The 71,186-nt window shown below is 32.2% G+C and overlaps 8 protein-coding genes across 9 annotated transcripts; 5 read left to right on the forward strand and 3 right to left on the reverse strand.

Moving 5' to 3' along the window:
• The first annotated feature begins 2,093 nt into the window (after positions 1–2,093).
• LOC123882172 (mannose-1-phosphate guanylyltransferase 1) lies at positions 2,094–5,820 on the forward strand. The gene is made up of 5 exons (XM_045930982.1): positions 2,094–2,494; positions 3,952–4,083; positions 4,363–4,425; positions 4,541–4,780; positions 4,882–5,820. The coding sequence occupies exons 2-5, from the start codon at positions 3,973–3,975 to the stop codon at positions 5,551–5,553; spliced, it is 1,086 nt and encodes a 361-aa protein (XP_045786938.1). The 5' UTR covers positions 2,094–2,494; positions 3,952–3,972; the 3' UTR covers positions 5,554–5,820.
• Positions 5,821–8,319: 2,499 nt separating this feature from the next.
• On the reverse strand, positions 8,320–11,967 carry LOC123882173 (histone acetyltransferase type B catalytic subunit). The gene is made up of 10 exons (XM_045930983.1): positions 11,798–11,967; positions 11,659–11,700; positions 11,386–11,495; positions 11,192–11,260; positions 11,019–11,057; positions 10,854–10,930; positions 10,697–10,772; positions 9,714–9,795; positions 9,454–9,614; positions 8,320–9,341 (listed from the first exon to the last, which is right to left on the reverse strand). Exons 1-10 carry the CDS (start codon positions 11,880–11,882, stop codon positions 8,679–8,681), a joined length of 1,404 nt encoding a protein of 467 aa, XP_045786939.1. The 5' UTR covers positions 11,883–11,967; the 3' UTR covers positions 8,320–8,678.
• Positions 11,968–13,072: 1,105 nt separating this feature from the next.
• On the forward strand, positions 13,073–15,366 carry LOC123882174 (uncharacterized protein At2g39795, mitochondrial-like). The gene is made up of 3 exons (XM_045930984.1): positions 13,073–13,407; positions 14,013–14,356; positions 14,999–15,366. Exons 1-3 carry the CDS (start codon positions 13,144–13,146, stop codon positions 15,156–15,158), a joined length of 768 nt encoding a protein of 255 aa, XP_045786940.1. The 5' UTR covers positions 13,073–13,143; the 3' UTR covers positions 15,159–15,366.
• An 8,619-nt stretch (positions 15,367–23,985) lies between these two features.
• On the forward strand, positions 23,986–25,244 carry LOC123882175 (leghemoglobin 1). The gene is made up of 4 exons (XM_045930985.1): positions 23,986–24,148; positions 24,247–24,358; positions 24,706–24,813; positions 24,996–25,244. Exons 1-4 carry the CDS (start codon positions 24,054–24,056, stop codon positions 25,119–25,121), a joined length of 441 nt encoding a protein of 146 aa, XP_045786941.1. The 5' UTR covers positions 23,986–24,053; the 3' UTR covers positions 25,122–25,244.
• Positions 25,245–34,647: 9,403 nt separating this feature from the next.
• LOC123882176 (leghemoglobin 1) lies at positions 34,648–35,882 on the forward strand. Its single transcript, XM_045930986.1, has 4 exons — positions 34,648–34,807; positions 34,906–35,017; positions 35,374–35,481; positions 35,625–35,882. Exons 1-4 carry the CDS (start codon positions 34,713–34,715, stop codon positions 35,748–35,750), a joined length of 441 nt encoding a protein of 146 aa, XP_045786942.1. The 5' UTR covers positions 34,648–34,712; the 3' UTR covers positions 35,751–35,882.
• Positions 35,883–54,605: 18,723 nt separating this feature from the next.
• LOC123882178 (protein YIPF1 homolog) lies at positions 54,606–60,674 on the forward strand. Of its 2 annotated transcripts, none has more exons than XM_045930987.1 (6): positions 54,606–55,711; positions 56,684–56,723; positions 56,836–56,925; positions 58,802–58,967; positions 59,158–59,431; positions 60,131–60,674. In XM_045930987.1, the coding sequence occupies exons 1-6, from the start codon at positions 55,655–55,657 to the stop codon at positions 60,320–60,322; spliced, it is 819 nt and encodes a 272-aa protein (XP_045786943.1). In that variant the 5' UTR covers positions 54,606–55,654; the 3' UTR covers positions 60,323–60,674. The 2 variants fall into 2 exon arrangements, with proteins under 2 accessions (XP_045786943.1, XP_045786944.1); XM_045930988.1 differs by having other exon boundaries at positions 55,486–55,711; positions 56,869–56,925.
• A 4,257-nt stretch (positions 60,675–64,931) lies between these two features.
• On the reverse strand, positions 64,932–66,432 carry LOC123882180 (leghemoglobin 2). The gene is made up of 4 exons (XM_045930989.1): positions 66,274–66,432; positions 65,891–66,002; positions 65,450–65,557; positions 64,932–65,174 (listed from the first exon to the last, which is right to left on the reverse strand). Exons 1-4 carry the CDS (start codon positions 66,366–66,368, stop codon positions 65,046–65,048), a joined length of 444 nt encoding a protein of 147 aa, XP_045786945.1. The 5' UTR covers positions 66,369–66,432; the 3' UTR covers positions 64,932–65,045.
• Positions 66,433–69,360: 2,928 nt separating this feature from the next.
• LOC123882181 (leghemoglobin 1-like) lies at positions 69,361–70,600 on the reverse strand. The gene is made up of 4 exons (XM_045930990.1): positions 70,446–70,600; positions 70,236–70,347; positions 69,791–69,898; positions 69,361–69,609 (listed from the first exon to the last, which is right to left on the reverse strand). Exons 1-4 carry the CDS (start codon positions 70,538–70,540, stop codon positions 69,484–69,486), a joined length of 441 nt encoding a protein of 146 aa, XP_045786946.1. The 5' UTR covers positions 70,541–70,600; the 3' UTR covers positions 69,361–69,483.
• Positions 70,601–71,186: the final 586 nt, after the last annotated feature.

Here is a 71,186-nt window from a genome sequence, read left to right on the forward strand (position 1 = left end):
TAAGTATAATTAATGTTTTAAAGAAACAAAAATAAAAATAAAAAATTGTACGACACCACCACAACCAGAAACAGCAACGCAAAAATATTCTCTTCTCTTTTGTTCTCGTTCGTAAAAATATTTTATTTTACCCTCGTTAAAAGTAAATAAAAAAATGACAAGTATGTATAATCCAAGTTTACTTTAGTAAACAAATAAGACATTTTTTGTTTGCATACTATAATAGCTACAATTGTAAATAAACTATCCAAACATTTCATAGAACAGTGAAAAAAAAAAAACACCGAATTGAATCTAGCTTGAAAAAGTTAATTCAAACAATCCGATAAATTAAAGTTCAAATTCCAACTAAACACCAAAAAAAAAAAAAAAGTTCAAATTCCAACTAAAGTATATATGTATTTAATATCAACACATATCAAATAAAATTATATTTATATTCGGTAAAATATCTATAAAAACTAAATATAAAAAAGTTCTCGTAAAAAGTAAGAATCATGATATAATTCGATTAATAAAAATATTCCATGTAATATATAGATATTATGATTCAAACTTAAGTAAATTGTTTATTCCTTTTAAAAAAAAAAGAAAATCTTATATTATATATATAAAATAAAACTGCTAAGGAAAAAAATTAATCCCTTAAAGAAAAACTAAACAACAAGAAAAAGGAAATTTCAAGCATAACTGGATTGCACCATTTTGTTGTTCATTTCATGCAAGAGAGGCAAAGAAAAGAAATGACAACTTTGTGTGACATGACATGTGTAGTACAATCGTATTAGGCTTAGGCAAGTGAAATTGTAAAAGGTACCAACCAACTACCAACAGAAGGAAGTGGCCACAATCCGAAACAACGTAGAAAGCCACACCGACACCGTAATATAATGGAAAACACTTTCTGCCCACAATCATTTTTTTCTTTTGGAAATTTACCAAATTCATTTGTGTCTAAAATCAACTCATAATGAATAGATAAATAAATAAGAGAATGCATTATTTTACAAGATAATTATCACTATATTCTTTTATTTACATGTTCTGGTCATTTTTTTTAAAAAAAAAAATACCATGATAATGATACGAAGTTTTCACCGCCGTTAACGATAACTAATCTCCGTTGAAAAACTCGTGGGGCACACAAGGTGAGTTCTCTTCTCCCAACCGAATTTTCTCGATACACATGAGTCAAAAATCGAACATGTGACTACATGCTGAAGGAAACCAACACACTTACCACTTGGACCAATCCATTGTTGTTGAAAATGAAATAATTCATTTTTAAGTTTATTGAATAGAGATCATATATATCTAACTTATTTTCAATAAAATAGACAAGTTATTTTTTATAAAAGAGATTAGAGGGGTATTTTATAATTCACTTCTATTGAATGTGAAATGAAATCTTCTCTATTTGAGAAAGAAATAGACACAAATACAATATTGAAAATGGTATGTCACATTTGTTTATTATTTAAAACTTTTTAGAATTATTTGTTAGTAAATCTGAATTAGTCGATAATTGGCAGATACTTACTCTGATTTTGAATAAGCAAAAAAACAAATCTAAAATTATTTTATAAAACATATATTTAGACTATTTTAGTCCAAATGCGTATTTTACTCAAGAAGATTACATTAGTTTATAAGGACTTGAGTTTAAATTAAAAAAAGTTTTACATTTTTTTTTTGCATTTAAGAATATGTTACTCGAACTATTAAATTACTTGAAAAAAAATTCACCAAAAAAAAATAAAAAATTACTTGAAAAAAAATTAAGATTATAGTGTCAAGTTTCGCTCATCTCCTTCCTTTTTGTTCGACACTATTTTTTCCTCTTCAAATTTAATAGTTGGCTGACCTATTATAAAGATGAAAATAATTTCAAAGGATAGTAAAAATAAAAATGAATGGTTGCACTAAGTGGGATGTTTAGAGTTTGAACTTCGATACTATATATTAATATTAATATATATAATGTGATATTCCTATTAATTGAATTAACATCTACCATTTATATTTTTTAAATGTAGATATAATTATCATTTCAAACTTATTTAATAATTAGGAGAAACATAATAAGATAAACTATCATATTCGATCCCAAGATAAAAATTGAGTTAAAAATTAAAAATAAGACAACAAAATATTTTCTTGTTTACAGTTGTGCCTCTGAATTTTTTGTGGCAACTATCTCTATGTCTATGGAAAAAAAATTAAAAAAAATTGAAAATAAGTGGATAAATAAGAAAAAGTAGTTAGTAAAATATGGTTGGCGCGTGCGTGCGTGTAATTTGTAGTAGTATATATAAAGACGAACATGTAAGAAACGCAATTGAGACTTGAGAGATTTTCTTCATTCATTCATAATCTTCTTATTCTTCTTCTAGATTCCGACTCGCCGTGTTGACTCGGTCCGAGTCGGGGTTTAAGACACGACTCACTCAATCTTCAAATTCTCACCGGATCTAACTCTTCTTCAACCACCGAGGTACGTAATCATTTCTTTAAGCTGAATTGATCTTGATTTTCATAATGTAATTTCGCTTTACACTGTTTCCCGCTTAATTTTTCGATTTTCTGTTGTAATCAATGAATGAATGTGTATCGTTTACGAATTTCGATTACGTAATCATAATGTTCTAGTTGTCGGTTTCTGAATTGTGATCTAATTTTGATTTTTTGTTAGATTTTTCAGTGTGTGATTATCAGATCTGGTGCTGTATCGTGTTGATGAAGTTCCTTGCTCTGTTTTCTTGATTTATTTTACTGTTGAGTGATTTTTTTTTTTACTTCAATGTTCATTGATTTGAATTTTCTACTGAAAATTTTGAACATAACGTGGAGGATCTACTGAATTTTTTTTTATTTGCATAATATTTGATTTTTGAGAAAATTATGTAGGAAAATAATGAGTTCATGTGTAGAATTATAGTAAATTTGACTAATTTACGGTGACACGGTGATTTTGTTGAAGTTTTAAAGTGTAGTTTTGAAAATCTACGTGTGCCACCGTAATTATGCAAAATTCACCGTCAATCCAAAGATGCACAATAGAACATGTATTTCAAATGCGTATGATCTAACTACATATTTTGTTTGATTTATGATTTCCTTTATCATATTTTAATTTTTGTTTTCAAATGTGATGTTAGAGTATGCAATTTGGGTTGTTGAAAAAGGAGACTATTTGGGAATTAACTTTGCCTTATAGCTCTTTTTCCATGCCAAAATCCTTATTTGAAGTGTAATTGATTCTCAGAGAGACCTGATTTGGATTAACTTCTAGTTTATGGATGTTTCTCAATTCAAAAAATTTGTGGCTCCTTTTTTTGTGTTTTAATATTGAAGAGGGCCTAAGCCCAAAGTTTGTTGTTCTTCACTTGTGAAAAAATTGTTAGAAGCTTATTAGTGTTTAAGGATGAGTTAAATATGAAATCTTGCGAAAAAATTGAGATATATAAGTTAAATATTTTTATTCATTACAAGATTCTTTTAATATTTCTTTTTCCGTAAGTGCTTTTCGAGAAATTTATTCAAACTGACTCAAAGTAATGTGCTTTACTTAGGAAGCAGATGCATACTTTAAATTGCGTGTAGGACACCATATATTTAGCTTACAATGCACCTTAATTGACACATATTTGAGACCATTTATGGAGCAACCTGCGTCACAATTCAATCCGCTTCTATCATTCTCATTGAAAACGTGTTGCTTAGTAGCTAGATTTTGTCTGCTTTTCATATCTAGCTAAACTTTGATATTCATGAGATGACACGTAAATTGATTCGTGTCACGCTCGATAGAACACTCGTCTGTTCATGATCAACTCACTTGCCAGTTGTTTGCTTATATATATAGGATATCGTAGAATCTATCTGCTCATATTTCAGAAAGCATTCTCTGTTGCCTTATCTTGATCTGCTTCTAATTTTATAATTTCACAGAAAAACAAAGGGCTTATCACAATGAAGGCATTGATTCTGGTTGGAGGGTTTGGAACTAGGTTGAGGCCATTGACACTCAGTGTCCCTAAGCCTCTTGTTGATTTTGCTAACAAACCCATGATTCTGCATCAGGTAAACTGTTTTCCCTTAAAGTTTTAAATCCGTTATGTTATAGAATAGTATATATCAAGGATATGCTTTATTGTCGAAATCTTACTTAATGCAGCATCTGATGCCTTTCCTTCTACATAACAGGGATGTGTCAATTTTCTTAAAATTAATAAAATAGCTCCTCAGATTTGTACATTAGGAAAAACCACTTTTTTATGTGCATATTTATTTTCCCCTTAATATGGCATAATAGACTATCTACTAATTTACTTTTCAATTTTAATTTTGCGTATGTTTCAGATAGAGGCTCTTAAGGCTGCTGGAGTAACTGAAGTGGTACTGGCCATCAATTACCAACCAGAGGTAAGGAGGATCATGCCTGATGCCTCTTCTCGAAAATTGTTTTCGTCAACGCTTCAAGAGTTTTTTTGTGGCTCAAGTTTCTTTATTTTGACTTTGGTAATACTTCCTACTTCAGGTTATGTTGAATTTCTTGAAGGATTTTGAAGCAAAGATCGGGATTAAGATTAGCTGTTCGCAAGAAACCGAACCACTAGGAACTGCAGGCCCCCTGGCCCTTGCTAGGGAAAAGCTGATAGATGACTCTGGAGAGCCATTTTTTGTTCTCAACAGTGATGTTATCAGTGAGTACCCACTTAATGAAATGATTGAATTCCACAAATCCCATGGAGGGGAGGCTTCCATAATGGTAACAAAGGTAAGAAAGTTAACAAAACAATTATCACAAATATGTGAGACTATATATATAATATACTAGTTAGAGAACCCAATTATATCATTTTTCATCTACTTCTGTAGGTTGATGAGCCATCGAAATATGGTGTGGTTGTGCTAGAGGAAACCACAGGGCAGGTTGAGAAATTTGTTGAGAAACCAAAGTTGTTTGTTGGTAACAAAATCAATGCTGGAATTTATCTATTGAACCCCTCTGTTTTGGATCGAATTGAACTGAGGCCCACTTCTATCGAAAAAGAAATTTTTCCAAAGATTGCTGCAGAGAAAAAACTATATGCAATGGTCTTGCCTGGATTCTGGATGGACATCGGACAACCGAGGGACTATATTACTGGCTTGAGACTTTACCTGGACTCATTGAGAAAGAAGTCTTCTTCTAAGTTGGCCAGTGGCTCTAACATTGTGGGAAATGTCATTGTGGATGAAACAGCCAAAATTGGTGAGGGATGTCTGATTGGACCTGATGTCGCTATCGGTCCTGGCTGCATTGTTGAGCCTGGTGTTAGGCTTTCACGCTGCACAGTTATGCGAGGAGTCCGGATTAAAAAGCATGCTTGCATCTCCAGCAGTATTATTGGGTGGCATTCCACCGTTGGCCAATGGGCTCGAGTGGAGAATATGACTATCCTCGGAGAAGATGTTCATGTATGTGATGAGATTTACAGCAATGGTGGTGTGGTTTTGCCTCACAAGGAGATCAAGACAAATATTCTGAAGCCAGAGATTGTCATGTAACGTCGGTCGATTTTGTTTGGCATGCGGTGAGGAGGTAGTAGTTTATCGTCTGAAATATGTTTGTTCTTTTCTCTTCATTTTTTCTTCGCCCTATTGCTTTTCTTTCTCCCTACAGTGTACAAGTCAGTTTTTGGATTTAGATTGAGTGATGCCATTACAATGTTGAAAGGTCGTAATTGTTGTAAAGGGCATAAGTTTGATCTTCTGTGCAATAGTTGTGTAATTTTAATTTGTGTATAGAAATAAATTATCAATTTGTTGTTTCTATCTAGTCTTTGCAACTCATTAGCAAGAAGCCAAGAATGTGATTTTCTATCTACAATAATTGGGCAATATAATAATTTATGATTGGTTGTTTGATACATGATTATCAATGTTGGTTGAAGTATTAGGACTCAATCCTGAGATCTCTCCCACCAAGACCAATGTCACCTGTCCAATATTCTCTTACCCTCTTTTGATAACCTATGATTTGCCAAATTAAGGAATGATCATACTTTTTGTTTGCAAATTAATTATAAAATAATAAAACCAAACTTAGAAAGACTCACTTCTCTGGCTTAGTTCGGTTCAGTTTTGTTCTGAACCGAACCATTAACTCTCATACTAAAAACTTATTTAAACCCATTTAGATTTTATGGTTGAATGATGTATGCTTCTCGTCAAGTACACGTCTTTAGGCAATCAGTGTACAGAAAAGCTTTAATTCCTATTTAATTTTGTGGTTGAATTAATGATGTATCTTGCCAAGAAAGAGACAATTAGATTAGTTGGTGGTCTTTGTCAAGACACTTAACATTGTTTCCATATTATGGGTTGATGAGAACCTAATTTTTAAAAGCTTTATATATGGGACCGGACAAGGGTGAATGTTTATTGAGAAACTTCCTCAACTCTATATTTTTTTTGTCAAGTAGCTTAGTGACTAGGAATTCCACTCTTAAAGTGGATAAGTGAAGTGTCCGGAATTCGAACCTCAACCCTTGCATATATAATTTGTTAAAAAATATACTAAGTGTCAAAAAGTGGAAAATTTTGAATTTAACACAAGTCTTTAATATATTCAATGTCAGTTATGAGACTATAATTGTGATTTATGAAGTGACTTTGGGTGGAAATAATCTATCCAAGGTCTCAATGAGCTACTTTTCCTACTTCTAGAGGCAACACCATGTGAATGAGGGTCCATGACACAACAAAAATTGGATACTTTTCCAACAGATACAAATAAATGATTGGAGATAAGATAATTGATAGCATAGTGTATATGTAAATAGAATACTCACCGTTATCTTCAAGTTTTATCCGTTAGCGTAAACCGAATTTCGTGAGGATATTGTGATGACTTTATTTAACGAAATATCATTTCTCATTATAAAGACGGATAAGTGGAGTGTCCAGGATTCAAACTCCATTTTTTGTGTATATAACGTGATGTTCCAATCAACCAATTAAGCCAAGATCACGGGTACATCATTACTTATTTATTCTATTATAATATTCTTATATCACTTCTTTGTAATAAAGCAAATAAGGTCATTGTATATTTTCTTTGTTAACTAAACAAATGTAGTAATGTAAGAAAAATGATTTGCAACAATAATTTCCCTAAGATAGTGGTATAGTACAGTTGAAGAAATAATGCTTATGCATGGTCCCAAACATTGAGGTCTACTATATCACATGACAAGAAATGAAACTTCAGCTTATTTGGCCGCTGCCTTTTATTATTAGAAGTTTTTCAACACAATGGAAAGAAGTGGGACATGATTTCCATAGTGCAACACCTTTTGGTCCTTTGGAAGTTGGAACCATTTCATGACAAGCAAAATGGGTGAACTTTTCTCATCCCAAAAATCACTTGGGAGTATATATATAAAACAATTTTTGTTTCTTTCAAAAATATACTTCAGGAGATTTTTTGGAAATATGGGTGGAAAAGTTATTTCTCAAATCCGAAAGTTCCTTACAACATTGATATCATTGTTTTATGAAGAAAAAAAATTAACCAAGACTTTTTCTCATGTTGATAATTGATATCAAATTTAAATACTACATGGCGTCAATCCTATTGACATTTTTTGGAAAAGAAATTGCTTGGAAATGTTGTTGATTGTCAATATTTTAACTAGTAGGAAATTTAGTCAAAAAAAAAAAAAAAAACTAGTAGGAAATGAAGTTATGCAATTTCATTTGTTGTCTAGAAATTAAAAAGCCGCTAGGAAATTGTCTCTAAAACTAAGAAATTTCCAAAAAAAATCTAATATGACAACAAATGAAATTGTTTAAAATGTATTTGAGAGTTATTTATATTGATTGGATAATAACATTTGGTTAATATGACAAAATATTTACAAATTTCTTTTGGTACAAACAAAATTTACAACTTTTCAATTTCAAACAGACTTAAAAAAATATTCCAAAGAGCAAAGTATGGTCTCACTCTCACCCAATGCCAATTTCACGACATTATGTTTAAGCCAATGAGTTAGGACACATAACAGAAGGATCTGATTATATCTCTATTCACTGAATAATATTATATAATAGCCTAACATTACTGCCATAAATTCGTTATCCTATCTTTTAGTATGTTCAAAATCAAAGTAGTTTATTTTGTATTTTAAAAAAATTGCAGTTAAAAGCACCTAAAAGAAAGTTGTTGAAAGAACACACTACTGTTCTTATAAAAAAAACTACTGAAAACATCAAGGCCAACCATGCCTACTATATGATAATGAATCTAAATGATATGATATTCATTGGTACCAAAAAAAACAACTAGAACCATTGTGTTACTTGGATGTACCAAACTAGTGCATGCAGGATACTACAAACAAGATTACACCACTTGAATATCGACAATCAACTTCACCGTAATTAATCTCAGTTATCACGATTCAAGGCATATCAAATGGTTCCTTCACAGCCTATGATACGAAAATTACAAGAACAACCTATAACATATGAAAGAACCAAAATACAGTACTGACTGTGACTCCAAAGAGTCTGTTTGAGCATTTCCAATGCCAGCAATGTGTAACAAGATAACAATTTGAGTGATTGTGCAACAAACTTAAATTGGTCAGCAATAATGCCAAAGATCATAGTGACAAAGGACAAATTTAATTAGCAGCCACTTCTGAAGTCCCGATATGGGAGGTTACCTTTTTAGCGATCAACTGAATTTCTATCACCCTATCCTGAGCCAACTTCTGGAGTTGCTCTTCTTGGTTCGTCTGATTGTCATCCATCTGCACAGCAATATCTTCACCGGCTCCTGATTTGAACATGACAAATGATGTCTCCTGACTGACATCACTAAGTACTTCAATAAGTTGCTTCCCAGAAGTCCCGGAATCTTTTCCCAAAATATCATACTTCACACGTTCAGAAATAACGCTCACAAAGTTATCCATGTACTTGTCAATAGGATTGAGGCCAATATAGATCAAAACCTCCCAGCACTTGAGAAACTGTGTCTTGTTGATTTTCAAATTTTTCCTTACCTCCTCAACAGCACTGGGAGGTGGCGTAAGTCGAGGAGAATGTGTTTTCTTTGATAGTTTTCCATCCTTTAGAAATGAAACAGCCTTAGTAACTAAATGTTGGATTGGCTCAAAACGAAGCAGGCGTTGTGTGTCAACACAAGAACGGACATGTTGTAAGTTATCTAACGGCTCTTCTACAGTGAGATCAAAAACATTTTCAGTTATGGCAACATCATTGAGCACTTCGATAAGGAAACGACCATAACCCTTGTGCTGATACGGAGGCAATACCAGTATCTGCAATCAACAGAAAAATAGAGCTTGAGAGTATTCTAATAGAACATGATATATGTTAAAACTGATTTTGAGAGCATAGCAGCTATTACTGAATATCCAGTATACAACAAACCTGACCCAGTCGCAATCGTGAGTCATTAGGATAGTGGTAAAATCGATAAACAGCAGTAAATCCAAGCAACAGATTTTGGATCTCTCCCTGCTGATCAGTTTTCTTCTGAATCAGGACGTACAACTCCCATTGTGGATCAGTAACATCAATGGGACTGCTACCTATAATAAAACAACAGTTTTAAATAAAAACTACAGCAGCATGCAATCTAAACATCCCTTACAATAGGGGTATAGTCTAGTAAAATGAGTGAAAATTACCATCAACAAGGAGAAGAATAAGGGGTATTATATGACTGTAAATTTGTCCAGTAGCCATGTTGCCTGCCACCAAACGAACAACCTGGGGTCCAGGAGATATACATCAAAATGGGATTCTTAAAGTATGCATATGAAAATAACATAGATCCAAGGGAAGTATAAAGGATAATGAAGACAACAAAAACTTAAGAGTTCCAGACTCCTGCTTTTATTAAAGAAATTTATTTGGCTGAACATTTTCATGTAAAAGAAGGTTGTTCAAATTTAGGTCAATTACATTTGTTAAATTTACATTTAGATACTGGATGGCCAGAATTTACAACACCATATATAAGTTCACCGGAAAAATTTAAAGAACTCATGTATTTAACAGCTGAAGATTTGGCAAAAGAGGAGGATTATTCACAGAAAAGTGGTATCAGCCTACTCGTATATCTAACGTTTACTTAACCAAAATCAGCCCAGCCTAATCTATTAATGCCAATATGGGTGAGTAAGAATTCCACAGAGCTATGTATAAGTTGACACATATAGCAGGCTTTCCTTGAGACTCAAGTATTAAGAACAGCATTATATTAACAGTCATAAATATGCATACAGAGAACAGACGGTCAATAGGGAAACAGAATTTACTAGAGAACTCACAAGATTTCACAAGAAAATTGAAAAAAGTCAGTCAATAATAAAATCCCAATTTCAGAACATAATGGAAAATGCATCCAATTTGCACAGAACATATTCTAACCATTAATAAGCTAAAGTGAAAAGTAGCATAATAGATCTACTCTATCATCTCATGAAATAGTATTTCAATCAGATGATTGCTCAAGACATAGTGAAATTTGAGATGCAACATGTATAAGAATAAGGATAAGGATTCTAAAGATTTTCAGACAAAATTCTATGCCAGGCCAGGCCTTCACACTAACTGCCCTATCTTTTAGGTAAAGTATATTACACTATGCTTAAATGCAAATTACAACCTCAACATTTGAAGCATCCGAATCAGCATGCTTGAAAGCTTTCTGCTTCAAAACCTCCCCACTTGAAACGTTTGTTCTGCAAACCAATTAAAATTGTCAATTTTATAAAACTAATTTCAGGTGTTACTACATACAAAAACAAGCGAAGTCTTCATACCTGACAAAATCATTGTCCACCAAATACTTTTGAAGGAATTCATCCTTGCTATCAACAAGAGTCTCAGCAAAAATTGCCTGCACAAGAGAACAAATCCAATTGAAAGGTCATATGTAAAAGGTACACAACATAACATTCATTCACACAGTAGATGTTGACACATACCTGAAGAGCAACTTTAAGATCAGTAATCCCTTTGCCACGCTGAAACAATCAAACAACACACTGAAATTAAATGTCAAAACCCACAGATGATTGTGAATTAACCAATACTCTAAACGAATAATATGACCATTTCGTTCCAATTAGTTATAAGTCTAAACAAATTCAGAACGTACATCAGACGAACTCTTAAATGCAATGTCAGCATATGCATAAAAGGATATCCTGCTAACCCATATGGTAATCTGCACAAGAATTCCAAACAAGCTGAATGAAAACACCATAAACACCATGAAACATTCAACTATGTTCATTTATAAATTGAAAATAAATCTATTATTATTATTATTATTATGAAAATAAATCTGACCTTCAAATCCTCATAACCATAAATTTTCCCATCATCATCAAAATAGCTATTCAAATCAACAGGATTGATGAGAAAATTCGCCGGAGCATCAAACTCTTCTTTACTCGAAACTATACAAAACACCAAACACGAAATAAATATACATCCAAATTGCAAAATCACAGCATAACATTAACAAAACACCGCAAAATCACGTCATTTCTTGACAACATTTTTCACATTGAAAGCAAAAAACTTCACTAAATAACATGAAATTTCAAATTTTTATCATACCCAGAAAGATTCTGATGCAGTCTTTAGCTTCAATTCCAGCATCTACAAAAACGCAATGAAAACTAAATCGTATAAGTTACAAAACGCAAAGAATTTAAAAAAATTAAAAAAATCAGTATGAGTTAAAAGAAAAACTCGCCTATGCCGGAAAATCCAACACGGCGTCGCTTTTTGGTTTCGTCGTTGGGATCTGATTGCAAAATCAGCTTCTGTTTCTGACCCATTTCGCTTCTTTGTTTTCTCAGCGCAACTCAGTGTAGAAAAGGGGTTAGGGTTTATACACAGAGCGGGAAATGAATTGCGAGGGAGAGGGAAATTATATTAGGGATTTTGAGGGTATAATAGTCTTTTTAATAAAATAATATCAACCAAACAAAAGAAAAGAAGACACTTTTTTCGGTTTTTTGTATTCTATTTCTTTTGTTCTTTTACGACTTACAAGTTACAACAAACATTTTATAAATCTATTCAATTTTTGATATACTTTTTTCTTCCTATAATCTCTCTTATAATTAAAAAAATTGGATTTATCTTTGTATGTAGTGAAAGTAGGGAACACTATTTTAAATTTACATATGTATGGATTCCTGTCATTGGGAATCACGCAATTTTCATACTATTTTGCATTTCAATCGTCTATTATCATAATATACGGATCACAACAATTCATTTACAAAATTACTAAAAACAATCTCAGCTACACAATTATGATTGGACGGTCTCTAACTATTATAGGCTTATAGCGTCCTGCTGTATTAGTAGGAAATCTGTTTCCCAACTATATAAAGTTTTAACCCTAAATTTGAAATGAAGATGTTCAACCAAATTATATGAAATCCTTAGTTGAGTTAAATTTTACAAACAATTTTTTTTTTTTGTACACAAACAATTATATTTTATCCGTGCGTAATTGTGAAAACTAATCCCTTTGAAATAATTGAGATCTATTTAAGAGATTGATTTCTTCCGACAAACATTTTTCAATATGCAAAAACTTGTGACATTTTTCGATATTGTTGTAAGGACAACTTATTTGTAACTTATAATACCCAAAATAGTATCACCATTAGAAATGCTATTGGACTTTTTTTTTTTTTTTGGTACAATAAATGCTATCGGACTTTATTAGTTAGTAATCTAAAACAAAAATGGAGAATGTTAACTTGTGCCCTTAAGGGCACATGTTAAGAAGATAAATATGGAAAAAATTTATTGAACTTACGATGTATTTAATTATCTAAATATTAAATTCTTTGTATTATTAAATGCTATATTTCTGTGTCCTTAGGGCGCAAGTTAACGTGACCCAACAAAAATATCCACACCAAAATTTTTAAATTGTCAAATGTGATTTTTGTAAGAAAAACAGTTGTTTTGATTTGTTAAAATGAAGGGCACTTTAGGTAGTTTGTGCATAAAAAACTTTCATAAACCCTAACAAAAACCCTTTCTCTGTTTTCCTCTTCTTCTAGAAATCAAACAAAAATGGCGTTCAGTTCAATTCTTCGCAACAAGTCAAGTACTTTCTTGAGGGCTTTTGCTTCTACTGCTCAATTGATCAGAAAAACCCAACCGGGTCATTGTGCAGTGCTTTCTTCCGCCATCAATCGATACGAAGATTCATTTGTTCCTAGGTTTCACTTTTCTTCTGTAGCTGCTGTCAAGAACAAACCTTCCTCCGATGATAATCTTCTCCGTATCATTGAATCAGAAATCACTTGTGCTCAGGAAACCGATGATTATGACGCTGTAAGCTTCATCTCTGTTTTTTTATTTCATTTATATATAATTTCATCCAACAATGATTATTTCTTATGTATGATAATTATTAAGCTTAATTGCAGTTTTGATCCTTATTTTCACCATTTTGTGGAATTGACACTATCTTAAAATCTGATAGCTTTGGTCTATGTTAAATACAATGAAGCACGAACACTCGTCAGATTAGTTGTGTCCTTGTCGGACATGTCTCGGTGTTGGACACCGACACGACACCGACACTTATGATTGTGTTTAATCATGTCATTTTCTCAAATTATTATCGATGTCGACGTGCCTGGGTCCTCTCCGGTGTCCGTGCTTCATAGGTTAACTCTTTGGTCTAAAATATGACATGATTTAAATGAAGTTTTTAAGCGGGTTTTCTTTCGATTTCACCATTTTGGTCTTTCCCAATCATCAGACCATTTATCAATTTCAGGTCATTTAAAACATTTCACATCAATTTTTTAATAGAGATCAAAACTGTCTGATTTTAAAATAGGGGACCTAATCCACCAAATGATGAAAATAGGGGAACCAAAACTGTTGTTTTATGTTGTGAAATGTTAAAAATTTGATTTTCGTTGATATAGGCAGAAGAAGTTCCGAGTAATTTTCCATTTAAGATTATTGATAGTCCAGGACAACAAACTATAACACTTGAAAGGACTTATGAAGGTGAAGAAATTAAGGTCTTAGTTGACATGCCTGATTTGGTTACTGGTGAAGAACATGATAATGAGGATAATGATAATGATAATGAGAGTGAGAGAGCAACTCAATCAAGCATTCCAATTTCAGTCACTGTTTCTAAGAAGGATGGACCCTCTTTGCAATTCAGCTGTGTGGCTTACCCTGATGAGATTGTTATTGACAACTTGTCTGTTAAGAATCCTGATGTTTCTGATGATCAAATTCCTTATGAACCAGATTTTCAGTATGTCCTTTCTGATCCTGTATTTTGTTTTATAAATATGTGAGTGAAGACCTATTTTGGTCCTCACAAATTTCTGATGGGACAATTCGGTCCCTAACAAAAATAAAACTCAAATTAGTCCCTGACATTTTCATACCGAGGACAAATTATTCCCTCTGTTATAACGAAACGAGGACTAGTTTGTCCCCAATATGAAATGTCAGGGACTAATTTAGGTTTTATTTTTTGTCGGGGATTAAATTGACCTGTCAGAAACTTGTGAGGGATCTAAATAGCTCTTTCACTCTAAATATGTGCATTGAATGTGTTACACCGTGGTTATGTTATAGAGGTTGTAGTGGCACAATAGCATAGCAGAATTTTAACAAATTACCACTGTTGTGTGATACTTTATGTGTTACAATATGTCTTCAAATAGTAGCAGCTACAGTGGTGCTATAGCATTGCTGAGAAGTGGTGCTATAGCGTTCATTATATTTGATACTGGACGGCCGCAGAGACAAACAATATTGATACTATTGATATTGTCGTTTGCAGATATGGTTTTCTTTTGTAAAATCCCGCATGTATATTCAATTAATTGATGTTGTATGTAAGACATTGTTGTTTGATCGAGAGATTTTTTGTTTTGTTTTTTTACAGGAGTTTGGAGGAGAGCCTACAAAAGACATTCCATAGGTATTTGGAAATTAGAGGAATCAAACCTAGCACACTAAATTTTTTGCATGAGTACATGATCAACAAGGACAGTAGAGAATACTTGGTGTGGTTGAATAAGGTCAAGAATTTTATTCAAGCATGAGCATTGACAAGTTTTTGAAGAAAGCACAAAGGATACTAAATTTTTGTCTAATCATTTGCATACACATGTGAAGGCAAAGAGTAATGTATCATATCACCGTGGTTTCATTCTAAGGAAGAAAATAATGATATATTCTGTTAGTGTGGATTATTGGTAGTTCCTACTTCCTATTTTAAAGATGCATTGTGGTTGAAGATGTTTGCATTTATATCCTTAGTAAGTTTTAGCATTACATATTTCCAATATACTTTAATGAGGTTTGTATGTGGCCATGATCTTTGTGTCCAGAACAACTCTGGCTGGCTACTTCCAAAATGTGAGATATGTTTGGTAAAATAAAAACAAAATGATAGCGGATAAATTGGCTGATTTAATTTGTAGTATTTGATAAAATTAGTAGTTGATTAAAATTCGACATTGGACTGCTAAGCTTTTGAGTTATGTAGGAAGATATCAATTGATTAAAAGTGTTTTATTTGCTGTCACAACTTACTGGATGCAAGTTTTTCCCCTCCCTAAAAAAGTCATCAAGCAAATTGAAGCAATTTGTAAAAGTTTCCTTTGGAGTGGAAAAGATGAGATCAGTAGAAAAGCTCCCGTGGCTTGGGAAAAGATTTGTGAACCCAAGGTAGCAGGTGGTCTAAATGTTATATCACTGATTGAATGGAACCAAGCTACCATTGGTAAATTGCTACGGAACTTGCAAAGCAAGGCTGACAAACTTTGGGTGAAATGGATTAATGCCTATTATCTCAAAGAACAAGACATTATGACATGGCAAACTCCTCAAAGTTGCTCATGGATATTGAAAAGAATCGTGAATTGTAGGGAAATTATGGCGCAAACTCGATACTGGGATGAAGTAATACAAAAAGGCAAATACAAAACCTCTACCATGTATAAAGATTTGCGAGGAGAAAAGGATCAGGCGGAATGGAAAAGAATGTTTTTCAACAACTATGCTAGACCACATGCTACATTTATTCTTTGGTTAACACTTATGGGCCGCCTTCCCACTAAGGATAGATTAGCCCGCATCGGAGTAGTAATAGATGGTGTGTGTAGCTTTTGTAATCATGCAGAATCTTTGGAGCATATTTTCTTTGAATGCAACACTACACAACTTATTTGGCGAGAGATCCTGTCTTGGGTCGGTTTTACTCGATCCCCAACAAAATGGAGTGGTGAAAAGAATTGGTTGATTCAAGAAACAAAGAAGAAAGGATGGAGAAGACAAATCTTGAAGATAGCTACAGTTGAAACTATATATGCTATATGGAGGGCAAGGAATGACATGACCTTTTCTCAAAAGTGCATAGATAGATCCTTGTTTGAAAGATACCATAATATATAGCATAGTTATGAGATGCACTTTGCATAGGAAACTTAATATACATGTTAATGTTACCACCTTATGCATAGAGTAGCATAGTTGATTTTGGTCTCTGTAATAGTTGGACTAGTCTGTTGGAAACTCACCTGGATCCTGTGGATCGGTTGTACTTATTGTTTTTTTTTTGGAAATAAGAAAGTAATGCTTTGTTTAAAAAAAAAAATTAGTAGTTGATTCGGTTTATCTCTTTTATGTAACTGAATTATCATCATATATTGGAAGATGCCTTGAATTATCATCATATATTGGAAGATGCCTTGTCTATTCCGCTGATTTTTCAATGGAGATTAGTCACCGTTAAACAGCTGTAGAAATTTTGTACTTATAACATGACCATAAACAAAAATTCCTACAAAGTAATACCTAAATAGTTTTCATATTTTTTTGAGAAAAAATAATGTGTAATATGTTTTGCGAAACATTATATAATTGGCTTCCGAGAAGAAATCTTATATTATTTCCTAAAATTGAAAGAGTGAAACATTATTTTAGTCCTTAACAAAAATTACAAAACTTCCTTCAAAAAAAAAAAAAAAAAATTACAAAACTAAATTTAGTCAAAAAAAAATTTGGGACCAATTTTGTGATTTCGCCTTCTTGCAACTGGTTTTTCGTAACCTTGTTCTTTTTTGAGTTTTGTTTGTTCTTGTTGTCTTCTTTGTAATGACTAATGAGCATGAGTATCTCTTCTACTTCACTTTCATTAATATATTGTGTTTGTCATTAAAACAAAAATTGTCCATGTGAAAGCTAGAATTATGCATAAACAAAGAACCAGAATATAGGCTCTAACTGCGCTCAAACGCATGACTATGCTTGCTAGGCGCAAAGTGAGCTCAATAACTAGAGAAATATTGTTATTCATCGCAAATCTAATCTTCATAAGTACATTACGCAACCTTGTATCAATAACCGAGTTTCTAACTGAAAACTAACAAACCTCTAACAAGAATTAGTTAGTTATAGGTAATTAAAACTAACCAACTTTTATTACACGCAACTTCCTTTCTCCTCCATGGAATTGTCCTTAATGGTTCAACGTGAACTTTTTGGATCAATTTTTATCGGACTTAATGATGTTGCACCTAACGAAATCACACGTGCTCACACACCTTAGAATTTTGATTTATTTTTTTTCGACTTTGCAATGGCAAATTGTTTAAGTCTATGCTAATTTATCTCATGTTCAAATATTCCTACTAGCAAAACCCAAGTTCTAAAGGTTTTCAACCTAGTTAAAAAGCATCTATTATTTTTTCGTTCATAAAATAAAAATAAATAACAAAATGAATCAAAGTAAAAAGAAGAGAATCTCAAGTGAGTTCCACCCAAAATGTTTCTTTTTAATTTGAGTAAAAAGGAATCTCAAGTGGGTGCTACCCAAAATACCCAAAATGTTCCCTTCTAATTATATATAATTGATAAAAAAAAATTGGAGTATTGTTAAAGTTGAAAACTTTAACACACGCACCACAAACACTTGCATGCATATATCCATCCATCTCAGTGTCCAAAGCCACGCAGAGAATATAGGATGAGGGTCATATTATTTTCTCTATTTCTAAAACAAGGTAAGAAACTCATTTCATAGATTAAAAGGTAGAAGTTCTATCAAAGTTACCTAATAGCAACGATCCAAAAGAGTGATGGTAGCAATCGACTCTAACAATTCTAAACAAAGTTCCTCCTCCCACACAAACAATCTTCTACGCCAAAGAAGGACGTTGCAAGGCGGCTTCTAACATGGACCATGAAGGCAAGTGGTCCATGATGGACTATGACTACTCACAAATTCTATTTCAATTTCAACCATTGGATGCAAGTGTGTACAAAGATTATCATAGGCCTCCAACATTGAATAAAGTACTATTTAGATTTTAATTATTTTATAGACAAAGTTTCAAAAAAAAAAAAACATAATTAAACTTGATTTTTTTTATCCCGGTAATTTATTTTTATATTACCTTGTACTATTTTGATTGATAAAATTCAAAATTTTCACTCAAAATCGGTAGTTTTAGTCAAACTTCTTGACCCTTTCATTAAAACTAGTTTTTCAGTGAGATTGTTATTACAATCTGTCTATACATTCGGAGTCTGATGACCATAATTATTTTTTTTTCATTTGTTTGTTAGACCAATTATGTGATATTGAACCGTTGGATTGATAAAATTTGAAATCTCCAGTCAAATCGGTAGTTTTAGTCAAACTCCATGACCTTTTCATTAAAACTAACTAGCTTTCTAGTGAGACTGTTATTACGATCCGTCTATACATCTGGAGTCCGATGACCAAAATTATTTTTCTCATTTGTTTGTCAGTCCAATTATGTGATATTGAATGGTCGGATTGATAAAATTCGAAATCTCCAGTCAAAATCGGTAGTTTTAGTCGAACATCATGACACTTTTATTAAAACTAGCTTTTCAGTAAGACTGTTATTACGATCTGTCTATACATTCAGAGTCTGATGACCAAAATTATTTTTCTCATTTGTTTGTTAGTCCAATTGGGTGATATTGAACAGTTGGATTGATAAAATTCAAAATCTCCAATCAAAATCGAAAGTTTTAGTAAAACTACTTGACCCTTTCATTAAAACTAGTTTTACAGTGAGACTGTTATTACGATCTGTGTATACATCTAGAATCCGATGACCATAATTATTTTTCTCATTTGTTTGTTAGTCCAATTAGGTGATATTGAACAGTTTGATTGATAACATTTGAAATCTTCAGTCAAAATCGGTAGTTTTAATCAAACTTCTTGACCCTTTTATTAAAACTAGCTTAGTAGCTTTCTAGTGTGACTGTTATTACGATTTGTCTATATATCCGAAGTCTGATGACCATACTTATTTTTCTCATTTGTTTGTCAGTCCAATTAAGTGATATTGAATGGTTGGATTGATAAAATTCGAAATTTTCAGTCAAAATCGGTAGTTTTAATCAAACTTCTTGACCCTTTTATTAAAGTTAGCTTTCCAGTGTGACTGTTATTACGATTTGTCTGTACATTCGAAGTCCAATGACCATAATTATTTTTATCATTTGTTTGTTAGTCCAATTAGGTGATATTGAACGGTCAGATTGATAAAATTCAAAATATCCAGTCAAAATCGGTAGTTTTAATCAAAATTTTTTACCCTTTCATTAAAACTAGCTATCCAGTGAGACTATTATTACGATCTATTTATACATCCGGAGTCCGATGACCAAAATTATTTTTTTAGGTTGTTTGTTAGTCCATATTGAACGGTCAGATTGATAAAATTCGAAATATTCGGTCAAAATCGATAGTTTTAGTCAAATTTCTTGACTCTTTCATTAAAACTAGCTTTCCAGTGGGACTATTATTACGATCTGTTATACATCCGGAGTCCGATGGCCAAAATTATTTTTCTCATTTGTTTGTTAGTCCAATTAAGTGATATTGAACTGTCGTATTTCCACTTGCCACTTAATTCAATGGGTGCAAGTAGCCAGGGGCGAATCCACCACCCGGCATGCCCTGACACGTGCCCGGGCTCGGCACCCATTTTTTTTAGGGTTGTTACTTTAATCTGAAAATTCGAATATTTGAGTAAGAATTAATAAAATTTAAGTGTATATTCATAATCCTTATGAAATTCTGAGCAAAATGGTATATTTACTTGTCCAATTTGATGCTAGAATGAAAAACACGATTTATGATTTTGGTTGTTTCGGACGTTGAAGATGATGAACAGTAGATTAAAGGGTTGTTTTAATATATATTTAGACATAAGCGTGCGCAATAGCTCACTGGCTGAGTGATGAATTGGTCACACAGGGGGCCTATGTTCAACTCCCAGCTTCCTGTCATTTTTCAAAACCCTATGTTTATTTTCTTTTATTTGTTTATATATATTATCAAAATTACCATTTATTTCCTTTAAGTTAATTTTATGTTCTTTTCTTTATTAAACATATCTAAAAATCACAAAAAAATCTTTATAAAAAATACTAAAAATATCAATTTTGTTTCCCTTTTTATATATGGTAAAAATAGTAAACAAATGTATTATTATTGTTTTTATTTGATATTAATTTTTTATCTCATGCTTAAGTATAACCCAAAATACCAAAAAAAATTGTTCTTTTGTGTTAATCTCAAATATGTAAAATATGTTGTAATTCTACTTTCTTTTATATGTAGGATTGTGGGGAGTTTATGACTTTTACTTATGTAATTATTATGAATCAAATATTTAGATGAAATTCTTAAAATTAATTACTTTTATTATAATTTCAGTATATAAATAATATATATTATTAGTTTAAAACCGTCCGATCGATCCGAAAACCTTAAACCAATAAATATTTATGCATTTGTGGTTAAAATTGTACCCGAACTTAATACCATTTCTGGCTCCGCCACTGCAAGTAGGAACCCAACTAAAGATGATTCTAACGAACAATAAACACTGCGAGTGTGAGGTATGCACTATAAAATTAATTCGCATTTTTTAGACTCAGATTGAGGTATTATCAAAACCCATCACATGGGGCTTCAAAGTTCAAACTACAAAATAAATCTACCAGGTTGAGATTATAAATGCTCCGAATGCAAATGCAAATTGCAACTTTTATCTAATAAATAAAATAAAATTATTTCATACTGTGCATTTATCCTCTTATGAAATAATTAATGTAGATTTTTTTAAAAAATTAACATATAAGTATATTTTAGTTGATAAAAATCTTCAAGACAGAAATAATTTTACGTAAAAAAAAAAACTGCAAGACAGAGAAGAGAGACAGAAATCTTAGTGCGGGAGATGATACGTGACACAGAGGAGAGAGAATTACTAAGAAGAGAAATTGTGTGTAGAAGGTGTATAATATTATTGTGGATTAAACACCAATCCAAAGGTAAGCATTTCATGTCCATCATGGACCATTTGTTGTCCTGGTCCATATTAAAATTAGTCTATTAGGATCATAAGTAAATTGTTCATGTTCATATTATAAAAAGTAATTAAACAAATCTTCACATTAATCGAGAATACACAATTAATCACAAAATTCTTTTTCTAATAATAAAACTTGAATGAAAAAGGAGTGGACCGGAGTATCCTACCCTACTTCTCGGTTGTCTGGAAACTTGACGTATGATTTGTGGTTCGGACAACCGTCATTCTTCAAAAAAAAATAAAAAATATCAAATCTAATTTGGTTTCTTTTAAATTAATCTACATCAATATATTTTTGTTAAATAAAAACGAATGAAAAAGAAGTGGACTGGAGTATCCCTACCCTGTTTCTCGGTTGTTTGGATGCTTGAAGTATGACTTGTGGTTCAGACAACTGTCATTCTTCTAAAAAATATTAAAATCAATTTCAACCCACCAAACATCATTTTTCACGCCTGTGTGCGTTCAATTATTTTTCTCAAACGGATATCATCGCCCAACTGTGAGCCCGTCTTTTCAATCAAACAAACTTTTTCGCCGAAGCGCGATCAACACTTTTTCATGAATAAAATCAACCAATCAACAATCATTTTCTACCCAGAACTACATGTAGCTTTGAATTTCCCATCACACCGGGGAATACGTAGGAGCAAGATTCGACATCTTGTCAAGCACACTAATAAAAAACTAATTTTCTCCCATTCTTGTAAATAACACCAATAATTAATAAAAAGCAAACAAACAAATTGAAACACTTTTTTTAACCCTAAAATTAGCGAGAATGTTCCCGTTGAGTACAACAAGCTTGAGCTAAAATATGTTTTCATCTCTAATTCCAAAGACATTAATTACATGTTAAATGGCTTTAATAGTGTCAGGTTTTAAATGTCTTTAAGAACAAGAGAGTTTTAATGAAAAGTATTCGTCATGTTGATTCAATGAGTCCACAAGGTATGAAAAAAGTTCATATTTCGAGTTGAAGGATGATTCGATTAAGGTTCATGAATCGAGGTATTTAAAAGTTTGTGGACTTAGAGTATTTTTCATCATCCAAGCGTGATTCGACTTCGACGGTTACAACGGTTCAAGGCCTTGGTTCATTTCAAATGCAAGGGGACGCGTGGCCGAATTTTCTATAAATAGGAGTCTGTATAGTCGAAGTAGTGGTCACAATTCATTTACACAAATTCTCAAACACTCAAAGTATCCATGTTACAGCGAGAAAAGAGTTACTCGAGAAAGATGTATGAATCAGTGAACACCTTTATTTCATTTGTAACTTTTACATTTTAAATGCAACTTTACTTTTCATAAGTCTTTACTTTCTAAGCATTTATAAACTCTGCATTTAATCGGTTCTCTCATTCGAGTGAACTCCCTTTTATTCGCATTCAATTTATGTTTCATAAACCAAACATATTGTTCTTTTGCAAACTAAGGATATCTTTAATGATGAACATTCGAACTTCTTTTTCCATGCATGAATAATTGTCCCGAGATTTACTAGTTGATCTCTCAAGTAATTAATTTAAACTAGCGGTTGTTTACCAAAAATCAGTGTAAACAGGGTGCTAATACCTTCCCCTTGCATAATCGACTCCCGAACCCGGAAATGGTTGCGACGACTATCTTTCCATTCTTTCAATGTTTTATCGATACTTACCTTTTCCTTCGGGAATAAATAAAGTTCGGTGGCGACTTTATTGTCTAGCGAGCGTTATTTTGCCCGCGCATTTTTCCACCCGCTTCAGTTCGATTTCTGGTCTATGTATGGAAAAAATTATGTTGGGAGGGAAGAACACACCTTGTGTACCCCACAAGTTGCCTGACGGAGATTAGTGATTGCTAATGACGATAAAAATTTTGTACCAATATCGTAGTAACAAAAAAAACTCACCAATTTAATCTTATTAAAATTGTAATATCATGATACTCAAAAATAAAATTCCTCTCCTTTTTTAATATAGTTATTGAAAGATTTCATTGTGATTTCACCGGAGAATTCTTACATGAGAGAATTCACTCTATGTTAATAACGTTATATTTTCGCCACCCTCAATCATTTTTTCTGGTTTCGTATTAGTCCTTAATTAGTTGTTCAATTAAGTTTCGATGTCTTACATATTGTGTAGACTTCTTCATTTTTTATATATCTAGTAAATATTTTAACATACTATATTACCGTTGTTAATTTTTTTATTAGATTAGTTAATAATTACATTACATTGATTAAATGAATGAATGTTTTTGGTTACAAAATGAATGAATGAATGTTTGTGTCAATGCTTAGTTTATTTTAAATTTTAAAAATGAACTACCTTTGAGCATGCCTCTATTGTATAAAAAAAAATTATCTTTATTTAATTAAAATTTGTTTGATTAAGTTTTTAAAAAGATTCTTGTCTCTTAATAATGTGAATGGCCACCTCCACAAGCCAATAGATTTTTTGAAACATCAACTTCCACCTCTAGGCTTTGTATATAAATAGAGGGTTGCATGTCAAATTATTACATTGCAAATTAAACACAAACAAAAAAACCAAAAAAGAAAAGAAAAGAGAAAATAATATGGCTTTCACTGACAAGCAAGAGAGTTTAGTGAATAGCTCTTATGAATCATTCAAACAAAACCTTTCTGGAAATAGTATTTTCTTCTATACTTTGTAAGTTTTTCCCTTTCTATGATTATTGTTAATTAAGAAGATATAGTGTAAATTAACTAACAAGAATATGTTTGGTTGGTTTAATTTGATTAAAATAGTATATTAGAGAAAGCACCTGCAGCAAAGGAATTGTTCTCTTTTCTTAAGGGGTCAGCTGGAGTACAAGATAGCCCTCAACTCCAAGGCCATGCTGAAAAAGTGTTTGGATTGGTGAGTTCAATCCCTTATTAATTAATTTGCTTTACTTATTCTTCATTTAATGTCAATGATTCTCTACGCTTGATGCGTTAATTAGTTTAATGGTAAGAACTTAACATTGTAACCTCAAAATATTGATTGTTGCTAATGTCCTTATTCAATCCTAATTAGGAAAACTTCAGAAGCTAATGTAGCCAAATAAGCTCCTTCCATCCTAACATTTTGTATAGCAGATATAAATGAATATTTTTCTTATTCATAATATAAAATCACATTAATTCTAGTATATTTTTTAATAATTTTGTAAGTATGGTTATTGATCTTGAGATATTTATATATATTTTTAAAATTATTTATAGGTACGTGATTCAGCTGGTCAACTCCGAGCAACAGGAACAGTAGTGTTGGGAGATGCTTCGTTGGGTGCTATTCACGTTCAAAAAGGAGTTGTTGATCCTCACTTTGTGGTATGATAATATGATAAAATATTTTCGTGGATGCATATTCTTAATTTTTAAATTTAATTGTCACGTTTTCCCTAATTTAACAATAAATAATTAACGGGAATTATGCAAAATAAGTATTTTCTACTATTTATGTTAACATGTTTGCTAAACCAAAATTAATGTCTTTGGTGTTTTAATTGTAGGTGGTTAAAGAAGCTTTGCTACAAACTATAAAGAAAGCAGTAGGGGACAAATGGAGCGCAGAGCTGAGCACTGCTTGGGAAGTAGCTTATGATGCATTGGCAACTGCAATTAAGAAAGCATATTAAGGAGTTAAACTTGGGATGATCTATTTTAATGAATAAACTTAATGAATAAAATATGTAATAATGTACTAAAACTTGTTAAACAAATTCCTATAATAAATGCAATTAAAAATAATTATGTCACAATGTTAGTGTATGTGCCGGAGTATTTTATTTTATTTTATTTTAACGGCAAAAAAGAGAAAGAATATATTAGCAATTGAAATAAAGTACAAGTGATATTCATCAAAGTCAAAAGATCACCACAACAAAGGTAAAAACAATATATATATATATTCATAAAACAAGCATTACTTAAGTAATGCTTGTTTTATAAAGGCTTAATTAGTAAAATGGTCCCTTAAAGACATTTTTGGTTTCAGATTGGTCCCTTAAAGAAAAAAAGGTCCAAATAGATCCCTTAAAGAAAAAAAAGTCCGAATAGGTCCCTTAAAGACATCTCCGTTAATCAGTTTGGTCCCTAAAAAGAGGTCTAAATAGGACCAAACTGATTAACGGAAATGTCTTTAAGGGACCTATTCGGACTTTTTTTTCTTTAAGGGACCTATTTGGACCTTTTTTTCTTTAAGGGACCAATCTGAAACCAAAAATGTCTTTAAGGGACCATTTTACTAATTAAACCATATATATAATAGATTTATATTTAATTCATAAAACAAGCAAGGAGAGTAAATTTAATTCTCTCAAGTGCTAGATTCATATTTTGAGCCTTATGAGCAAAAATTGCATCATTCCGTTAGCAAAATCACCCAAATCACCACTTGCCAAAGCATGACTACACAGACCCTTCTTGTTTTTAAGGGTCCCAAATTAATTATAAGCTAAGGAACAAATCCCAATAGTGTTTGGTAACACCTCTAACAAACTAAACCATTAATACACTTCTAACCAAATATTCCAAGCAAATGGGCAAAGCAAAACAAGATGATCCTCCGACTCCCGGGCATGGTTACAAAATGTGTAGCCCTCTTGGCCACCCAACAAGGTAGGGTGGCGAATTAAATAGTTTTTTGACAAAATGTAGCGCCCTAGTATTTATTTAGACATATTATTTATTTATTGACTAAATTTAGACATATTATTTATTTAGGATTTAGTTAATTTTTTATTTAATTAGTCAATATTTATTTAATTGTCTTGATATGTCTAAATAATTAAATAATTAAGATAGAGTAGAAGTGGCGAGATGACGAATGGAAATTAAATAATTAGAATTTAGGCTTATAAAAAAATAAATAAATAAAATAATTAGAATTTAGAAGAATTTTTTAGTAAATTAAGTAGGAAGAGAAGAGTAGAGACAATAGAGAAACAAATATAAAATACAAACTGGAACGGGCAATGGGCTAAAAGATAAATTAGTTAGGTCCAATAAGTCCAAAAGTAACAAAGTCCAATCAAAGTGATCCATGAAGATCCAGTAGGCGAGATGGCAAACATACATGACGTGGCGGGATGAAGCGATGTGGCGCCATTTATCTTTGAACTATGAATCGCGCCCAAAACATCTTCTTCTTCCAAATGGTCAACTGCCTAGCTTCGCGTGGAAGAAACCATCACCCCCCATCTCCCCCATAGCTTGAGGACGAAGGAAAGAATAATCACCCCTATCCTTGTGCTGGTTCGCCTGAGAAGACGGTGGTGGCCGAAATTCCAGGAGATCAAACTTGGGGAAGAAGGAAATTGTAACCTATAAATAGTTCTGTATTTTTATTGTAAAGGATCGTGATATTTTTTATCAGTCCATATTTGATAAGTTCATGTAATATCATTCTTATAGTATCAATAATATAACCCTCATTGAGTGTTCACCAGAACATTTTGGCGCCCACCGTGGGGCGACAAAATGTTCCGGTACAGAACAAAGTGGGTTTGTATTATTCAAGATAGAATACAAGTATGATTAGAGAAAAAATTGTTTCTCTTACAAGAATGAAAGAATTGTCATTTTTCGTCTCTTGAAGAAGACCATATTTGTAGGCAAAACCTCCATCTCTTGCTTCTCAGGTAACCGCCTTGCTTGTAGAGGAAATTCATGGGTTGTGGGCGGTTATAAACCATGTGACCATATTTTATGACTATTCTTCAAGGGCATGTATCAATTGTTTAAACAAATAAAACAAAAGGGTTACGACTAATCGCATTCTAAAATGCTTAATTTATACCTAGAAATTCAAATTAGACGATGTCTACCACTAATCCCATTATAAATACTTACTTTAGAACTTGAAATTCAAATTAGATGATAGTTATGACTATTCTTCAAGGGCATGTAACAATTACTTAAACAATTGTTTAACTCTTCTATTTGAAAAATCGAATTCTAAAATGCTTAATCTCGACCTTCGAATTCAAATTAGGCGATGCTTATGCTTAATCGCACTATAAAATACTTAATTTAGACCATCGAATTCAAATTAGACATTGCTTTGTGCCTAATCGCACTGAGATTGAAAGCTGGTGTTGGCTGTTTCAGCCGGAGAGAAGAAGGGGACGTTAGTTATATAAAAGGGACACTGTAGTAAGAGCGAGGTTGATTGAGTCAAACGTTATAGTGAAATTTTGCAGAGTGACATAGTCTTCCGGCGGGGGCGTTGAAGCCGCGGAGTAGCTTACTCCAATGTCAAGGGCGGAACAGACTGTAGCAACGGAAATTACGAGAAGGACCGAAAACATATCATAATACTTGTTCATTGTGATTTGATTGTGAGATGGTGCACATAGGTCAAGGAGACGTGACAGAGGTGAAGAGGACGTTAGTTATATAAAAGTTGTTTTCATCTGACACTCAGCTTATACATGTGCGGGTACTTGTTCATTGTGAGATGTTGCAATGTTAAAGGATCAAAATGGTTTAAAGTATTACAAAAAAAAATATTAAAGGATCAAAATGTTACAAAAAAAAAAAGGATCAAAATGTTACAAGAAAAATAAGATAAAGGATCTGCAGTGTAATTTTATCTATATTTTATATACATATATTTTTTATAATGTGTAATCGATATATAAAAAATAACTAATACATTTGCACTAATTTATTTGGAATTGAGATTAAAATACAGTGAAAATATGAATGAAATTATCGTCAAAATGATTTATGTGTATCACTGGTTAACATTTGTCCCGAAACATTTAATGACCAATGACCATATTACTTCAAGAGTTTGATCTAGTGGTAAAAAAATAGGTCTGAAATCTGGGAGGTCCCGGATTCGAGCTGGTGCTCTTGGAGGGAGGTAAATGTAAACCTTTGTAATTGATCTAATCTAAGAGTCTTAAGGTCTTCCCTACCTTGAACTGGGGCACCATCCCTCACCCTAAATTTATTATTATATTATAAAAAAATATTTTAGGACCATTAAATTATAAATTTGATCACAAATATTCAGGGTAATTTAATTATAAATATTTTGTAATGGATTGGTGGTAGTCATCGTCTAATTTGAATTCCTAGGTTTAAAGTAAGTATTTTATAATGAATTAGTGGTAGTCATCGTCTAATTTGAATTCCTAGGTATAAATTAAGCATTTTAGAATGCGATTAGTCATAACCATTTTGTTTTATTTGTTTAAACAATTGTTACATGCCCTTGAAGAATAATCATAACCATCGTCTAATTTTAATTTCAAGTTCTAAAGTACTCTTCCGTGATACTATATAAGCAATAAAAAACCCTTTTTAGGTTCATTGTTTTATTAATGTATTTTTTTATTAATGGAGCGCAGAGCTGAGCACTGCTTGGGAAGTAGCTTATGATGCATTGGCAACTGCAATTAAGAAATCATATTAATGAGTTAAACTTGAAATTAAATTATCTATATTGTTATGAATAAAAAAATGTATCACCACACTAAAACTTGTTAAACAAGTTTATATAATAAAGTTGCTAAAATAATTATTATGTAATAATTTTAGTGTTCATTAGGTTTTTGTTTGTTATTTTTAAACAAAATTTTTTGGCCATTGACACATACCATCATCTGAGTATGTAAATTGCAAATATCCAAAAATATACCCAATAATTCAACATCTTTCCCATAATATTTAATGAGTGAAAACTAATTACACCTTCAATGAAAGACAATATGATTACCTATTCTATTTCTTGTGGAAACAATCTTTTACCAGACTTTACTTATTTTCGGCCAAACCCCTTTCTCCGAAACCAAAGAGTTTGGACACAAAAAAACAAATCGTGTAGGACCAATTTTGTTTCTTAATAGTGATGAGAATTAATTTGCACTAACTAATTAATGGATACTTTAACAAGGTATTTTGTGCTTACTCAATACTACATAAAACCATATTATGTTAGGAAAAAAGTCACAAGTCACACACACATAGAAGGATGGATCTTTTCCTATTTTCGGAAGGTAGAAGACACTCGCACTCGCTGCCCTATACATGCAATGTGCCTGCTCACTTGAGCGATTCTCGATCATTGTAAATAGTGATAAATATATAAAAATTAACAATAAATAGAAATGCATTATTGTAACATATGATGTTGAATGTGATGAAACTAAAGCATAGAATCTATGTAATAATGCAACACAATTGAGAAGAAATATAAGTGACATTTGGTTTTTCGGGTTATTAGTTTCTATCTAATGTCAGCATGGAATCACATGCATTAATTTGCTTATAATATTAAGTTCATTTTTTATCTTTTGTGATACAGAGGATGTATGACCGTTGTGTAAGAAACAATAATTTTCAAAGTAATGATATTGAATGACATTATTTTTACCATGACATACAAAAAATTAATAATCAACATATAGCATTGCATTAAAAAAAAAAAGAGAAAATAAAATAAATGAAGAGATTTTTACTTAACACTGATGATTTTTACTTAAGAGATCAAGGATCACTTTTAAGTTTTAAACCATATATAGACCATGATTAAGCAAATTGGACCACTTAATGCATAAATGTAACGAACCAATTTTCATTTTATTACTTTTTGTGTGTTAAAATATTTTATTGACGTGACGTTTTTAAATAAGTTAATAACTTTAGTTATTTATCGAATATTTTAGTTATTAAGTGAGTAGTGAGAGTTAACGCGTTATTGGGCCAAACAATTGGGCTTGAGGCCCAACGGGCCTTGTCTCATGGTGGGGGGCGCCCATATGGCCTACGGGGGGGGGAGAGAAATATTCATTTACTCTTGTTCTTGAGAAAGTTAGAGAGAAGGGAGAGCTCCAAGGGCTAGGGCAAAGGGAAAGTGAAGAAATTCAAGAGCAAATCTTCGAGTTTTCTTCGAATCCAGGTATGAGAGTATGTTTCATAATCATGAGTGACACGAGGAAGGGGAGAATGTTGATTTCTCCTTACCCGAACTTTCTCCACCCCATTTTCGTTTTAGTTTGGATGAGTTTATCTTAATGGAAATCGAATCTAAGGTTCATGACATGTTTAATATACTCTTAGTATGATGTATGAACAAATTTAATGGGTAAAAACGGAATTTATAGATGTTTGAACTCAAGAACATTGTGTTTTTGTGAGTTTTGAGTAAAAGTGTTAAATCTTTACTTTTTCGATGTTTATGATGTAGATCTATAAACCAAACCATCCTTTTGTGTTTACATATGTTTGTTGCACTTGAATATAAACTTATTTGGGGTTTATAACATGAAAAATGGGATTTTTGGGTGATTTGGAGTAAAAAACGTGAGTTTTGAGCAATTATGTCAGGAGGCCCTCGCTCAGCAAACAGGTAGCGACCAGTTCGCTGTCGCTCGTCAGGAGCTGTCCTTGCACTGCCTATGCTCGCCAACTGTCGCTAGGCCGTCGCTAAGCGACCAGTTCGCCGTTGCTCGCCAGAAGCTGTCTATGCACTGACTATGCTCGACATCCCTCGCTAGGCCGTCGCTAAGCGACCAGTACTGTGCAGAACATGTTTTGTTGATGTTTTAAAGTGCAATTAGGCACTTGTAACATGGTTTAATGGTATTCTTACATGATTGTTGATGCTTATTAATGCTTATAATGCTCATTGCTAATCGTTGATGATTGTTAATCATGTATGAAGTTATAAATGAAGAATATTAAGGTTTTGTTTAATCTTAATGATGAAGAATGTTGGATAGTGTTCCACATTGTAAATGAAGAGCTTTATGCTAACTAATTGTGAGTGAATTCATGAAAACATATACATGCATTCAAGAATTAAATAGGATATTGAATATTCCAATAAAGAAGTATATCAGATTATATTTATCCGATAAAGAAGGATATTAGAGGTGAGATACTCTAATAAAGAATATGATACCACATGCATTAGAGATGTCTAGGATGACATTCATGAAGTTGAAGCATTAGAATTGCATTAGGTTATGTGTGCATTACGTGATAAGTGATATGTAACACATACTTTGCTAAGTGTAATAATTGTTAATTGATGATTTGGTATTCAATTATATATGTTTAGAACTTATAATTGAATGATGAATGATGATGTATATTTATAATTGTGAATATGCATGTATTATGAAGAAGTGTTTAAGTACCATTTTACTTACACTTATATTTTGATTATGTGATCTAACTCTCATGCTTTGTGTTATGTGCTGGACCGTTCGGGGTTCAGATACTCAGGTTGATGATCCGGCTCAGAGTTAGAGGGCTTGCTCGTGCTTAGTGGTAGCACGCTTTTTAGTTAGGAGTTTAGTTTTAGACTACTCCTTTAGATATTTGTATATCTTTTTGATGAGTTGTATATGTTGCTCTGATTAGGTGTAATACCGTGTCAGGATATTCGCTTGATTTGTATTTAAGCCCGTGATGGCATATTTGACCTTGCCAATCCTTACTTTTGTTGTAAACATAATATCCTTGTTGTTGATATGGTTTAGAGCTTTAAGATATTATGTGAACAATATGGTTATTGTATGATATGCACAATGAACTATATTTGTCTTTTAATTTCCGTTGTGCTAGCATGATGGATGTGTGCTGTGGTTATTATATAATCGTGACGCCTTAATTTCTTAAGTGTTTTTATTTATTTATATTCAATAAATGCGCGTTAAGGGGTTTGGGTGTTACACAAAACCCATTCACAAAAGAAATCATACATGAATGAAAGAAAGTAATTTTTTAATGTCAAATATATATATATATATATATATATATATATATATATATATATATATATATATATATATATATATATCAGGGCCGGTTCCGAGATTTTGGAGGCCCAGGGACAAATAATAAAATGGATTTTAATAAAAAATATAATTTTTTTTACAAAGAAAATCATTTATTTTTATAACGTTGAAATTGAACCGATAAAATTAAGAGATAATTAATAAATAAAAACAAGATTTTCACAACAATGTAAATGTTGGTATGGATGAAGCTTTGCCCTTTCTATGATCATGAAAAAGAAAAAATCAACAAAAGTTTGGCTTAGAAGCAATTTCTTATTTGTAAGATTTGTAAGAAGTACCAACAATAGAGATTGTAAAAGAGATTAAATTAAAATCAACTATATTTATTATTAATTCATTTCCTAAAATAAAAGAAACCCTTGGATCAAATGGACGCACCAACAGATCAACAAATATTTCTTGAAATTTTTCTCCGAAAGTAATACTTAACCAATGTTTCAAATTATGGACTTGAAAAAAAAAAATTTGAGGCCCAAATTTTTTTGGAGGCCCTAGGCTGGGGGTCTGATTGCCCTGACTCAAAAACGAGCCTGATATATATATATATATATATATATATATATATATATATATATATATATATATATATATATATATATATATATATATATATATATAAGAAGATACATAGTACAAGGGGAGAGTACAAAACAAAAGAAGTACTCACAAAAAAAAACGATGAGGAAAATACAAAATCAGAAAACAGCACGGGTGACACCACCCAAATCAAGAAGACCAAAACACTGGAAAACAGAAAGAGAATGGAAAAATGTTCTCCCTACCAAATTTTTCCGAATGTATACTACAAGAAAATTAATAGGAACATCGTATTATATATGTAAGAGTTATGGTTCAAATTTCAGATACTCTACTTATTCACTTTTAGGGCCCGTTTGGTGCGCAGGATAGCATAATGACATGATAGGATATAAAACAGGATAATGATAGAATAAGATAACAGCAGGATAATAGTTATACTCAGTTATCATATCATGTGTTTGGTGCATACAAGATAACAAACATGATAACTATTATATTTTGTTTTTAATACACACTTGCTCATAATAATATGATAAGATATATAACATATTTAAATGACAAAATTACTCTTGTAAAACAATTGTTATTTTTTATGCTTCAAAAAAAAAAACAATTGTTATTTTTTTAAAATTATTTTGTAATACTTTGAATTTTATAAATAAAAAATATAAATAAGTAATCAAATAACTTTATATAATTTCAAATAAAAATCATGAGAAAATAATCAAGTTTAATTTTTTATATGAATCATGATCAAATAAATAACTCAATAATATATACATGTTAGATAAGCCAAATAAATATATGATATATCTCATACGTAAATAATAAAACTACTATTGCAAAAGAATTATATATAATTTTTTATAAAATTTAAATTAATATCCCTATTTGTCAATTTTTTAATAATCATTTTACTTTACAATATTGTAATTTTAGTAAAATTTTGATTTTTTTAGAATATATAAATTATAAAATTACCTCAGTGAGAAAATCACATGTATATTTAAAAATTAATTATTTTATTATTTATATTTTATTAATTTTATTTTATGTATTTAAAATATATTTTATAAAACAAATCAGAATTTTTTTTTTCTTATGCTATCCTGCTGGTAACCTAGCTTAAATTCAGGATAAGAATTATAACTAGAGAGACAGGATAGGATAAGCTTCAGGATTAACTTATCATATCCTTCTGTATCACCAAACACTGGATTGCGGCAGGATATGATACAGTTATCATATCCTGTCTCTTATCCTGTGCACCAAACAGACCCTTAAGGTGTAATTAATTTCAAGTTACTAATTAAGCTGCTGAAAAAAAGAAATTATAGTATTAGTTTATATATTATTATTCTTTAATTAGTTGTTCAATTAAGTTTCCATGTCTTACATGCCTTACATATTGTTTAGACTTCTTCACTTTGTATATATCTACAAATATTTTAATATACTATATTACTATTGTTAATTTTTTTATTAGATTAGTTAATAATTACATTACATTGATTAAACGAATGAATGTTTTTGGTTACAAAATGAATGAATGTTTGTGTCAATGCTTAGTTTATTTTAAATTTTAAAAATTAATTATCTTTGAGCATGCCTGCCTCTATTGTATTGAGAAAAAAAAATTATCTTTATTAATTAAAATTCGTTTGATTAAGTTTTAAAAAATATTCTTGTCTCTTAATAATGTGAATGGCCACCTCCACAAGCCAATAGATTTTTTGAAACATCAACTTCCAACACAAACAAAAAAAACACCTCTAGGCTTTGTATATAAATAGAGGGTTGCATGTTAAATTATTACATTGCAAACACAAACAAAAACACCAACAAAAAAAAAGGAAAAGAGAAAATAATATGGCTTTCACTGACAAGCAAGAGAGTTTAGTGAATAGCTCTTATGAATCATTCAAACAAAACCTTTCTGGAAATAGTATTTTCTTCTATACTTTGTAAGTTTTTCCTTTTCTATGATTATTGTTAATTAAGAAGAGATAGTATAAATTAACTAACAAGAATATGTTTGGTTGGTTTAATTTGATTAAAATAGTATATTAGAGAAAGCACCTGCAGCAAAGGAATTGTTCTCTTTTCTTAAGGGGTCAGCTGGAGTACAAGATAGCCCTCAACTCCAGGGCCATGCTGAAAAAGTTTTTGGATTGGTGAGTTCAATGATCAATTTATTTGCTTTACTTATTCTTCATTAATTCAATGTCGATGATTTTCTACACTTAATGTGTTAATTAGTTCAATGGTTATAATTAACTTAACATTGTAACCTCAAGATATTGAATTTAAATTCCCTCAAAGACCTTGGTATAAAAATGTCCTTCAATCCTAATTAGGCAAACTTCACAAGCTAATGTAGCCAAATACCAACCTTTTGTCAAGCAGACGCAAAAGATAATTTTTCTTATTCATAATATAAAACCACATTCTAGTAGAGTATATTTTTTTAATAGTTTTTGTTGGCATGGTTATTGATCTCATATATTTAAATTTTTTGAATTATTTATAGGTACGCGACTCAGCTGGTCAACTCCGAGCAACAGGAACAGTAGTGTTGGGAGATGCTTCATTGGGTGCTATTCACGTTCAAAAAGGAGTTGTTGATCCTCATTTTGTGGTATGATAATATGATAAAATATTTTTGTTGATGAATATTCTTAATTTTTTTATTTAATTGTCACTTTTTCCCTAATTTAACAATAAATAATTAACGAGAATTATGCAAAACCAAAATTAATGTTTTTGGTGTTTTAATTGTAGGTGGTTAAAGAAGCTTTGCTACAAACTATAAAGAAAGCAGTAGGGGACAAATGGAGCGCAGAGCTGAGCACTGCTTGGGAAGTAGCTTATGATGCATTGGCAACTGCAATTAAGAAAGCATATTAAGGAGTTAAACTTGAAATTAAATTATCTATATTGTTATGAATAAAAAAATGTATCACCACACTAAAACTTGTTAAACAAGTTTATATAATAAAAGTTGCTAAAATAAATATTATGTAATAATTTTAGTGTTCATTAGGTTTTTGTTTGTTATTTTAAAACATAAATTTGTGGCCATTGACACATACCATCATCTGAGTATGTAAATTGCAAATAGCCAAAAATGATACCCAATAATTCAACATATTTCCCATCATCATAATTAATGAGTGAAAACTAATTACACCTTCGATGAGAGACAATAACTACCTACTCTATTTTCGATGGAACTTTATTTATTTTTGGTCTAACACGTTAGAAGGAAGCCAAAAACTGCATGGGCAGCAGGTGCCTAATGCCCTTACCCATCCCACAGTCGAGCGACCAGCGCCTCGCGTACTTTCTGAAAATGTAAAGATGGTTTTGGGGCTTAACACACAAATTAAAATACTCTATATGTCTTTAAGTCAGTTTACTAAAATCTAACTCCTACAAAATATAATCATTAAGCCAACATTTCTAATTTAGCTCTAGATGAATCGTGAAGCACATATGGAACTAAATGAAACTTCGAAAGCAAAAAAAAGAGAGTAATATAGAAATAACTCAAAGAAGAGAAGTGAATGGAGAAAGAAAGAAGTTGAAAGTAAAATCATGTAGGAAATATACAAATAAGAATATCAAACACTATATTATCTTTCGTTCAACAATATCAAACACTATAACAAAAAGGAACAGAATCAATAAAGTTTAATTACATTGCATGAAAATACAAATATTTAGATAAAGGGAGATCGGAAAAAGTGATTTGGTTGAACTGATGAGGCAGGTCAGGACATTGTTAACCCGCCCTTATAGTTTGTCTTGTTTAATTGGTGTTCAATAAAATAAAAGCAGAAAATTTGATTGCTCATTAAGTGGTTGCCAGATATATTTGAACTCAAACGAAAATGAGCACATATTCAATGGAATATTGAGGACTTCCCTACATTTTATGAAGGAGAAATCAACTTAAAGCAAATTTTTCCCAAATACTAACAAGACCTAACTTGACTAACATAATGTTAATTATATCAATCATGAATCAGACATGTATCACATATGGTTTAGAAAATTTAAATAAATGAATACCTCTTCCTCAGATACTTTGACCAGCCTTTCCTCTTGCTGATCCCATTTACGAACAATTACCTGCTTTACATTCAAAGTCATCAAGTGACATTTACTCAATTTCACATCTAAGGTAACCAAAAGCAGCAAACTGCCATCATGCCAATTTATCATTATTAAAAAAACCATCATAGAGTCACTGTATCAAGTGTCGTCTCGACATGCATATCAAGTTATGAATAGAAATTCACAATGAAATTGCATTTAAACCAACAATTTAGGGTCGTCAAAGGACATATATTCAATTTTCGCATATAAGGTCACACAGACACAACCATAATGAAAAAGCGATGTATAGTCATTGCGTCAAGGGTCAACTCCGCTTATATTTCAAGTTAAGCATTCACATTGAAATTGCATGCATTCAGACCATCAATTTAGGGACATCGAGACACATATATTCATGTTAGGACATCGAGGGACATATATTCATGATAGGGACATCGAGGGACATATAGTCCATTTCGGGACATCGAGGGACATATACTCAATTTTGAATCTATGGCACTGACTTCTCCGATTACATTTGAAGTTATGAATAAGCATTGACATATGAAATTCCATTCAAGCCATCAATTTAGGGACATCAAGGGACAAATACTCAATTTAGGGACATTGAGGGACATATAGTCAATTTTGGGACATCGAGGGACATATATACTCAATTGTGCATCATCAAAGGCACCAAGGCACACAACCATCTTCCAAAATTCGCATCTATGGCACCATAAGTCATCTCCACATACATTTGAAGTTATGAATAAACATTCACATTGAAATTCCATTCAGGCCATCAATTTAGGGACATTGAAGAACAAATACTCAATTTAGAAACATCGAGAGACATATATTTAATTTCGGGACATCGACGGACATATATTCATTTTAGAGACATCAATGGACATATATACCATTTCACATCTATGGCGCCACGGGTCCTCTCCACTTACATTTGAAGTTATGAATAAGCATTGACATATGAAACTCCATTCAAGCCATCAATTTAGGGCCATCGAGGGACAAATACTCAACTTAGGGACATTGAGGGACATATAGACAATTTTGGAGCATCTAGGGACATATACTCAATTACGCATAAGAGGCACACCAAGGCACACACACAACCCTCTTCACAGTATACCACAATAAGAACATTGTTATTAAGTACCGACTTGCATTTTGAATAAACATTCATATTTCAAATTGCATTTAGACCAATAAAATTTTCATGTACACCATCCTGATTCCATATGAATAAACAATTCATATTGTAAGCCACATATTTGGTAAAAAAAATCATCTCATTAACTCCTCCAAACACAGCATCTCAAGACTTATCTAGGAGCTTAAAATTATTTTCTATTTCTACATTAATAGCCAGCAATTAGGGGTTCTAAGGCTCAAATATCGAATTTGGCATTCGAAGTCATCAAGTGACATTACTCAATTTCACATCTGACGTGACCAAAAGAAACCTATCATCATGCCAATTTATTAATTGAAAAAACAACACAGAGTCACTGTATCAAGGGTCGTCTCGACATGCATATCAAGTTATGAATAAAAATTCATAATGAAATTGCATTTAGGCCATCAATTTAGGGTCATCAAGGGACATATATTCATTTTTCGCATATAAGGGTCATCTCAGCTTATATTTAAAGTGATGACTAAGCATTATCATTGAAATTGCGTTCAATCAGACCATCAATTTAAGGACACTGAGGGACATATATTCATGTTAGGGACATCGTGGGACATATATTCAATTTAGGGACATCGAGGGACATATATTTAATTTGGGAACATCGATGGACATATATACTATTTCGCTTCTTTGGATACCATAAGCCATCTCCACAAACATTTGAAGTTATGAATAAAAATTCACATTTAAATTCCAGTCAGACCATCAATTTAGGGACATTGAAGAACAAATAGTCAATTTAGAGACATTGAGAGACATACATTTAATTTCAAGACATAAAGGGACAGAAATTAATTTTAGAGACATCAATGGACATATATACTATTTCACATCTATGGCGCCGCGGATTAGCTATATTCATTTTTCAGGACATAAAGTAAAATTTGTTAAATGCATGCTTTTGATTTTCATAAGGGTACAAAGCGAAAAATATGATTTATTGTATCTAAGCTTTCTATAACAACCAAAGTTTTGAGACAAAAATGAAAAGCTTAAAAGAATAAAGATTAGCGACGAATGGAGAAATACACACTGACCTGACCTCATCATTCTCATCAAAATACAAACCATCGACAGCACTGCTCTGCTGAAACTCCCACCCTAGACTATTCTCTAATAGCTCCTTAAATTTCCTTGTCTGCAAAGAGAGGAAGATTACAATTTAAAATTTCCTCTCTATAAATAGTTCATACATTGCAGGTAGAAGAGATCGAAGCATGTCTGCGACAAATTTGAGAAGCATATGCGATGACATTTTTTACTATACTGCATTTATTGTTTGGATTTTCAGTGAATACATGTGACTCAGTGAACTTACAATGCAAATAGTTAAGGTAAAAAATATTAAAGCGTGGCAAGAAAAGCATGTGAAGGTGAAAGTTCCAATTTTCATAATTTAAATGAGTTTGACAACTCTGTGTTTGAAAGTTCTAAAATCGTTATGAATCTAAATCATAGAATCAAAATATTATAGGATATTCTAAATATCATAGAATCAAAATATTAAAGATGAAAGTTCTAAAATCTAAATCATAGAATCAAATTTATTATAGGATATTCTAAATATAATTGGAATACTTTGTGTTTGAAAGAAAATTTATGAATGACTTGGCATTCGCCATAAGAATGTAGCTTATTCTTGATGTGTGCATCGTATAAACGTCTCCAAAGATGTTGATAAGCAAGTGATGTTATCACATCTAAATGAACCATTTTCAGCATACAAAAATTAAACTTTTTTTACATCTCATAATCTATGCATACATTATTCAAACCCAATACGACTGAAAAAAATGCACTTACTGCTTCGGTGCAGCCAAACAGAAGGCTAAGCAAGGATTTCCACTGGAGAAATGCTTCTAACGACTGAGCCATCTGCAGCATTGCAAAATGTCATAGTGGATTCAACAAGACTAATAAAATTATAAAGCAACGGTGTTTTCTCAACCATACCAAAAAGGCAATGAATGCAAACTGCAGTTCTCCAAGGAGCACGTCTTCGGAACCTCCATAATTTTTTTCAAGAAGAGTTTCTAGCAATTGTGTATGAGAAGTTCAACAGAAAACATGAGCACATATCAGCAAAAAGCAACAGGCTACGGCTCTGTTTGGATAAAGAGTAGTATAATTAAGCGCTTATAGCAGCATAAGCACTACATATAAGTGCTTTTGTATAAGCTATTTCTTTAACAAAAGATAAAATAAAGTTAAATTGTTTTCATAAGAGCTAAAGTTGTTTTCATAAGCTATCATGGAGAGCTTATGAAAATAACCTGAAAACAACTTATGGACACGTCATAACTTGTTTCAATAATGTAACATTTTTTATTTCAAAACTCTTTTCTCACAATGACTTTTTCGAACCACATATTATGCCTACCTTGTCATGATTCAAAGAAGTAAGTTCCAGTGCACTGATACCCTTGTGTTTTACAACACGTGAAATCGACGTATAATAACATCCTTTTCTCTGGTTTGTGCCAATAGATGTTGCAAAATTACCAACCTTTAGCTGCTTGTCTAGTGCTTCCTACATTGATGTTTTAGGAGTGTTTCTAAACATATCATTTTCGCAATATACACTGATTTCTCCTCCGATGGGCACTGCTCACAAATTAACAATAATAAAATTCAACAACCAATTTAATACAAATGACACTTCACTCAAGCAAATAGCATACCAAGTGGTTCGATGATGCTCTTTGTAACGAAATTAGATAATCGCTTCGAATCTTCGTGGTCGCTATGACTGTAAGGTCCAAGATGTTGGTCAAATTCCATATATTTCATTGGTGTTCAACAAAATAAAAGCAGAAAATTTGATTGCTCATTAAGTGGTTGCCAGATATTTGAACTGGAACGCAAATGAGCACTGATTCGATGGAATATTAAGGACTTCCTCACATTTTATGAAGGAAAAATCAACTTAAAGCAAATTTTTCCCAAATTCTAACGAAACCTGACTTGACTAACATAATGTAAATTATATCAATCACGAGTCACGACGGTTTCACATCTTAAACATGTATCATATATGGTTTAGAAAATTTAAATAAATGAATACCTCTTCCTCGGATACTTTGACTAGCCTTTCCTATTGCTGGTCCCATTTAAGAACAATTACCTGCTTGGCAAGAGACCAAAATACTCTTTAGTATATAAATTTATTATTATTTTAAATGCAATTGCATTCTTAAAAAAAATGTTCAGAAAACAAACATTTCATGTTATGACTAAGCATTCACATTGAAATTGCATTCATTCAAACCATCAATTTAGGGACATCAAGAGACATATATTCAAGTTAGGGACAATGAGGTACATATAGTCAATTTTGGGACATTGAAGGACATATAATCAATTTAGGGACAACGATGGACATCTATACTATTTCGCATTTATAGCGCCAAGTATCATTTACACTTACATTTGAAGTAATGAATAAGCTTTCACATTGAAGTTCCATTCAGACCATCAATTTAGGGACATCAAACGACATATACTAAATTTCGCATCAGAGGCACCACACACACACAACCCTCTTCACAATATATACCATAATAAGAAAATTGTTATCAAGTACCAACTTGCATTTTGAATAAACATTCATATTTCAAATTGCATTTAAGACCATAAAAAATTTCAGGTATACCATCTTGATTCCATATGAATAAAGACTTCATATTGTAAGCCACATATTTGGTAAAAAAAATCATCTCATTAACTCCTTCAAACACAGCATCTCAAGACTTGTCTAAGGAATTCTTTTAGCAACTAAATAATTTCTTAGGGTCCAAATTAACCTTCTTAGGCATGAAGAATCAAGATTTACCGATTTAGCACACTCTTGGATAATCAATGCTGACAAAAACTACCCAAAACAACATTTCGGTCAAACAATAATTTGGAGAATCTGTATTACTTCACGAAAGACAAAATTGAGTCAAATCAATTAGAAAAAAATCCATAAGATAAAGGATAAAAATTGAAAACACTGATATAGAAGTGATAAAAATCACTAGAAATCAAATAGATACAAGCGAAGTTTAAAATTCTTTTCTATTTCTACATTAATAGCCAACAATTAGGGGTTATAAAGCTCAAATATCGAATTTTGCATTTGAAGTCATCAAGTGACATTTACTCAATTTCACATCTAAGGTAACCCCCAAAAGAAAACTGCCATCAATTTAGGGACATTGTGGGACATATATTCAAGTTAGGGACAACTAGGGACATCTATTCAATTTAGGGCAATCGAGGGACATATATTTAATTTAAGGACATCGATGGACATATATACTTACTTTTTCGCATCTATGGCGGCCACGGGTCCTCTCCACTTCCATTACATTTGAAGTATTGAATAAGCATTGACATATGAAATTCCATTCAAGCCATCAATTTAAGGACATCGAGGGACAGATACTCAATTTAGGAACATTGAGGGACATCGTGGGACATATAGTCAATTTCGGGACATTTCGGAACAGATACTCAACCATCTTCCAAATCTACCGTAATAAGAAAATCGTTATCAAGTCTCAACTTGAATTTCGAATAAATCCAATATATATTCATATTTCAAATTGAAGTTACATTTGAAGTTATGAATAAACATTCACATTGAAATTCCATTCAGGCTATCAATTTAAGGACATCGAAGAACCAATACTCAATTTGGAGACATCGAGAGGCAAATATTCAATTTCGGGACATCTAGGGACATCTATTCATTTTAGACACATCAATGGACATATATACTATTTCACATCTATGGCGCCACGGGTCCTCTCCACTTGCATTTGAATTTATGAATAAGTACTGACATATGAAATTCCATTCAAGCCATTAATTTAGGGACATCAGGGGACAAATACTCAATTTAGGGACATCAGGGGACAAATACTCAATTTAGGGACATCAAGGGACAAAGAGGGATATATAGTCAGTCAATTTCAGGACATCGAGAGACATATACTCAATTTAGGGACATTGAGGGACAACGAGGGACATATAGTCAATTTCGGGACATTGAGGGACGTATACTCAATTTTGCATCAAAAGGCACCAAGGCACACAACCATCTTTCAAATCTACAATAATAAGAAAATCGTTATCAAGCCATCAATTTAGGGTCAGATACTCAATTTAGGGACATTGTGAGGGACTTCCAGGGACATATAGTCAATTTCGGGATATCGAGAGACATACAGGGACATTGAGGGACAACAAGGGACATATAGTCAATTTCGGGACATCCAGGGACGTATACTCAATTTTGCATCAAAGGCACCAAGCCGCACAACCATCTTCCAAATCTAACGTAATAAGAAAATCGTTATCAAGTCTCAACTTGCACTTCGAATAAATCGAATAAATATTCATATTTCAAATTGCATTTAGAACATCAAAACTTGGATGTATACCATCCAGATTCCATATGAATGTTTTGTTATAGAAATAGTTTAAACATAAGCACCAATATGATAAGTGTTTATAGCATAAACTCTTAATTAAATTGTTTATCAAAGCAGGGCCTAAATAAAACGCAGATTTAAGGAAAAAGCAACAAAACTAGAACCTTTACAATTCGAATCGAGAGTATGTGAATCGAGACACACCTTAGCAGCAACGTCGTCGTTTAATGGTTGATCACAAATTGCAAGGGCTTAGAATTCTTTTCCATTTCTACATTTCTCTTTCAAACCGAATCAAGATTTTTAGGATTCATAAACATGAAACCCTAAAATGACGATACAGAATCTTCAAATAATTTTTTTAGGGTTATGAGATATCAAGATTCACGAAGAACGAATCAGTTAACAGAGAAGAAATTGGGTAGCGGCAATGAGACATTGTGGGTTTAGGGTTGAATCGAATCGATTGGATGATGAATTAGAAAGAAATTGAATTCGGAATTGGAAAGATTGAAAACGGTAACAAAGACAAAGCCATAAACCTGATCATGAATCGTAGTGTGCATTATGTTTGGGAAAAATATAATATGGAATACAGTATATAAGTAATTTATTTCTGACCGTTTCAAAAAAAAAAGTAATTTATGTTTTTGTAAAATAAAAAAGTAATTTATTTCTGGACCAGTAGTTAATTTTTTTGTATTTTTATTATAATAATTTATTTCTATAAAAAATACTATTTTAAATTTTAGTAAAATATAAAAATCTTAATTTTTATCAATTATCGGTATAAAACTTTGTATATTCTCGGCACATCACAATTAATCGTGTGTAATTTTAGAAGTGATTATGATATGACGATTATGATTGATTGAAAGTATATAGACACTTTTTAAATTGATTGTTTGTGTGTTTTTGTACGCAAATAAACTTGTGATTTTTCTTCACTCATAAAACAATACTCATTATATAACACTATTCTTAACTTCTTTTTTAATAACTTCTATCTTAATAACTTCTTCCCTCAAACAAAAGATAACTTCTATAGTTTTTTGTTTTCATCAAATCATTCACATTTTTTTAACACATTTTTGTTTTCATCCGATCACATAAACGGATATGGTGGCCACTAGTATTATAACAAGTTCAATTCATAGGAAGCCCACCATAAATCAATACTTGAAAATCATAGAAAATATTATGACAACTAACATTGACCTTTAAAATTTAAAATCATTGATGTTTCTTAATAAAAATAAGAAGAAAAAAAAAGTTTTATAAATCAACTTATATATGTTTTATGTTGTTTTTTTTTATATTGACAACTATCGAATACTGTCTTACTCATGAGAATAAAATAACCATGAGATCCTACTTTTAAAATACACGACGTTAATCATATTTCTGAAATAACTATGAGATACTCCTAGAAAATCTCCAATCTCCAAACTTAAGAAAGTGTTGGAGTCCCTCATTTCCCCTCCTAATTACCTAATAATGCCTTCCCATATTTATTTTTGGAATATGAAAGAGCATGTGAGAGCTATAGATTGTACAACCAAAATGCAAAACAATCTTTTAAACCGGTAACCCAAAGATAAACCACTATAAAAAAAACAACGGATTCTCCAAAATAATATTAAAAGTAGTACCAAAAAGTTATTTAGTAGCATAGTTGTATGAGACAAGTTAGTTGTAATAGAAAAATAGTAATCAGATGTTATGTAGCACCGTTGGAAGACACATTTGGTGTATGAAACCGCCCCATATGATTACGTTCAATTAATTCTTTTTTTTTTCTCAATATTTTACTATGTCGACATGTCAATGTCAGTGTCGCATCTGGTTTCCGTGACCGTGTCAAGTGTTTCATAAATCAAATGGAATGAGTCAATGAGAGGTGTGTGCAAGGGAGTGAGCATGAGGCATATAATGTAGTGTACGGAGAAAAAAGGGTTAATCAACTCTATTAATAACTGGTTCTTTCTTGTTTTGGATCATTTTACTTATGAAATCAAACTCAATCTCTATTATATGTGCAGTTACATATATTTTTCGTTTAAGATGATATTGCAAAATATAATGATCTTATATTCTGATGTAAGCTAGAAACTCATTTTCTACATTATGCTAACATGGATTTACATTTTTTTTTTTTAAGATCAAAAGATGGCAGCAAAGAGCTAACCATCACAAAATATATTAAAGTAGAGAAAGCAAAAGTACAAATGGAGGGGACACCAAAACTCCATCAAGAGGTAGAAAAGGCTAAAGACAAGCCATGGTTAGCAATAAGGTCAGCTACTTGGTTGCCTTCCCGATAAATGTGAGTAACTATGCAATTCATTTGAGTGATCATAAACAAAACATTGTTCCACCTATTTCTTAAAGAGCAAGCAACCGACTTGGTTGGATTTTTGAAAGCTGATACCACCAAAGAAGAATCAGTCTCCAACCAAATGTTCAACCAATTCTTACTGTAAGCTATTTCAATGGCAGACCTGGCTCCACAAAGCTCAGAAAAATAAGCCGAAGCAACACCAAGTGAGATGATTCCCCACTGTGAAAGATCTATCCAGATGGCCGATAACTTAGCTTTCAAGGCCACCACTGACAGAGGTGTCGAACCCTTCGGCCATAAAACCCTTCCGTGTAAATTATGCTTGCAGGCTTCCAATCCGGCTTGATAAGCAACTTCCGGAATCTCAATAGCAAATCCATCACCTTTGAAAACTGGCTGAGGAAACTGCGAAATAGGAAAATCACAAAGATTTGTCACAGCTTGAGCGAAGGATTTTGGAATTTTCATTTGTCCGATGGTGGTGTTCTTTGGTTCTGGAACAGATTCGAGACATTTCCAAGGTATATTGAACGAAGCCATGGCGGATCGGAGCAGGCGATTGAAACGGCGAAAGCGATTGAAACGGCGATGGCAGCAAGACAAACAAATTTATATAGAAACCATGTTTTTTTGATCATACCAAAAAGGCAATAAATGCAAACTGCAGTTCTCCAAAGAGCAATTCTTCGGAACCCCCGTAATCTTTTGCCAGAAGAGTTTCTAGCAATTGTGTTTGAGAAGGCCAACATAAAACATGTGCACAAATCAGCAAAAAGCAACAGGCTAAGGCTCTGTTTAGATAAATAGCATAATTAAGCGCTTATAGCATAAACACTCTTCATATAAATGGTTCTGGATAAGTTATTTCTTTAACAAAATATAAAATTAAGTTCAATTATTTTTATAAAAGCTATAAGTTGTTTTATAAACTATCCTAGAAAGCTTATGAAAATAAGCTGAAAACAAGTTATGGACATGTCATGCTTACAAAGTCTGACAAGTGGTCATCTTTATGCCAGTAGATACGCTCTAATAAGCCAATCCAAACAGACCTAAAACTATAATGTAAGATTACTGATTTCAAAACTCTTTTCTCACAATGACTTTTTGGAACCAAATATTCAATAGTATGTGTATCCCTACCTTGTCATGATTCAAAGAAGTAAGTTCTTGTGCAGCGATCCCCTTGTGTTTTACAACACGTGGAATCGAGGTATAATAACATCCTTTTCTCTGGGTTGTGCCAACAGACGTTGCAGAATTACCAATCTTTAGCTGCTTGTCTAGTGCTTCCTCCATTGATGTTTTAGGAGTGTTTCTAAACATATCATTTTCGCAATCAACACTGATTTCTCCTCCTATAGGCTCTGTTCACAAATTAACAACAATATAATATCAACAAACAATTTAATACAAAGGACGCCTCACTCAAGCAAATAACATACCATGCCGTTCACATGTTTACTAATTTCTCTCCGGATTGCTCAAAAACTGTTATTATTACTGCCAATGGAGTCAAATCTCCTATTGAAGGTGTTGGTACAGTGATCTTGTCACCCTCCTTATCATTACATGATGTTCTATTTGTTCCCACTTTGAATTGTAATCTTATCTCTGTCAGTAAATTAACCAAATCACATGAATGTGTTGCTGTGTTTTATCCAACCTATTGTACTTTTCAGAACATGCATACCAAAGAGAAGATTGGCAATGGTAGATATAGTGGAGGACTGTATTATCTTGAAAAGGTCTCACAAACCAATAAAGGAGCTTTGGTTCATCTTGCGAGTGATCACATACAAGATAAAAATAAAAAAGAAATTTGGTTATGGCATAGACGATTGGGACATCCCTCTTTCAGTTATCTAAAGAAATTATTTCCGTCGTTATTTCATATATGCAATATTTCATATTTTCTTTGTGAAACTTGTGTAATGGCAAAAAGCCATCGTGCTATTTTTCCCTTAAGCAATAAGAAAGCTGTTTTTCCTTTTTCCTTAGTTCACACAGATGTTTGGGGTCCTGCCCCGCAATCTACACTTAATGGAAAAAAATGGTTTATAAGTTTTGTTGATGATTGTACTCGGGTAACATGGATATATTTACTTCAACATAAAAGTGATGTGTGTGATGTTTTTCGTTCCTTTCATCAAATGATAGTAACACAATTTAACACATGTATAAAGGTCATTAGATCCGACAATGGAGGGGAATATTTTAAGACGGAATTACTAGAGTTCTTGAACTCTAAAGGCATTTTGCATCAAACAACATGTCCTTATTCACCCCAACAAAATGGAGTGCCTGAGAGGAAAAATAGACACATATTAGAGGTTACAAGAACACTCCTAATAGATGGTAATGTTCCATCTCATTTGTGGGGCGAGGCTGTGAACTCAGCAGTTTATTTAATTAATCGAACCCCTTCTAGTGTGCATAACTTTAGAAGACCTCTTGATGTATTGTCTGATCATTATGTTCTTCCTCCGATTGTTCATTTACCACCTCATGTTTTTGGATGTGTTATATATGTTCACTTACACCCACATCAACGAACAAAACTTGAAAAACGAGCTATTAAATGTGTCTTTGTTGGGTATGGATCAACTCAAAAAGGTTATCGTGCTTATCATCCACCATCCAAAAAATTTTATATATCTATGGATGTAACTTTTCATGAAGATAATTTTTTTTATGTTGATTCTACCCTTCAAGGGGGGAATGAAAGTGAAGTGCAGTACCATGATGTTAGCATGTTTGACATTTCACAAGATGAATTATCTTGTGAGGATCACTCTGCAAGGAGTGAACCACTCCTAAATATGGACACATCACCTTTAGATAATACAGTGTCCTCTGATCATGATCAACTAGCTCAATCTTCTCCACAAGACCAACTTGACTCTTTAGAGGTACTTTCTGATCCTATCTTTGTTAATACAAATATGCATGAAATCGGTCATGAAATTGAACCTTGTTTACATGAGACCACCAACACACCTAACACCGAACCTACTATTGTCCAATATAATCTTCCACCTCGTTCTAACCGTGGTCAACCTCCCATCAGATATGAACCAGACATTCAATCCAAAGTTAAATATCCCATTAGCAATTATGTGTCATCTCACAAGTTATCTAAGTCATATGCATCATTTGTATCTCAATTATCATCAATTTCTATTCCTAGTAATGTACAGGAAGCTTTGACAGATCCTAGATGGACCGAAGCAATGGTTGAGGTGATGACAGCTTTAGAAAAAAACAACACTTGGGATCTTGTGACCTTACCAAAAGGAAAGAAAACAGTTGGGTGCAAATGGGTATTTATAATTAAACATAAAGCTGATGGAACTATTGAGAGATATAAAGCACGACTAGTGGCTAAAGGTTACACTCAGTCTTACGGTGTTGATTATCAAGAGACATTTGCGCCTGTAGCCAAGCTCAACACTGTGAGAATACTTTTGTCACTAGCAGCAAACCAAGATTGGCCCCTTCTACAATTTGATGTGAAAAATGCTTTCCTACATGGAGAAATTTTAGAAGAAATTTATATGGATTCACCACCAGGTATGATAGACTCAAATGAAGTGAAGGTTTGCAAGTTAAAAAAGGCTCTATATGGATTAAAACAATCCCCAAGAGCATGGTTTGGTAGGTTCACTAAGTCTATGAAGGCTTTTGGCTATAAAGCTAGTAACTCTGATCACACCTTATTTTTGAAGAAAAAAGAAGGTAAAATTACAGCCTTGATTATATACGTAGATGATATGATAGTTACAGGAAATGACCAAGATGAAATTTCTAGTTTGCAAAAATACCTTGCTTCTGAATTTGAAATGAAGCAACTTGGAAACCTCAAATATTTTTTGGGTATTGAAGTAGCTAGATCAAAACATGGTATTTTTCTATGCCAAAGAAAATACACTCTTGACTTACTATCTGAAACTGGACTACTTGGGTGTAAACCGATTGATACCCCAATTGAACAAAATCATATGCTTTTTTAGTGCTCAAACTCACCCAACACAGACAAAGGGAGACACCAGAGGCTTGTGGGAAAACTAATTTACTTATCTCATACACGTCCAGATATTACATATGCGGTGAATGTTGTTAGTCAATTTATGCATGATCCACGTAAGGCTCATATGGATGCTGTTGAGAGGATTTTGAGATATTTGACGTCCAACCCCGGTAAAGGAATTTTATTCTCAAATCATGGAAACTTGAAGGTAGAAGGGTATACTGATGCTGATTGGGCAGGTTCAAAAAATGATAGAAGGTCTACCTCTGGATATTTTACATTTGTAGGGGGGAATCTTGTAACTTGGAGGAGTAAAAAACAACCAGTAGTAGCAAGGTCTAGTGCTGAAGCAGAGTTTAGAGGCATGGCACTTGGAGTTTGTGAACTTTTATGGGTACGAAATGTACTATCAGATTTGGGTTTTAAGCCAAAGGAGGTTATGAGTTTGTATTGTGACAATACATCGGCAATTGCAATTGCTCATAATCCGGTGCAACATGATAGAACAAAACATGTAGAAATTGACAGACATTTCATCAAAGAGAAACTTGAAGCTGGAATAATCTCGTTTCCCTTTGTAAGATCTGAATTGCAGTTAGCTGATGTTCTCACTAAAGGAGTGGCAAGTAGAGTGTTTAATGAGTCTTTATTCAAGTTGGGAATGTGTGATATCCATGCACCAACTTGAGTGGGGGTGTTAAGAAAAATCAAATGTTTTATTAGTATATTAAAGTGAAATATTGTGTTAGCTATAACTAAGGAATTTGTACAGCTGTGTTATTATGTGTATAGCTATCATTCCCTTAACAGAGGGAGAAATTATAGGGCCCTCCTTGTATATATGTTACGATGATCAGTGAATAAAATAATAATGAGAATTATTACTTACGGCCTGTTTGGTGCGCATGATATGATAGAGATAGGATAGGATAAGAAGCTGGATAAGGATATGATAGGATAGTGACATGATAAGCACATATCCTGTCATGTGTTTGGTGTACACATGATAAAAACAGAGGATAGCATTATTTTATCATATCATATGTTTGGTGCACACTTGATCTTCACATAATACGATAAATGTTTTTATTTATTTATTTTTTGTATTTTTGTTTTAATTAACAATAAATGTAGTAACAAAATTATTCTTATATACCACAAAAAAATCTTATAAAATAGTTTCATATAATTGCACAAAATAATACATTGATAAATTGTGCTATAAAAATTGTTTCCAGAACGATTTGTAAATTAAAAAATCATAAAACTTAAGGTAGAAGAGAGAAAATAGATCTTTCTTATTGTATCAACAAAACTAAAAAATAGATCTTTCTTACCACCGATGGCAATTTAGCACTTATGGGGTTTCACATATTGCAAGATATATACAATGGGCGATGAAGATAAAACTCAAAACGATGGCAAGTAATTAGGAAAACAAACAAACAATGTCATTTTACCCTTTTCCAATCAATAATTTAGGAACATAAGCACCAAATTTAAGAATTAAAAGTATCTCGATTGGGAACATAAGTGCAAAAAAAAAAAAAATTAGGGGGAAAAATTGAAAGGTAGACACGAACAGAAATTGAGAGCAGGAGCAAGGAGATAGGGATGTTGTTGATGGAAAAGAGTGGGAGAGAGGAGACGATTTTGCAGAGAGTGAGAATCGAAAGAGGTCCTTTGAGAGATAGAAAATACGCGCCGTGATAGTGTTATGCTATCAGGTTGCTAACCCAACTAAAAATAAGGATAAGAATAACAAAGAGCCAATAGGATAGGATTAAAAATTGGTTAAGTTTATCTTTTCCTATTGGTGCACCAAACAAAGGATTTCAACATGATAGGTTAATTTTATACTACAAAGTTAATATTTTGAATGTTGTGATAAACTCTCAATTAGCAGGAGCAGAATGACAAATTCAACGGTAACACAATGGAACTACTCAGTCGTAATTTGGCAAATGAAGGATTGACGAATCCAAGATTCCTTTTCTGACTTCTGTGAGTATGTACACACACTCTCAAATGCAAAATAAAAAGGGAAACGGGTCAAGTTTTGGTCGGGGCCAAGGGGGCTTAGTCACAGGACGACTTCTAAGCAACTAGATCTATTAACAGGAACTTTTTCAAAAAAAGATCTATTAACAGGAACTGGCTTTTCCTTCATTTTTATCTATTAATGAAAAGTAGTTCTAGATTGATATTCAAAACTAAATCTTTTCTTTAATCTTTTACTTTTTGTGCATATCACAAACATTTCTGTGAGGCTAAACAGAAACAAAGTCACCTGTATTGATTTACCAGAAAATATATCAAGACACAATAGTGAAAAATAAATGAATAAAAATTGCCATAAACACATTTTAACATAAGCCGTAAAATGTAAAGGTTAGGGATTCAGTTACTAATTTTCAGACCTCTGAAGGACCAACATCAATGAAGAATCCAATCATCGGTGAAAACTCCTTTCCATCTCTGCAGGAAGCCAAAAAGAAAATGAAAATAAACAACAATACATCAAACAATCAATAATATATATTTTAAATTAGCACCACTGATTCTAGCAACTGATATAACCAATGGTTTGATCCAAAGTTATTTCACAAAAACGTACCACATCATACAAGATTAACACACTTATATTTTGTCTGTCTTTATTTAATTATAGGACTCCACATAAATCAACAGGATTGTGATACGAACTGAGTGACGCTAGAAACACTCTTGCATATATTGCATAACTCTCTAACACACACTCTGACTAATATTCAGTAAGATTTACGTGGATCCCACCTTTTAGGAATGAATCATGGCAACAACAAAAAATGAGAGCCATGTGATTTAGAAGGACACATTTCAGTTTCTTTAAGGGCCTTTTTGAATTGGCTTATTTGAGCTTATTTACTGACGTACACACTTGTGAGACCGTTTGAGGGAGCTTATGAGCTTATTTTCATAAGCTCTCCAAGATAGCTTACAAAAATAGCTTGCAACTTATATGAAAACAGTTTGACTTTATTTATCTTTTATTATAGAAATAGCTCATACACAAACACTTAATTAAACCGTTTATCCAAACAAACAAGGCCTAAAATACTAGAGAATAATATTAGGGAGAATATTGCTAACATTTTCTTATTAAGAAATAAAGAAATAACAATTAAGAAGTAAGAAAAAATGAATTAAACAGAATTAAGCAGAATGATCAAACCTGATTGATGAACTATAGTAGACAAAATGAGTACCAGAACAAAATAGTAGAAAAGCAGGTCCAACAGAGAACATCTATAAAACAAAACAAAATAGTAGAAAAATAAAAAATAACATTCTATTAATAAAGGTTGATTTTTTATACAATTACACACCACAAGCTTCAAAATTTCACTCAATTTTCACATTATAACAACTTTTAAAGGGAAAAAAAAGAGAGAACAAAAACTTGGTAATCGACAAAAATGGCAAAAGGGTACGTGTATAACCTCTTGACGTATTTTTTTAATAACATATAGAAATCATTAACGTACGAGATTTTGTTTGATTTCTGCATATTGGAATACGTGCGGTAGTCAACTGGATTTTATATTTTGGGACCGAGAAATTTTTTTGGCTTAAATGTAGTTTTACCCCATTTGTTTTGAAAAATGCAGAATTTTACCCCCAATTTTAAAATGCAGAATTTTATCCCCCTATTTTATAATTTGTTGGATTTTGCCCCTCACCAAAATTCTGCACAAAATTATTTCTGAGCTTCAAGTTCAAAGCTTTGCACAGAACTTAATTTGGATCAATAATTCACCAAACTGGTACCGAAACGACCGCAATCAAGTTAGTTTTCCACATAATCAAACTCCACTAAATTTGGAGTTATGGAGAGAGATTAATTACCGTTTTAGTGAATGTTTGTCCAAATTAATTATCGTGTAACTACTACTGATATTTTCGTCATGCCTCTCACCCTGTAGCTCATTTTTGAATAGTATTTACATGTATGGAAAGATAACGAAATTACCCTTGTTGACATTTCAATTTAGTCGAATTTAGAGTTACGATGTGTTCGGTAGACGATGTTGAATTTGTGGAAATCTAACTCGATTACGGTCATTTCAGTATTAATTTTGTAAATTATTAATCCAAATTGAGTTTTGTGCGAAACTTTGAACTCGAGGCTCAAAAGCAGATTTTGTGCAGAATTTTAGTGTGGGGCAAAATCCAACAAATTATAAAATACGGGATAAAATTCTGCATTTTAAAATAGGGGGTAAAATTTTGCATTTTTCAAAATAAGGGGTAAATTTTTTTTATTTTTTGGTCAAAGTCAATTGAATATTTTAAGAATGAAAAAAATATGTAATTATTATTTATTCCAAAAAAAGAAAAGAAAAGGTGTGTCGTGTAGGGGTGGACAAGGCCCGAAAAACCGGCCCAACCCACCATAACCGGATAAAAAAACCGAACTGGGTCGGATTCGAGCGGTTAAACGGGCCAATGGGTCTGAAACACGGTTTCTATTGACTAATCATGACCGGGTTCGGTTGAGTGAACTAGGACCGTCGGTATCCAAACCGACCCGTGAATGTATTCTTTGAATGCATAGTAGCTGGCAACGTTCCTTTCAAAAAAATTAAAGCTGGCAACATAGTAACTTTGATTTGACTTTAAACAGAATAAATATAATTAATGTATACATATTTCCAAATATGCACAATTAGTACATTGTTTTTTAGAAAGTACTCAATGCAGACATTAACTTTACATCACAAATATTTAATAATAATAAAGTAGTAAAATTATTAGTCTCTTATTTTCATCCCTACGGTTCTGCATATCAATTATATTGTATATCTATCAACACAATTCAATCTCTCTTCCTTTGAGCCATTAAAAAAAAAAATCTCTCTTCTTCCTTACTTCTTCATTACAACTTACAAGCCTTACTGGTTTTCTCTAGCAATCAAACATGACGAAAACAATTAAGTGGGGAAATCGCCCCTTCCTCTTCTCTCTTCTCTTCATATTTTTTTCCTTCTCAAATGTCAACTTGTTTTTATCTTTTTTGTAGTTTCTGTTTGAAGTTTTCATTTTTTCTTTTTAGATGGTTGATGTCTTGACATTTGATGACACAGATCTGAAGTTTTTTTTTTTTTAATTTAGTTCATGTTTTTGTTTCTAGTTTCTTTTTTGTTTGTGTTGTCTACAGATCTGAGTTAGTTTATATTAATTTTTTCAGTTTTTGTACTTTGATTTTAAGTTTTTCTTTTCCACGAATTCTGTAACCCGTACAAATCCATCCGGGAACCCGCAAAACCGATCGACCCGAACCCGTATAATCCGTAGGCAAATTTTGGGTCGACATGGACTATAAAGTTTCACCCGTGGATTGGGTCGGTTGTATGTTTTGGGCCTGAACCGACCCAAACCGACCCATTGTCCACCTCTAGTGTCGTGTGCGTGTGCTCCCCGTAGAGTTGAATTGAAAATGAAAGGTGCCAGGTGGGTTAGAATCTTGTGAATCAGAGCCTATTTTATTTTATTTGCACTCTTTTCTCCACGTTCCTTCTCAACTACGAAAAAGCTACAGTTTCTTTCTTCTTTTTCTTCTTCTATCTAGGTCTTCATTTCTCCGATTCCGATTCCGATTCGGAACCTTCCAATGCTTGTTTGAACTAATCACAATTCATTCGCATTGCATTCTTTTCAATGGAAGATTCTTCTTTCACTGGTTTACCTACTAGCCACTTGCTCGGTTCAGTTCCTGTAAGCTTTTTTTTTTTTTTTTTCTTTTTCTTTTTCATTTTCCTTTTTTTATCTCTTTAGTTCGTTTCTTGCATGCTCGATTATGTAGTTCAGAAATTCGATCTTGTTTTTTTGTTTAAGTAATTGATTTTTGAAATTTAGTATAGGAAAAAATATCGTGGAAATGGAAAGAGGAATTTGTGAATATAAAATTCGTTTTTAAATTAAGTAGTAGAACAATAGAACTTGATTTTCCAGTGTTAAACTTAAACATGTTTTTTTATTTTATTTTAATTAATCTTGGAGCATTTACTTGATCTAGCTTACTTATGAGTTATGAAACTGAATTAGTATATAATTATTTTTTACTGTTGTGGTGTTTTCTTGTTAATGATGGATTATGAGTTAATTTTCGGTCTGTTTGGATTGATTTATTTGAGTTTATTAGCATTTGTAGATTGTAAGTCTGTTTGGGAGAGCTTGTGAAAACAACTTATGATATGTCCATAAACTGTTTTCAGCTTATTTCCATAAACTCTCCATGATAGTTTGTTTATGAGAAGAACAGCTTCCAGCTATGTGAAAATATTTTGACATTTATTTTATCTTTTGTTATATAAATAGCTTACGCATAAGCACGGCCCGTTTGGATTGACTTATTTTTTAGCTTATGTGAAACAGCTTATGCAAAATAAATAAGTTTTTATGTATTATTATAAGCTTTTCAATGTAGTTTATGAAAAAAATAGCTTATAAAAACACAATTTTTGTTAATGAAAACTTATGAATTAGCTTAAAAGTTTATTTATTTGTATAAGCTATTTCCACAAATCCAAAGGGCCCTTAGTTAAGTTGAAATAGCTTATATGATGAACGTTTGTGCATTAAGCACCAAGTTAAGTTGTGTATGTATCCAAATTCCAAACATGTCCTATATATATTATATACACATTTTCTAATTTGGTTAAATACTGTTGGTTTTTGTTTTTTCAGGCTGTCATAGTTGAAGAAGATAAAACTACGAAACATGTGGGTATGGCGTTATGACATTGAATTTTTGTTTCTTATAATGACAAGTCTATAATTTCTTACTTCCCTAGGTTTTCAGTTTTCTTGAAACATATTGCTTGTAAATATAAATGCAGTCCCTGATTCAAAAATACAAATATTCCCTCCAGCCGCCAATGGAGGAGACAGAAGACCCGGAGGATATCAAACAATCGGCACTCCTACAGGTACGCTATCATTGACTTTATTTTTGTTTTTAATTTGACAATATGTTTGTATTTCTTCCATTTACTCTGTAATGAATTAATTGATGACTCGTGCGATAAGAGTTGTATTTTATTAAGTTGTAGGTAATCTTAGAAACAATTGATTGAATTAGAGATGTCAAGCGGATACTCTTTTTTTTTGCATGAAATTGCATACAAATTTTAATGTCCTGCATCATCTTAATTAGTTCCCTCCCACTTTCCTTTCAATCTTTACTGGTTTGAAATTGTACAACAATAACCAAGCCTTATCCCGCTAAGTGGGATTGGCTACGTGGATCAAACGACGCCATAATGTTGTCATATATCATATCTCTACCCAACTCATTTATTGTAGAATTAAAAAGACAATTATGATGCAATTCAAGCCTTTACTCCACTATAGATTGAGGGAGAGAGTTAGCATATTCTGTAATATCTTTAATTTAAAATAAAAAAAAAAATGTAATATCTTTAATTTGTTTCTCTTGTAACCTTACTTATACTTTCTTTTGCCTTTTGAAGCCAGTTTTTTTTTTTGAAGAAACCAAAATGAGATATATTAACATAAACAGCCTCCCCAGCACAAGACGTACCGAGGAAGACTATACCAGTTTACAAAAAGTCAATAAGATACAATCATAATCAAATCATACAAGGCCCAAACACAACAATGGATCAGACCACCAGCTATGGTAGTTTGAAGTTAACGTGATACTCGTTGTCTTCAACCACCGAAATGAGAAAAGCTTGATCTTATCCAATTAAAGATGAGGTGTGCCTGTTGAGCCTTTGAATAAACGATGATTTCTCTCTGTCCATATCACCCAAACACAAGTAAGCCAAATAAGCTGCAAAAAAGACCGACGCGCTCGAGATCCACCTGCTGAGGCTGTAAACTGGACAAAATGATCACGCAAAGTAGTGAAATCCACCAAAGAAATACCAATCCACGCGTGAACTAAGTCCCAAAGAGATCTAGCAAAACTACATGAGAGAAATAAATGATGGGCCAATTCGGCCGCTCCACATCCATGTTAAAGTAGAACCGTTTCGAAGCCAGTTTAAAGTAGAACCGTTTGACTATGGCTGCCTTTTAATTTATTTATTGACTTCCATTGAACCGTTTGAAGCCAACTCATATTTTCACCCTTTTGCCTTGTAACTTTATGCAGTCTCTTAATCAAATAAACTTTAACTTTCTCGTTACACTTGAGTTGAAGGTGACTCTTAAAAGGAATTATTGCTGATTAATTTACTGATATATATTAATTTCATTTTTGTTTATTTTATTCTTGTTTTTTCCAAAATATGACATATTATCAAGTAGATTTCTCTTATTACATCTCAATCATCAATTTCCTCTTGTTGAAACAAACAAAACATTTTACAAGTTTTTGAGTTATTTTATTCTATTTTATCATATATTGTATGCACATCAGTTTAATTTTTGAAAACAAGGATGTGTGCAACTGTGTAGTATCTTCCAGGCTTCCATATACCTGCAATATCAAACGTTAATATGTTATATATAATTTTTTTATTTTAATGTAATTATGTTCACTGGCATTAAATGCAAGCATGCTTTGTGAATGACATTGTCACCACTTTTTGTCGCTATATTCCACTAGTAATTGCATATCTCAAGTGTAAAGGTTTTAGCAGTTAATCCAATTGTTTTTATTGATTTGTTGTAGTGATCTGGGTATATTTACATTTTTTACCGAGATTCACACCCATGTTGAGTGTCGATTTGAATCTGTCATCAGACCTGAAAATAGCTTCCATTTGTATTTTCATTGTCAGTTGAGGATATCATTATGTCATTCATTAATTTCTGGTTTATTCATCCATGCAGAAACCTTTGAACAACAACCAACAAACAACTGGAGAGGATTTTTTAGTGTCTCATCTTACTCACAGTATTTTGATGTAGATACAGATGCGGTTATGACCAGATTGATAAGTTCCTTAAATCCAGTTGGTGGTGATTTCTTCAGCAAGATAGATGCCAACCCTGATTTGTATGTTCTGTTTTTTGTTTTTTACTCCTGGGGCTTCTATACTTTCTATAATCATAATATAGTTACAAATTATAATGTGGGAATTTTTTAGCATTTTTAGGGAATTGCTCGTCATTTTTCTTCCAAAATGCATAAATTGTGCATGTTAATGACTATTTAATAATAGTATGATTTTTTTATGTTATTATAGATATGGGCTTATATGGATCTCAACAACATTGGTTTTTGTACTTGCCTCGGTTGGAAATCTTGCCACATTCCTCATGCAAAAACATGGAGAGAGCAGTACCTCATGGAGCTTTGATGTTAGCTATATGAATACAGCTGCATGGTCTATCTATGGTTATGCAATAGTGGTCCCAGTGGCATACTACTTCTTCCTTCAGTACATGGGTTCAAAGGCTAGCCTTATAAGGTTTTGGTGCATGTGGGGATATTCCCTCTCCATTTTCATCTTCTCTTCAGTAAGTTTCTGCTTTCTCCAATGTGACGAATTCTTAATTGCTTTTACTATGAAATAATAATATAGCACAACTCTATTTTACACATGTCAAGTGTGGAAGATAGAGCCTAGAGTCTTGAGACCCTGAGGGGAAAACTGGCAGGGACACTGCCTTGAGGCCCTCAACAAAGTGAGGAACTCCTCGATCATTGGTTAAACGACCTTCAGGGCTAAACTCAAATCCCTGATCATACAAGTAATAACCATTTAAAACAAAGGTTCATGTGGTAATAATAAGACAGCAAATCAAAGGATGGATTGGTGTCTTAATAATAATAATAATATTTATTGTACTGGTTGATGAGCCTGATAATAACCTAATGCAAGAGAAACCCTTGTAGTTCCAGAGCGATGCTGTGGCCCAGAAGAGCATCTTGTTCCCAATAAAAGAAATCTCAAAAACTGCCCTCACTCTACTCCCAGTCTCCCATTGTCTCCTTTCCGTAATTCTCCCCCGTGACAAACTGACCACATCATATAATAGATCCTTGTTCTTCAGCTGAATTGTTGGGCTTAGACCCAAAACCCAATATCCTATCAAGTATCAACTGAATTTATATTAGCTGTCATAAGAAATTGCATCACTTGCTAGCTTATTATGCTTTAAATTTGTCTAGTACTCCGTCTTGCTATCTAACTTATATTACTTGGATACTTTCAGTTTTTGTTGTTAATTCCAGTTGAGTTTCTACGGTGGATCATAACACTCCTTACTGGTGTTGCGTCAGCTAGCTTTGTTGCCTTAAACCTCAGGTCTTACATAGAAGGCAATGATCTTTCAGCGACAATTATTGCCGCATTTGTCTTGCAAATAGGTTTGGCAGTCTTCATCAAGGCTTGGTTCTTTGCATAGGAAAATGCACAGGAACAGTGAAGAATAAGTTTCCAACGATACCATTGTTAGCTCGCTCCATCGGCTACCTTTGTTCAAGATGAGTGTGGAATCTCTGCATCAAATTTGGCTTGTTTGTGTGGATTTATTAGAATGGAATTGGGATGAATTGCAGAGTAATGTGATTTCTGTATCAGCTTGGTCTGTGTCCGTAATATTTTGGCCTAATGCTTTGAGAATGGAATTGAAGTTTAAATGTTTGAGCTTCTTGCATATCTGTGTAAATATACCACGTAAATCTCTTTTTCTAATAATCCATGTAACGGTCTTGTAATGTCCCAATATTTACAATGATATACTATTTATTACGAAATACAAGAATACATACGCAAAGGTTGTATACAACATAAAAATTATACATAAATCTATATATAAAAAAAAAAAAAATTATACATAAACAATCTAAGTTTGATTTTACATTTGTTAAAAAAAAAAAAACTATTTTACATTGTTATACATTAAAAAAAAAGTTATTATAATGTGTTTTATGTAATGATCTAGCTGGGTCCTTTATTAAGATGTTTTCTCTCCCGACCCTTCGCCTTTCTTTTCTACCCTTGAATTTCCGTTTTTGCCCTTGAGGTACTTCGGTTTGTACGAACCGAATTTTTTTGTCATGCTCAAAAAATTCGGTTAATAAAAACCGAAATTTTGTGTTCCACATTTTTCTCCAGATTTTCTGCATAAATTCAGTATCAGACCCTCAACTTTTACAATTTATTTGAAATACTAAACGATGTCCGATTTGAGTAAACGACCACTCGTTGGAAAGCTTAGGGTGTCAAGATTACAAATATAATTTTTGTTTTGAGGGTTAACTATCCAATTGATTCAGTTTGACCAAATAATGGGTATTGGTACAGAAACAGAGTAGAAAATTTTCTCAAACTTGTAGGTAGATTTTCTCATACTACACTTAATGAAATTTAACAATTCCGATGTCAATCCTGTAGTAAAGTTTGTCTTCTTTACACTAGATTAAAAATTATTAGCATACGACTTATATTCAGAGAGATATGCTAAATTTACCACAGGTAGCTCTACACGAATTTTTACATAAATCTTTCTTCTTTTTTCAACATTTATGTTATTTCGGTTTATATAAACCGAATTTTTTTTCCATGTTTAAAAATTTCGGTTTATATAAACCAAAATAATTTGGCAAATTTTTTTCAAACCGTAAGGGGTAAAATGAGATTTTTAGGAGGTATAAAAGAAAGGCATGGGGTCGGGAGAGAAAACATCCTTTATTAATTTACATTGTATGTTAGTGGGCTAGTTTATTGTGTAGTTACCGGGCCTTCTTACTAGTTCTGGGCGTTTGCAACTAAGTATTAAAAATTGCTCTTTCAGCCGCCGCATTGCTCCTAGGCCTCCAAAAATCTACAGATTTTAATGAAGAGTAATGCTAGGGACACACCCACTAACACACTCTTTAAACACACTCCAATAATATCAAGACACCTCACTCACTCTCTTTGTTACTTTACCGGATAACCGGTTGGACAAGTTGAGAGTTTTTTTTTTCTGTTTTTTTTTAATAACTTAACTATCGTCACCCTCCCCAATTTTCCAAAACTCCATTGATGCTATCTATCGATCTGCACTGTATCTATGTAACTATTGCAAGCTCCTGTAACTATTATTTTTGTCACCCCAATTTTGCTAAGAGGTGATGGATCTAAATCTGCCAGCGAACCCTTTCATTCATCTCCTTCCATTCACTCTAAATTCAGAAAGATCTAAATCTTCATTTTCCAAATTATGACCTCATATCCTTCAATTTCATAATGAAATCGTTTTGAAACACATATTCTATTTTTTATGATAGATTGAGTTAGATAATTTTGAATTCTTTTATTAAATGGATTTTGTGAAATTTTTTAGTTGAAAAATACAAAGAACGCATTCAGTCAAGAAACTCACCAAAATTCATGAGATTTCGTGAGACTCGTTTTTAATTACTCTCTCCCTCCCTCCCTCTTAAAATCATGAATATAAAATAGATCTAGTTTTTTTTTTTTAATGTTTTTTTCAACCACCGAAACAATGTGCAGAATGTTCTGAAAGAATGTTCTTGCGAATGTGCAGAATCTGTCATTAGCCAAGGAACTCTGGGAAAGGCTTGAAGGGTTGTATCAGGCAAATGACATCTCAAATTGGTTGCTGCTGAAGGAGCAATTCCGCAATTTGCGCATGGATGAGGGTACAAAAATTTCTGATCATCTTAGTACTTTAAATAATATTGTTTCTGAGTTAGAATCTATTAAAGTTGAGATTGATGATGAAGATAAGGCGTTAAGGCTCATTTGGTCCCTTCCACCTTCTTATGTTCATCTTAAACCTGTTTTGATGTATGGGAAGGAAAAATTGAATTTTGAAGAAGTTGCAACTAAAATTATTTCTGAAGAAAGGAGGATGAAAAGTGATGAAAACACTTCATCAAGCTTGATGTTGCTAACTATAAGTGGGACTAATGGGAAGAAGATCCATGCAAAGAATCTGCCGTGTTGGAAGTGTGGAAGGTCTGGGCATTTAAAGAGAAATTGTCCAAGTGGAGCAGTATCTGAAAAAGACTCTGAGACAAGTGCTAGCAATGTCTCCCTTGTTTTGGGAGATGATGGTGATCTTATCTAGAAGATAAAGTGTGTCCTCATGGTATTTCCGCTATACCATGGGAAAGGACAAGTTATTGCTAGCGGATTCAGAACAACACACGGGCATTGGTTGACATTGATGCAAGGTGTGTGCAAGGTTTTAAATTGCGGTCCGCATCCGCAATTGCGGCCGCAATATTACTAATGCGGTAGCCACCGCAACCGCATCGCACCGCAATTGCGGTGTGATCTTAATTCACGTGTACGGCCGCATCGTAACCGCATCACAACCGCATCCGAAGCCGCATCAGATGTTTTCGACGATGTTCGTTCAAATTTTCTCACCAAAAAATAAAATTTATGAACTTCAAATCCTAATTTGTGTCAAATCTAATGAAAAATCTTACTTTTAATAATCTTTCAACTGTGTATTTTAGGTACATTCAAATAATTGTTTATGGAATAAACTAAGACTATGCAATGATAGATAAATAGTGTAGTTACATAGTAGTTTCATTTTATACGGCTTGTGAAATTTCAAAATGATTTCACGCTGCAGCAACTGCATTGCACGTCGCAGCAACTGCAATGACCGCATTCGCAATAACCGCGACCGCAACCGCATCCGCGACTGCAGCCGCAATTTAAAACCTTGGGTGTGTGGTGAGATGTGTTGATGGCTGAAAAACTTCCTGAAAGCCAACATGGGAGTTGCACCATAACCTTTCAGCAGTTTTCTACATGCAATTCTTGGGATGGTTTAGTTCCAAGTGAAGTATACTTTTTTATGGTGGAGTATGATTGTCGGTATAGACAATGGAAGCGGAAGATGGAACTCTTGCAATCAAGGTGGAGATTGTTGGGGTTGATTGTCAAGTCCCACATCACCTAGTTTCTTAAATAAAGAAAGAGGTTAAAAAATAGCTATTGAAAGTCCAACATCGCTTAAAATTGTGAAGCAAGGAGGAAATCAAAGTTATATAATGGACCTAAGTTCTTTGTTTGTAATTGCACTAGTCACTAGTCAGTAGCACTTTAAGCTTATATCTGACTCTTAGTTTAAATATTTGCTTTGTGAGAGTGTGGTTGTATTGGGGCATTAGGGTGAGAGTGAGAGAAGTCTATGTATTGTAATAAATTTCACATAGTGATTATTCTCTAGTTGTCGGTTTAGACAACTGTTTGTGGTTTTTTCTTCGGTTTGGAGTTTCCACATTATATTCTTATGTTTTTATTGTGTTTATTTTTTTTCTTTAGTGTTGTTATTTCCTAACATTCTCTTATCCGCCAAAAAAAACACCTTCGCATATCAACCAAACGCCGTCGCCTCAACACCACCCACCACCAGATGCATTCCCTCCAAAAAATTCACGGTAATGTCTTACCAATGTCACTGATCTCTTCCATTCAGCTCAATTTTCAACATTAACACTAATACTCAATACCAGTATTCTCCGGTTAATCACGATCGACTTGTTGCGAATTCTTGCGACGGTATCATTTAATTTGTTTCGCAATTAATCAAAATCTTAAGATGGAGATGATGATGGTCACACTGTATTTGGTTTCGGTTACGATCCTTTCATTGATAATTACAAAGTTGTTTCTGTTTTTTACTATAATGTCTATGCTTGTAATTTGTAAGACTGGAGTTAGTGTTTATAGTTTGGGTACTAATTCATGGAGTAGGATTGAAGAGATGAGGCACGGGGAAAGAAGAGACCATGATTGTTCTCTCTCACTCAATATTCTCTTTCGGACCATGATTTCATGCTGTGGAAAAATACCACAGTAATTAATCTCAATCATGAAATTCAGATCGGACAGTCCTGATTAAATATACAGTCAAATAATCATATCTTTGATTTAGATCGGATGGCCTACAGCTGTAGTTGCGTCACGCAATTACAGCAGAAAATCCATTTTCGTTCACTCTCTCCCACTTTTAAAGTAGTACTTATGAGACATGTCTATAACCACATATAACATATTTATTTTTAACAACGTTTATTATAGAAACTTGTTTAACAAGCTTTAGTAATACATTGTTTATTTAAGTTTATTCATTACATTAGGTCATCCCAAGTTTAACTCATTGCTTTCTTAATTGCAGCTGCTAATGCATCATAAGCTACTTCCCATGCGGTGCTCAATTCGTCGCTCCATTTGTCTCCTGATGATTCCTTGATCGTTTTTAGCAAAGCTTCTTTAACTACCTGCAATGCACCAAAAGCATCAATTTTGGGTTAGCACTTTAACATTTACAAAATAGAAATGATAACATAAATATAGTTAATTTTATCTTTAAAACTTAATTTTGCATAATTCTGTTTAATTATTTATTGCCAATATTTATAACATAATATTAAAAATGGCATGAAGGAATTATTTATTGTTGTATTAAAAATTTAGGGAAAAGGTCATAGTTAGGAAATAATTTGTTTAAAGAATACATATATCCACAAAATATCCTTTATTTATATTATCATACCACAAAATGAGGATCAACAACTCCTTTTTGAATGTGGATAGCACCCAATGTAGCATCTCCCAAAACTACAGTTCCTGTTGCTCGGAGTTGACCAGCTGAATCGCGTACCTGTAATTCAAAAATGTATCCATGTTAAGAAAAACTATTAAGAAAATATACTAACAAGAAAAATGTGATTTTAATTATATGCATAAGAAAAATGTTTTTTTGGGTATCTCCTAGACAAAATATTATGATTGAAGGACCTTATTTGGCCACATTAGCTTGTAAAGTTGGCCTAGTTAGGATCACATGGTCTTCCTCTTTTACATATATGTCTTTGAGAGAATTAAAATTCAATACTACGAGTTTACAACACCTCAAGGTAGAGAACCATGGACATTGAATGAATAATAATTAAAAAAAATTAATTAATTGATACTAGTATATGATTACACTTACCAATCCAAAAACTTTTTCAGCATGAGCCTGGAGTTTAGGACTATCTTGTACTCCAGCTGTGCCCTTAAGAAAAGAGAACAGATCTTTTGCTGCAGGAGCTTTCTCTAATATACTATTTTAATCAAAGCACCAAACATATTCTTGTTAGTTAATTTACATTTTCTCTTACTTCCTCCGGCCTTAATTATAAGAAAGTTTTATATTTTAGATTTATTGAATAACTAATGTATCTGATGTATATTATAGGCTAGATATATTAGTTATTCAATAAATTTAAAAAGTGAAATTTTGTTTATAATTAAAGCCGGAGGAAATATATCATACAGGAAAAATTTACAAAGTGTAGAACAAAACTCTATATAGACATTAATAGAAAAACTTACATAGTGTAGAACAAAACACTATTGCCGGAAAGGTTTTGTTTGAATGATTCCCATGAGGTATTCACCAAACTCTCCTGCTTCTCAGTGTAGCCCATGTTTCTCTTTTTCTTTTATTTCTGTTTGTTATTTGTGTTTGCAATGTAATAATTTGACATTCAACCCTTGTTTATATAGAAAGCTTAGAGGTGGAAAGAGATTTAGTTATTTTATTTTGATTGTTTTTTTCAAAGAATCTATTGGCTTGTGGTGGCCATTGACATCATTAAGAGACAAGAATCTTTTCAAATGCTTAATAAAACAAATTTTAATAAAATAAAAATAAGTGTTAAATATGTTTTTGATCCCTATAAAATTTAAATTTTTTTTTAAGTTTAATTCTTACATAATTTTAATACAATAGTATTTTTATATCCTATAAAATTTCCTTACTCGCAAATTTAGGCTATGTTGAAATTTATTAAATTATCCTTAAATATTTAAATTTTCAAATGATTTTTTTGCAAGCATGTTTAAAATTTTATAAAAATTCGAACCACAATTTTTTTTTAAAATGTGGAATTAATGAATTTAAATATGATTATTTTAAATGACAAAAGTTTAATAGAAAAGTAACATAAATATGAACATAGAAATTTTTTTTTTTTTAAGAATAGTTATATTCTTAAATATTTTTAAGATAATTACACATGAATAAAATGATGGCGGGTAACAAGCTACGCCATAACTATTTATGGATCACAAAGCCAATCGTTTGAAAAACTACGTTCATAGACCAAGTAGACACAATATTGTTATCCACGACCCTTTGGACTCTTTTAAGAAGATCCACAACTTCTATTGGTAAGAAGCTAAAAGTAACAAATACAAATGATATAAAAGCATGTTGATTGTCACTTTGCTCAAAGTGGTTGTGAGAGCTACATGTTCCACAACAAAATCTCTAGTCATCAATCTCACAAGTGGAGAAATTCCAATGAAGTTTACATAAGCATGTTTCCTTCATACACACATATACACCATAGCATCTGCATGTTGAAGTGTCAATTTCCCCTTTTGTGGACCAATTAAATAGTTCGTAGGCGCCTCTCTTTTAACAAATATTTCTTGCTTCTAAAAATATCAAAAAGAACATCCTAATAAAATAATGTCTATATTTGAAATCTGGAGGCTCCCTATAACGAACTGCATGATACCCAAAAGAATATAATCACGCCTAACGACAAACAGGGCAACACTCATAAATAGAAAATAATGGAATCATGAGGAGGTTTCTAACGATAGTACAATACTCAACCAGTGACATATGCTTGTCTAACCCATCAATGAGGATAGCTAGAAGAAAATTTTGAGCATAAGTTACTTTCAAACACCAAAAAACTGTTTTTCTATCTTATGGTCAAAATTTACTTCCATTTTATTAAAATTTTCTGTGAAGGAAATTTATAGTGTTCTATACATATTTGCTAAAGAATAATTCATATGTTGACTTAAATGCTAGGACTGAAACTATGTGTAGGGAAATTTTATACTAACTAAAAAACCTATTATAAAATGTCGTTTTAAGAATTTCATCATTTTGTTACATATTTTTTAGATCATAACATTTCAAAAAAATCTCTAAAAAAGAATACATTTTAAATAGCTTTTCATACAAATCATTTTTGAGAGATACCCTTTTTTAGAAAATGTGTTTTATTAAGTTAAAATCTCTAACAAAAATATTTAAGTTATTGAATGTCAAAATTACTTTTTTAATTTATAAAAAGATGGATTTGAAATAAATTTTACTATTTCTAATTAAATTATTGTAAAAATTATTTTTAAAAATAAAAAAAACTCAATTTTTTAAAATTAAAACAAAAAGACTCGTAATTTATGAAACAATGATCATGTGGTTCTTGTCAAGAGGCAATATAAGCTTCAATAGACACGGTAGATACAAAAGCCTAGATAGAACACACATATTCATAGCCAACTTTATTTATATTTTTTGTTAAGTAGTTATAGTTTAGCAGTTATATTCATATACTTTCAAGTTAGAGAATTGAAAAATCTCAAGTTCAAATCTAGACGCTGCATACAGACATTTTTGCTTACAAAGCTAACAACTATATAAGTTGCATTTACGAGATATGTCTAGCCACTTTTGAAGCTTTGTTTTCTTAGGGATTTAATATAAGAGATTCACCAGCGTGGGTTTGGAAGCTTAAATAGCGAAGACAAAGTATTGCTAGGAGAGGATGAGTCACTTAAGAGATTATTGACCAAGTTGAAATCCGTAATAATCTCGACCGATGTGGACTCTTGGTTATATCGGCTTGATAATGGAGATATGTACTCGGTTAAGTTTAATTATACTTACATCTTTTTTTTGTTCATGAGATTGAGAATCTACAACATCAATGAGAAATCAAATCGATGTGTGGTGGGTATTTGGGAGAGTTAAACCCCGTCAAAGGTTGTTGTGTTTTCGTGGCAAGCTCTCCTTAGGCGACTTCTGATGAGAGAGAATTTGGTTAAAAGAGGTATTATTCGATCTGTTGGGTGGCCAAGAGGGCTGCACATTTTGTAACCATGCCCAGGAGTCGGAGGATCATCTTTTTTTGCTTTGCGCATTTGCTTGGAATATTTGGTTAGAAGTGTATTAATAGTTTAGTTTGTTAGAGGTGTTGCCAAACACTATTGGGATTTGTTCCTTAGCTTATAATTAATTTGGGACCCTTAAAAACAAGAAGGCTCTGTGTAGTCATGCTTTGGCAAGTGGTGATTTGGGGGATTTTGCTAACGGAATGATGCAATTTTTGCTCATAAGGCTCAAAATATGAATGTAGCACTTGAGAGAATTAAATGTACTCTCCTTGCTTGTTTTATGAATTAAATATAAATCTATTATATATATTGTATACTTAAGTAATGGTTGGATTTCTCCATCTTTTAGGGAGTTGATTCATTGTTTTTACCTTTGTTGTGGTGACCTTTTGACTTTGATGAATATCACTTGTACTTTATTTCAATTGCTAATATATTCTTTCTCTTTTTGGCCGTTAAAATAAAATAAAATAAAATACCCCGGCACATACACTAACATTATGACATAATTATTTTTAACTGCATTTATTATAGGAATTTGTTTAACAAGTTTTAGTACATTATTACATATTTTATTCATTAAGTTTATTCATTAAAATAGATCATCCCAAGTTTAACTCCTTAATATGCTTTCTTAATTGCAGTTGCCAATGCATCATAAGCTACTTCCCAAGCAGTGCTCAGCTCTGCGCTCCATTTGTCCCCTACTGCTTTCTTTATAGTTTGTAGCAAAGCTTCTTTAACCACCTACAATTAAAACACCAAAACATTAATTTTGGTTTAGCAAACATGTTAACATAAATAGTAGAAAATACTTATTTTGCATAATTCCCGTTAATTATTTATTGTTAAATTAGGGAAAAAGTGACAATTAAATAAAAAAATTAAGAAATTTCATCAACAAAAATATTTTATCATATTATCATACCACAAAATGAGGATCAACAACTCCTTTTTGAACGTGAATAGCACCCAACGAAGCATCTCCCAACACAACTGTTCCTGTTGCTCGGAGTTGACCAGCTGCATCGCGTACCTATAATTCAAAAAATATAAATATCTCAAGATCAATAACCATGCTAACATAAACTATTAAAAAAATATACTAGAATGTGATTTTATATTAGGAATAAGAAAAATATTCATTTATATCTGCTATACAAAATGTTAGGATGGAAGGAGCTTATTTGGCTACATTAGCTTCTGAAGTTTTCCTAATTAGGATTGAATAAGGACATTAGCAACAATCAATATTTTGAGGTTACAATGTTAAGTTCTTACCATTAAACTAATTAACGCATCAAGCGTAGAGAATCATTGACATTGAATGAAGAATAAGTAAAGCAAATTAATTGATATGGGATTGAACTCACCAATCCAAAAACCTTTTCAGCATGGCCCTGGAGTTGAGGGCTATCTTGTACTCCAGCTGACCCCTTAAGAAAAGAGAACAATTCCTTTGCTGCAGGTGCTTTCTCTAATATACTATTTTAATCAAATTAAACCAACCAAACATATTCTTCTTAGTTAATTTACACTATATCTTCTTAATTAACAATAATCATAGAAAGGGAAAAACTTACAAAGTATAGAAGAAAATACTATTTCCAGAAAGGTTTTGTTTGAATGATTCATAAGAGCTATTCACTAAACTCTCTTGCTTGTCAGTGAAAGCCATATTATTTTCTCTTTTCCTTTTTTTTTTTGTTGTTGGTGTTTTTGTTTGTGTTTGCAATGTAATAATTTAACATGCAACCCTCTATTTATATACAAAGCCTAGAGGTGGAAGTTGATGTTTCAAAAAATCTATTGGCTTGTGGAGGTGGCCATTCACATTATTAAGAGACAAGAATCTTTTTTAAAACTTAATCAAACAAATTTTAATTAAATAAAGATAATATTTTTTTTTATACAATAGAGGCAAAGCCCAAAGGAAATAAATTTTTAGAATTTAAAATAAACTATGCATTGACACAAACATTCATTCATTTAATCAATGTAATTATTAATTAATCTAATAAAAAATGTTAACGATAGTAATATAGTATATTTAAAAATTTACTAGATATATAAAAAAATGAAGAAGTCTACACAATAAGTAAGACATGGAAACTTATTGAACAACTAAAGAATAATATTATATAAACTAATACTATAATTTCTTTTTGGCTTAATTAGTAAAATAGTCCCTTAAAGATATTTTTGGTTTCACATTGGTCCCTTAAAGAAAAAAAGGTCTGAATAGGTCCTTTAAAGAAATAAAATGTCCGAATAGGTCCCTTAAAGACATATCCGTTAATCAGTTTGGTTCTATTCAGACATTT

Source organism: Trifolium pratense, linkage group LG4 (assembly GCF_020283565.1).
Source record: "Trifolium pratense cultivar HEN17-A07 linkage group LG4, ARS_RC_1.1, whole genome shotgun sequence".
Taxonomy (NCBI): domain Eukaryota; kingdom Viridiplantae; phylum Streptophyta; class Magnoliopsida; order Fabales; family Fabaceae; genus Trifolium; species Trifolium pratense.

Bases quoted from the DNA above. Each gene is read 5' to 3' on its own strand.
- LOC123882181 (XM_045930990.1), bottom strand. From the start codon at position 70,540: ATGGCTTTCACTGACAAGCAAGAGAGTTTAGTGAATAGCTCTTATGAA. The intron at 70,348-70,445 runs GTAAGTTTTTCC...TGATTAAAATAG, and splicing joins AGTATTTTCTTCTATACTTT to TATATTAGAGAAAGCACCTG. The intron at 69,610-69,790 runs GTATGATAATAT...TTTTAATTGTAG, and splicing joins TTGTTGATCCTCATTTTGTG to GTGGTTAAAGAAGCTTTGCT.
- LOC123882175 (XM_045930985.1), top strand. From the start codon at position 24,054: ATGGCTTTCACTGACAAGCAAGAGAGTTTAGTGAATAGCTCTTATGAA. The intron at 24,149-24,246 runs GTAAGTTTTTCC...TGATTAAAATAG, and splicing joins AGTATTTTCTTCTATACTTT to TATATTAGAGAAAGCACCTG. The intron at 24,359-24,705 runs GTGAGTTCAATC...AATTATTTATAG, and splicing joins CTGAAAAAGTGTTTGGATTG to GTACGTGATTCAGCTGGTCA.
- LOC123882173 (XM_045930983.1), bottom strand. From the start codon at position 11,882: ATGGGTCAGAAACAGAAGCTGATTTTGCAATCAGATCCCAACGACGAA. The intron at 11,261-11,385 runs GTCAGATTTATT...ATTCTTGTGCAG, and splicing joins ATGGTTATGAGGATTTGAAG to ATTACCATATGGGTTAGCAG. The intron at 11,058-11,191 runs GTACGTTCTGAA...TGATTGTTTCAG, and splicing joins CATTTAAGAGTTCGTCTGAT to CGTGGCAAAGGGATTACTGA.
- LOC123882176 (XM_045930986.1), top strand. From the start codon at position 34,713: ATGGCTTTCACTGACAAGCAAGAGAGTTTAGTGAATAGCTCTTATGAA. The intron at 34,808-34,905 runs GTAAGTTTTTCC...TGATTAAAATAG, and splicing joins AGTATTTTCTTCTATACTTT to TATATTAGAGAAAGCACCTG. The intron at 35,018-35,373 runs GTGAGTTCAATG...AATTATTTATAG, and splicing joins CTGAAAAAGTTTTTGGATTG to GTACGCGACTCAGCTGGTCA.
- LOC123882174 (XM_045930984.1), top strand. From the start codon at position 13,144: ATGGCGTTCAGTTCAATTCTTCGCAACAAGTCAAGTACTTTCTTGAGG. The intron at 13,408-14,012 runs GTAAGCTTCATC...TCGTTGATATAG, and splicing joins AAACCGATGATTATGACGCT to GCAGAAGAAGTTCCGAGTAA. The intron at 14,357-14,998 runs GTATGTCCTTTC...GTTTTTTTACAG, and splicing joins CCTTATGAACCAGATTTTCA to GAGTTTGGAGGAGAGCCTAC.
- LOC123882172 (XM_045930982.1), top strand. From the start codon at position 3,973: ATGAAGGCATTGATTCTGGTTGGAGGGTTTGGAACTAGGTTGAGGCCA. The intron at 4,426-4,540 runs GTAAGGAGGATC...TTCCTACTTCAG, and splicing joins CCATCAATTACCAACCAGAG to GTTATGTTGAATTTCTTGAA. The intron at 4,781-4,881 runs GTAAGAAAGTTA...CTACTTCTGTAG, and splicing joins CTTCCATAATGGTAACAAAG to GTTGATGAGCCATCGAAATA.
- LOC123882178 (XM_045930987.1), top strand. From the start codon at position 55,655: ATGGAAGATTCTTCTTTCACTGGTTTACCTACTAGCCACTTGCTCGGT. The intron at 56,724-56,835 runs GTATGGCGTTAT...ATATAAATGCAG, and splicing joins TAAAACTACGAAACATGTGG to TCCCTGATTCAAAAATACAA. The intron at 59,432-60,130 runs GTAAGTTTCTGC...GGATACTTTCAG, and splicing joins CCATTTTCATCTTCTCTTCA to TTTTTGTTGTTAATTCCAGT.
- LOC123882180 (XM_045930989.1), bottom strand. From the start codon at position 66,368: ATGGGCTACACTGAGAAGCAGGAGAGTTTGGTGAATACCTCATGGGAA. The intron at 66,003-66,273 runs GTAAGTTTTTCT...TGATTAAAATAG, and splicing joins AGTGTTTTGTTCTACACTAT to TATATTAGAGAAAGCTCCTG. The intron at 65,175-65,449 runs GTATGATAATAT...GGTGCATTGCAG, and splicing joins TTGTTGATCCTCATTTTGTG to GTAGTTAAAGAAGCTTTGCT.